Here is a 72,089-nt window from a genome sequence, read left to right as displayed (position 1 = left end):
ATATTTATGCAAGATTTTGTCTCTGAGTCGTTTGATATTCTGATGCATTTTTAAATCCTGATTTACCCATATTCTGATGACCATTTTTACAAATCAAGTTTTGATTCTGACGTGGCAGTATTTGTTTACTTAGTTTCTTCATGGTCATTCTCTTATTGGTCATATTTTTACAGAATAGTGGTCTCGCAGTAAAAATAATTTATTAAGTGGGAACAGTTTTAAATTTTAAAATAAAACTGAACTACCTTAATTAATGGGATTACTTGGTAAGTGGAACTGTTTTTCCTTGAAAGCCTGCATGTGATAAGTAATGATTACTGAATTCCCGTGCTCATTAATAATCTTTTACTACTGCACGTCTGACAGGTGTCCCAACGGTTACTTTTTCTACCGTGTATAAGTAAAAGAGAGAAAAGATTCTAAAATCTTTTATTTACTTTCACATTTTATCTCTCTCTCTTTTTACTACTATTCTCTCTCATCTCCTGACGCTTTTTCATACAGACATTTTATCAAATACCTTACAGGCAACCTAATTTCTCAATTTTTCTCATGGCACCTAAGGATTTGATTATAGATGGAGCCAAGTTTGTACCCAACAACTATGCTGCAATCTTGAACCATGCTGAAGCTCCATCTGATTTGCACTTTGTGCAAGATCTTCTAGCACACAGTGAGATTGGGTATGCGTTGACCCAACCTCAAGTCATTTCAAGCCAAGAAGTTCTGACGTTCTGGCGGACTGGGCATTTTGATAATGGTGGTGCTACTGGTACTCCAAGCATTATTTTTGAAGTGAATGATGTTGAGCATGTGGTAACTCCTGGAGCAGTTCGTAAATCTCTCCACTTACCAGAAGGCTGCATTTTCTCAACAGCGGAGGAACCTGTTCTACAGCAGCTCATGGCCAATTTGGGGTATGAGAAGAGTTTGGCCAAGCTTGGGCAGTTGAAAAGGGCACATATCAGGAAGGAATGGAGCTTTTTCTTCGACTACATCACTAAGGCATTCGCCAATAAGTGTTCCAACTTTAATGCCATTCCAATTATGAGTCAACACATCGGGTATGCCATTATTCACCAAACTCATTTTGATTTTGCAAGTGTTGTGCTAGGTTTTATAGGGGATAGGATGACAGAAGATAGGAATGTAGTGTACTTTTCTAAATTCAGTCAGCTTATATATAACTTATGTTGTGCTGATGAACCCCAACCTACCACTGACTTAATTCCACCCTTTAAGCTTGCAAAACGGGCTTTTAATGACTTGGTAAATGCTGACCTTAAGAAAAAGGTGGTTAGACCCTTACAGATACCTCAGTCTGTAAAATAGATCCTGGTAAATGCTGATCCTCAAACCTACAAATCTATTTACCCTGATGTTTAACCCACCAGCACAACCCAGACACCACAACGACCATCAGAACATACCACTTATATACCTCAACCTACTCAGCTCTCTATCAGAACATATCTCAAACCTTCACAGACATCTCAACCTTCATCATCAGCACATACTGTGAGGCCTTCATCTTCAAAGCCCAAGAGGACAAAGACTGTACCTCAGACACAATAGAAGAGAAGGAGGATTGTTCTGAGAGATAAGTCAGACAGTGAGGAACAGGTTCCTGTGTCAGAACATGTTGTCAAAGAAGCTGAGAAGGTCTCTTCTCAGAAGGATACTGGAATTGGGGGTTCTAAGCTTCTCAAAAGGCTTAGAAGGATGTATTCTGCTGAAATTCCCAAGGAATCTCCACCTTCAAAGAGATACAAGAAACAGATAGCACAAAGGTACAGGGCTGAGTCAGTTTCAGAGGTTGAGGAAGCATCAGCTAAGGAAGGAGATCAGGAATCTCTGATCTCAAAAGAGCCAGAATTTGCTGAAGCTACTACATCTACACCTCCATTGTCACCAACTCAGGAAACTGCTCAAGATAAAGTATCTACACCACCTGTGTAACGCCCCCAAATCCGGGGTCAAGGGATTTGGTCATCACTATGAAACCTCAATCCAAATTAACCTGTTTAATTAATAAATAAATGCCAGCGGAAGATATTTAACATAAATGACCCGAACTAATCCAAGATCTTTTAAGGTTACAGTTCTAGAAACAAGAATTCCAAATTCCTGCAATAAATTTTTCACTTTCTTTTAAAACTCTTTTCATTAAATTCCCACTCAAAACTAAACCCCCTAGTATAACTTCGAAATGAAGTATACTAGGCCCAAAAATAACACAATTATAATATAATATAATATAAACAACTTTACACAATAAAACTTACACTAGTTCACAAACCCTGGAATAATCACCTTCCAACAACTTCTTCTTTGCTTCCTCGAATTACGCAACTAAACAACGCAAGCTAATCCTCACTGGAGGTTAAATTTGAAAACAGGCAAGTACGAGCGGAAGAAATGCTCAGAAAGTTCATTATAACTAATATAAGGTCGTTTTGATATAAAACCGACATCTGCATTATAGCAGAATATTTAAAACCATAATTTCTGAATCATAAAATTTTAGTTGAGGAATCGCAGAATTGATTCCTTAATTGTATTCAAAATCATTTTGATATTTTTAAGCGAAATGCTTCAGCAATACTTTGAATCTTGACGAGAAGCAAACTCGTAAAACAGTGTTTACGGAAATATCATAAACAACAATAACAAGAATGATTATGGATTGAATCATAAACTTTACTCAAAACCGAGCTCTTGAATTTAATACTTATTTTGTTGTCATATCAAATTAGATATCAATACGACCTTTGATGCTCACAACACCCATACTGAAGTCAACATCAATCATCTATACTAATATCACCTTTAATATTTAACAATAACGTAAGTATCACCATAAATCAGAATCTGAATCAAAACTTCATTTCACCATTATTCCAAAACAGAAACAGTTGATAAATCATTTATTCTATGAATATTAAAAACGATATGATAATTTAGATTAGGATCATTCTCCGACGGACGTACTATCACATGCTGATCAGCCCGTGTGATAGCACAAGGTCATGATTCGTAGAAACGTGACCCCAAAAACACGAGTACTCAAACAAAAGGTAATATACCTACCTCTGGCAAAAATTTATGTCATAATATTCCATATGGCACTTAGAAATAGCCCTCCGCTGGACCGTCCGTCCCGGTCACTTACGCAATTATGATCCAATCTTAAAACCTTTTATTGAAAAGGGATCATAATAATCTACACCCGAAATAATTTTATTCCCCCAATTCTTGGGTAGGAATATTCGCAACCAAATCACTTTTCTCAAAATCCAAAACATTTATAAATCCGATAATTGGATAAGTAAAATCACTTGACTATTCTGAACATAGAATAGCAGAAGAATATTTGCATAAATAGAATTATTTAATTCAGCGATATGTAAAACATTTATCTATTCTAAACCGAGAATAGGGAAAGCAATATTTGCATAATGAGATTCAAAATAAATATCACTTGAATAATAAGTGATGATAGGGATACTTGCCTTTGGGTTTTAGTAGTTAGTCACACTCGCAAAGACGCATCTATTCTGACATTCTGACTTAAAGTATCACCGCCTTTATTTTCAACACTTTACTGATATGCTGCTCATGCGATTGCTAGAAGCCAGATACCCAATACCATTCCATCTCATTCTTTATCCAACTTCTTGTCCAGATCAACTCGAATGACCCGCATCTATAATTAAAAGACATAACTTTAATTGTCTAAACAATAATTACTCGACGAACTGCACGTCAAAACCTAATGTCTACCCATACGATAGCCCACACATAAAGGAAACGGCCAAACACAGGACTTTTGACCCACATATGCACATAATTCACATAGCATATAAACACATAATCCACGTATCGCATAATTTATAACACACATCCCTCGGTTCATCAAAAGGTTCGACTCGGTATGTTTAAAACTAAAATCGGGTCAAAGATATGATTTTTCGATCAACAATCGACTCAGAATGACTTGTAAAACAATAGACCTCTCAAAACAAAAGGTTTTGGGTCTCGAAAGTATTTTTATTGAAAGCAAAATATTTTTCTGAGTCTAGAGGCATTCGTTTCGTATTAAACGGACAAACAGTCTATTTATTATGAATTTTTGAACATTTTTCGGAATTAAAACGGGTCTCCGAATCATTTTATAATTAAATAATAGGGCTAGAACACTCGAATATAAATTTATAATAATTAACGAGCCTGGAAATTAATTTAAAATAATATTTTAAAGCTCGAAACTTTTTTTTTGGAATTTTTAAAATCAAAATAAATAATTAAATCTAATTAAATAATCAATTAAAATTAATTAATAACTAATTAAATTAATTAAACAATTAATATTTAAATTAATTGACTAATTAAATAATTAATTATCAACTAAAATTAATTAACTAAATAATTTGGATTTATTTTTGAATTAAAATAAATTTTTAGAATTAAAATAATGATTTTCAAAATAAAGAAAATTAAATTTTGTAAATAAGAAAAAAAATTTGAATTATTTTTAAATAGGAATTCCCAGAAACAGTTTTTAAAGTCTGCATAATGGGTCAGGAGGATCAAACCCAGGTCGGGTACGGACCCAAACGGGTCAACAGAACCCTAACCGGGTTCGTATGAAGCTGGTCGGACTTCCCGCCGGTTTCTGGGGAATTCCCAGATTCCGGCCAACGGGGAGAATCCGGCGAAACCTCCGGTCTTGGCCAAAAACAACTCAATCACTCGAGTTCTTTATACCAAAACGCTCGACACTCAATCAGCTATTCAGATTAGGCTATAACCGCAACAAACCCAACTGGAATCATCTACTACGAGCTATTTCCGGCCACCGTTCGCGATTATCCGGCGAAAACAACGAAATCAATCAATTCTAAACCATATTCAGTGATCTATACGGCAAAACAAAGCTTATAACACATAGAATCGTTCCTATTCATTCATATCAACGTCCGGGTAACATTCAGTTTCGAAAATCAAATAGAAACCAAGAACACAACCCTTTTTCGACTTAACCAAAATCATACATAAACAATCAAGAAATTTACATAAAACGAGTCTAAACAACATAATCAAACTAACTATAACACTGAAAGCAACCAACAATCATCAGAAATTAAAAATCCCAATTTCAATCGATTATAATTAAAATCAAAAATTTCGATTTGTATAACCTTGATAAAACTGAGAGCAGGATAGGATAGAAGGGTTTGAGAGCTTCGATTCTGATATTCGAGCTTCAAAAACGGAAATCAGGATCATATGAAATCCATGGATTAATCTTTGGAAGTTCAAGAACACCCCCAAACTCTTGTTCTTGAATTTCTTATTTTCTGAATTTTCATTAAAAAAATGAATAAAATAAATCTGAGTAGCTATTTATATTTACAGAGATTATATCCCCAAAATAAATTAAGGGTGTTTTTATACCCATAATTAAAATAAATAGGCCCCAAAATAATAATTACGGGGAATAATTTTAAAAACAGTATAATATAAAGTTCGCATCAAAATTCCCCAAAAATAGTGAATAATTAAAAAATGCAGAAATACTGGGTATTTTAAATACGAATTATTTTATAAAAATAAAAACACAAATTTTGTGGGCTTTGATGTCCGGGTGGGGTCCCGGTCCGATTATTTTTGAAAAACAGAAGCGATATTTAAATTAACAGAAAACCCCGAAAATACATAAAATGCTTTCAAACGCATATAAAACAAAATAAAACGAATAATGCAAATAAACACACGTCCAAATTACGGATCGATTCATATAAATACATCTTAAACACGTAACAAGTATCCTATTGGATCATATCGGATCTGAAAGTAGATTACTTAGCCGCTAAGTAACTATAAAAACGATACAATTTAATACCAAAATTGGATATTTATCAAAACCGGGCTTTTCATAAAACACCATATACAAAAATAATATAAAATTATCCCGTCTCTTGAGAATACGGGTTTTATTGATTTATCAAAATGGTTATTGTATCAAAAATTTTGTGTCGGGCCGCGCACGGTTCAAACCGTAATCCGGATCGAAAAAGTCAAAACACGGAAAATGTCCGAAATTACCAGATTAGGTTAGGAAGGAGTTTTTGGAAGAGTTTCGGGTTGTAAAAATGCAAAAACAGTTGAAGTTGGACGATTCTCGGCTTTATAAAATAATTTTGTAATTATTTAGAAAATAATTAATAAATCCATAAATCAATATAAAATCATATAACACTCCAAAAATTACCAGAAAAATACCCCAATTATCTATATTTTATTCTGGACATATAATAATTAGAATACTCAAAGAATATTATATATAAACATCCAAAACATCAACTCCAATTACCAGATAATTCACCAAAATTCATATAAAATCACATAAATACTTCCAAATAATTATAATAATAATATTTGAAAATACAGAATATTACAACCTGTGTATCTTGTAAATGAACCAGTATCTACTGCAGACCCAGGCACAAGTACTGAGATTGATATTCACAACCAAATTGTGCCTGAGGTTCTCTATTTAGAAGCTCCACCAGCTCAAATCAATCCATCAACAACACCAATGCCTGATGCTAATGAAATTCCAGAATTGTCTACAACACCTTCTCTGCATCTAGACATTGAAGATCAGACTATATGTGAGCATCAGAATATGGCTGTTGATCAGAACTTGGAAGCAGATCAGCACTTAGAGGATGATGTTGATGTTGAAGCCTCAATAACCTCTCATACTGTTTTTTTATCATATGATGTTGACTTTGTAAGTTCTGATGCTGCAAATGCTGATGATACTGGTGATGCTGCTACAAATGCAGATGTTGATGAAGCTGGTCCTTCTGGCCATGCACCTCTACAAGCTCCTTCAAAAGCTGAACTAGTTAAAAAATTTGTTAGAGGAGATGCACCAGTACCTTAGATTGAAACTCCTAGAGGACAGGAGTGGACTAAGGAGTGGAACACAGTTACCTTTGTTCCAAATGAAATAATTCTTGCTGAGCACTTGGCAAAAGCTGATGAGATGCTAGTTAATGAAGATTTCAAGACACAGCTGAGAGTTACTGCATTGAGTACTAGACACCTTCAAGGTCAACACTCAACAACTCATGCCGATGTGCATAAAATTTAAGAAGCTTTACTCAAGCAAAAAATGACTATGAAACTTGAAAAGAAAAGTTTTTTCCAACCTACCTTTGACAGAGTTGCCTACATTGAGAAAACCCAAGAGAAGCAACAATCTCAGATTGATGAAATTTTGAAAAATCAGCTTTTCAGCAATCTCAACTCGATGAAATCCAATCCTCAGTGGAATTGCTTCTCTCTCTTCTTTTACCTGCTGATGCCAAAAAGGGGGAGAAAGTAATTAAGTCCAAATGCAAAACTATCAAGACACTGAAGGGAAAGGATGATGGAAAAGATGACCCGGGAAACTCTGGAATGGGTGGAGGTCATGGTCAAGGTAGAGGTCTCTCATCAAGAAGAGCTGGAACTACAAGTCATAGAACCAGTTCTGATACTGGGAGAAGAATAACTTCTGATACTGGTAAAAGGATAAGTTCTGATGAACTTTTGGATCTTGATGAAGAAATTTCAAGACAGTTATTTCTGAAAGAAAATCCAGGAATGGACTTTGAGAGTCTAATGGAAGAAGAAGCTAGACTCAAGTCAGAAAAAGTCAACTCTAAATCTGAAGCTTCTGTTGGTAAAAAGAAACTTCCTACGACTAAAGGCATTGTGATAAAAGAAAGGACAAATCATGTGGCAACTAAGGCCAAATCACAATTGCAGATAGATCCAAGGTCCAAGGGCAAAGAAAAAGTTGGTGAACCTATAAAGGTTTATGTGCCTCCTATGGATGAAGAAATTTCTGTTGAAGATGTTGATCTTACTCTGACTTCAAGAAAGATTTCTAAGACAACCTCTGACATGGCTCAAGTTGTTTAGAGTCAAGATATAGTTAGTTCTGATATAACAATGAAGCAAGAAACCTCTGACATAGCTCAAGTTGACTTGATATCAGACGATAAGTCAAAGGAAACCTCTGACATTGCTCATGTTAAATCCTCAAGGTTACTCCTACCAGGATTCACTAAAGCCAAACAGACTTAACCTTTGAAGACTGCAGCAAGTGGTTTTGAAGCAAGAGTGGTTACTGGAAAGGAAGCAAGAGATAAATCTGGATTGGGTAATGCTGATGAAAAAAGAGTGCAGAACACAACCAATGATCCAACTTCCTCAAGTGAACCAGGTGTTGGAGCAACTCCTGAAAGATTGAATCAACTGGAATCTGTACAGATGGTCTATCATACCTTCTTGAAAGAACACATCTTGTTATATTTCATGACAGATGGTAGGGTTTACCATATAAGGGAAAATGCTATACCACTGAAGTATTTTGAAGAACTAGAACATGTTTTATTCTTACTTCAAATGAATGACAGAATAACAGAAAGCGCTACAAACTATTTGAAGACTCAAATTCAGAGACGGAAAAGGCTTTATTCTGTAAAGTCTGACAGCACATACTGTCCAAAGTACGGAGATCACAAGGGTGATATTGTTGATATGAAGCCTAATACTGCACAGATCAGAACATATATTGGTATTAAGGGACTTGAATTCAATCTGGAGTCTGACAAAGCCTATGTCATAAGACTAGATCAGGAGTTGAGAAAAGCAAAAATTAATGATCTCAGATATGCTATCTTCCAAACTGGTGAAGATACTGCAGAACTCAAAGATGCTAAAAGGAGGATGATTGATGAACTCAGATATGCTGAGAGATGTTTGTTAAAGAACTATCTCAGAACAACTCCTGGCATCAAAGAGATCAGAAAGTGAAGCCAAGTCAAGATCTACAACTGCTCAAATTCGGATATATATACAGACTGAAGTTGTTATCAGAAGTTAAAGTTGGTAAAGCTTTAAGGACTGTAAGTTGTAGTTATCTAGTCAATTTCTCATGCATTTGTACTTAATGTTTTTGACATCATCAAATATCTGTTAAACTTGTATATTATGCTAATTTACAAGTTGGGAGAGATTGTTAGATATATTTTATAATGTCATAACTAATATGATTTATGTTTAGTTTTCAGATCTTACTTAAACAGGACAAATTAGTACTTAACTGAAATCAGCACTTATACTGAAGTCAGAACTTAAGTGATCAGTACTTAAGGTTCAGGAGATATTTATCAGGAGATAATATCAGGACTTAAAGGAAAATTTCATATAAGGAAGGCGGCTGATTGAAAGGAAAGAAGATCAAGACAAACGTAAGAAGAGATATGCATGAAGAAGGAATTCTATGAATAATGGAATACTTGAAAGAAAAGATATCTGATTGATATATTTTAGGAAGCAGAATTATATTCCATATCAATTAACGATTATCTTGTAACTGTGTGATATATAAACACAGACATAGGGTTTACAATATAAGTGTTATCATTATCGATAATATTTTTTATTGTAACCCTAGCAGCTCTCGTGATATTTGTTCATCACTGAGAGAGGACAGTTTCATATTGTAACAAAGTTTATTACATTGAATAAAGTCTGTTTTCTGTTACTTGTATTCGATTTGATTGTGATATACACTGTATTCAACCCCCTTCTACAGTGTGTGTGACCTAACATCTTAAACATAAATTAGTTGAGGAATATTATTTCAATTAGTCTTTTAAAATATAATTACTCGAGGTTTAAGTAGTTAATAATTATTACTTAATTATTAAATATTTATTAAATAATAAGATATGATTTTAAAAATCATAAAACCTATTTTAAAATACTTTCTGAGTTTTAGAAAATCATTTTGATCTTTTCGGATCGTCGAGAATATTATCTCGACTTATTTTAACTATAGTGTCAAAAAAAAATCTTTCCTTATTTATTTATCTGTTGACAACGGTCAACTCACATTATCATAATACTTCCTTCGAAAATTCTCGGATGTATATCTATCTATCTCTATATATATATATATATCGGTGTGTTCCCATCAACAAGCACTATGATTGGGGAACAATGTAAGTTCCAGATATATGATAACATTTTTACAAGGACAAGGAGGGGTAGACTCTAGTACTTCGTGGACTGAGGAGACTACCAATTTACTACCATATGAGAAAATGCCTTATATACCAATGAACATGTGGAGTATGCGTACCTGAGAGGGATGGACGCAAAACCGTGTCTTGAGAGGGATAGACACGAAGTGTGTACCTGAGAGGGATAGACACAGAAAAGGCCCGAATGCGGCCAGGGTGATAACCAATAACAAAAAGGAATCGTCCTTCTACTAGTAGAAAAGGTTACAGATTTCCGTATTACGACTGATCATCGTATGCGGTGGCTCCGGTGAATGTCTTATTCTTCCAATTAGAATTGAGATGTAATACCGTAACCCAAGTCTAGGTGTTGGGTTTACTATTAAGGTATTTGCAGACTAATAAATCAATCGAAAATATTGTTTTGAAAAGAGGTGTGTATCACCAAGAAAACTACTTTGAATAAATACATATCCTTATACGAATTAATATAATTTCTTTAACAGTCTTTTCATACTGTTGATTATTATGGCTGAGCATTAGTGCTCACTCTTGCTTTCTTTTAAATGTCATAACACAACAGATTACCAGTATGCCGGTGTGGGGTTTAGTCACTTGAAATCGTGGGGAGAATCCCTTACAGCTTTGTCTCGGGTGAACCAAAGTATTTAGATAGGTATAAGATGTTAGTAGTAATTTATTGTAACTTCATGTAGAGGTTACGAATAATTGTTTAAGATCTTGTAAAGTATATTTGTGTTGTAATAAAAGAAGATTATATTGTGTACATCATTTCTAAGGCTATAATTTGTGTGTGTGTGTGTGTATGCGTGAGATTGGGGGTTTGTGATATAGAGTTATTGGATTATTTAGTTAATACATGTTACACATGATTGAACGATTGTGTGATGACCCAGATCCCTGACCCCGGATTTGGTGGCGTTATAAAAAATCATTATTCTCCCTATATAAACTCTTTGAGGGCTGATTTATATAAAAGATATATGATTTACAAAACCCTAGCCATTCAAGGAGAAAGAGAAAGAGAGGTAGAGATGGAGTTTTCGGGTGTTAGTACACATCAATCCTTCAAGAAAAGCGTTGGTGTGGTTACCGTAGAGCGTAGATCGCGAGAGCGTGATACGTGGTGACTCGACTAGGTTTGGAACTCCATTAATCCTCCATTATTGAACTCTTAAAGCTTTTTTAAGGTAAAGATTCTTAATACGAATTAAATATCTATTTTTGCATGGATCCTACGTAGGGTTTCAATTTTATTCTTATTTTAATTTAATTTTACATCATTTCCATTGCGTTTAGGTGCTCGAAACCCTTCACCTTGGTGGTTGATTCTTTTTGGAAGAGGGATCAGAGTTCTTTCCAGTTCGAGGATATTTGTCCTTAGCATCGTACTCTTGGTCCATATTCCGCTTCTTGTTGCTAGTGGGTTCATTCTTTACCACCGTCTTTCTCATGCTTTCCTCCATCTTGATGTATTTTTCGGCTCTATCTTGGAGATGTAACATGCTTTCAGGAGGGCGCTTAACTAGGGACATCTTGAAGAACTCGTATTTAGTCCCTTGCTACAGTACTATTATAGATACCTTGATGTCAAGATCCGGGACCTTCAAGGCTTCCTTTGTGAACCAATTCAGGTAGTCTCTTCAGGACTCCTTCGCTCCTTGCACAATTCCGATGAGAGAGGCTGAACTTTTCTCATACGCTCGACCACTAATGAATTATTTGATAAAGACTTGGCTTAGTTCTCTAAAAGACCCCATTGAGTTAGGGGTAAACGGTTGTACCACCTTTGAGCCATGCCAGATAGAGTCCGGGGAAAGGCCTGACACTTGACATCATCGTTCATGGGCTATAGTAACAGGGCATTGAAGAATGTCCTGACATGATAAATTGTATCGCCAGTGCCATCATATGCTTTGATGGTGGGCATCTTAAACTTCCTTAATATGTGGGAGTTAATTATCTTTTCTATGAATTGTGGGTTTGAATCATCGGGATCTCCTAGGGGCATCAGTTGACTTGGATCATCCCTTGGGGGCGCAACCCTTTGTCTTGGGGTCGAACCTTCTAAGTCTATAACGGAGAGAAATTCCCTTAGTCTTGTTTCAGGCGGAGGTCTCGGTGTCTAGTGCATCTCCAGGTCACGCTTCAACCTTTGGATCTCAGCTTCATGAGCCCTGATCCTCTCTTGTACATCTTGGGGAATCGTCCCTTGAGTGATCCTGGTGTTGATAACCACTAGGCATTGGCTCTTTACCAGCACGTCTCCTCTTTGGAGTGACTTCATCGTCCGATAAATCGAATTCTCGAGCAAACTAGGGTCCAGAGAACTCTCAATTCTCAGGGATAGGAGCCAAGCCACAGATGTATAGGGGCGTCGACCCTTGTCCTTCACTTCGATTAAAGAGTTCACTTCCTCCAACCTCGAGGTATAGAGGCATCCCGTAAGGTGGGTTGGTGGTCCCTGGGGTCAAGATTGTTGAATACTCATACCCTACGAGCTGAGGGTTATTGTTGCCTGTAGTTGCTGAAATTGGGGATTCGTCCTTTGAGGTGCTGGGGGATTCATTTATATGGGCGGATCTTGGATTTGGGGATTCGTCCCTTGAGGTTGGGCCTCAGATGCCCCTGCAGGGGTTCCTCTCTGGGTGGTGGAATAGGTCGAGTGTGGGGGTATCTCCACTATTGATGAGATTGTTGGTGATGGAATAGGATCGTCGGTTCCACCATTGTTTCTGCTCTATGTAAGTACCACGGTTGTTGTTATCTTCCCACAGTCGGCGGCAAATATTGTGGAATAAAAACTAGGGTTGTGATTACAATTAATGTTAGGGTTGTTGAGCCTCGAGCATTAATAGTTGTTCTCGCGGTGGGGACTAGTTGTGCTCGCAAGATGCCTACGTATCTTTGTGTTGTTGAGAATCAAGCCAAAAATGTAGTTCTAGGTTGAGGGGTAGAACCCTTTATATAGATGTTGAGTCTAGGTTTAGACTGGGGTAGGGAGACTTGGCGGACAAGTCTTCTACTTAGATGGTAAGTAGGACTTTCCTAGACGGTGGATTCTGGATCCTTCCTAGGAGGAGTCCGTTTCTATGTTGGATACGATATTTGTGTCATCATGGACCCCATTTTCAGGCCTGCTCGGCGGGCCTATCACGTAACTGATTTCGGGTCATGGGCTACACGACCCACTTTGAATCGTGGTCGTCATAGTCTGCTCGAACTATCAAAACTCATATTGGGTCGTGACCGTGATGACCTACTTTGTGTCGTGGCGTCACTGATTTGACTAGTCAACTTTAGGACACAATTAATTCAGCATTAATTTTATCTTTATGGATTACTTTTCATTCGTATCAACAGACACTAATGTAGTTTGATATAATATTTATGCAAATCAAATTAAAGAAAAACATAAAATGTTCAGTAGTACATTTATCCCTTTCATTCAAGTCATTCGTACACTTAATATCTAACAACATGTTATCTTTCGGTGACATGTTAATAAATTGATTTCAGTTTAAAAAAATTTAAAACATTAAATTAGTGAATAAATTTCAGTAGTTCTTAGTTTAATTATTTTTTTCTTCACATTATGGTAAAAAAAGTTTATTCTTCGAATACATTTATTTTCAACTCTTAAAAACATATATCTCGAGTGTATTTACAATCCATGTATTTGCGTTGAAGAAAATAATAACAAATTTTTTTATCAAAATTGTTAGAGTTCTTAAGAAAAAGAGAAAATGACTAAAATACTTTTTTTAAGGATCATTAACCCAAAATACCCATTCTAAAAAATGCGGTTTAAAATATCCACCAGAGTATCAGGGTGATACACCATTTCAAGTGGAGCATCATTGGTGATACTCATTTTTCAGTGGAGATCAGGACTGCTACTCCACTGTAAAAGGCGCATCACCCCTGATATTCCACTAAGGAGCATCACTCCTGTTAGTCCACTGAAAGTGACGTATCATACTGATATTTCACTGAGTGTGGCGTATCATCCTGATATACCAATGATATTGGAGTATTTTGGAGTATTTGATGGATATTTATGGTCAATTAAAATGCTGATGGATATTTTGGACCATGATTATCAAACTATAGTTATTTAGGCCTTTCACCGTAATTATCATTTTTTTTCGAGAACTGATTTATCACATATTTAATCAACGACTTTTCAAATAATTATACGAGATCTAGGATATATTCGTAACAGTGTTCTAAAACTCGGTAGTACTCGGACTCGAACCTATTTACAAATGGGTTTTGGTATACTCGGTCATAACTTAGTTTTTTAGTTGACTCGGGTCAAAATCGGGTAAAACTCGGATTACTCAGGGAAAACTCGAATTACTTAGAAAAAAATCGACTTTAGAAGAAAAAATTTGAAAAATGAGTAATGTTCCAAAAAAACTCGTAAATGAGTACTAGTTTCTGACAAAAAATATAACTTTTAATTATATTTAGTGTTAAAATGATTGTAAAAGGTTAGCCAAAAAAATTAATTATACTACATATCATTTATAAAATTTAACAAGTTAAATTTATACTAAATTAAAAATTATGGGACGTTTAAAATTTTTGAATTTTATATCAAGTACTCTTTTAAGATACTTGAAAATATAATTAATTGTCATGTATATGATTTATTTATAAAATATTTTAAATTAGTAAATATTAAGATTAAAAAAAAATAATATTTTACATTTTTTGAGTTTTTAATCGAATATTCTTTCCGAGTATTTTTCGAGTATTCCGAATACTCATTATTTCATATATTCGCCGAGTCGAATCGAGTACCCTTTTTAAAACATTGATTGGCATCACAGTCCCCATTAACTAAACAACTAAATTGTTCTCTCCACTATTGTGAGAGTATTATGGTCTCTTCGTTCAATCTCTAGTTTTTGAGAGTGAATCGTGAGAGTTTTTATGGCTCGTTATAACGATTTGAGTGATCAATTTGCTGGCTTAGACATTGAGGAAGAGGAGAATTATGCGTTTGTGTTTGAAGGGGAAGGGGTTGTTGAGAGTAACAAATATGAGTTATGTATGGTGGGTAGATTCTTGACGGGGAAAAGTATCAATGTCAATGCTATGAGAACAAAGATGGCAGATGTGTGGAGGCCGGCGATGGGAGTGAACATTAAGGAACTGGAGACAGGGATTTTCATGTTTCAATTCTACCATAAGGAAGACAAGAACTGGGTTCTGAAGGGGGGTCCGTGGTCTTTTGACAACGCAATGCTTGTGATTTCAGAGATTCCAAATGGGGAGGTACCTCTAAATGTCCCTCTGTGGCATGTGAACATTTGGGTGCAGATATTTAATCTTCCGTCCGGATTCATGTCAGAGGCGGTGGGGAAGCTGTTGGGAGACTTCTTTGGTGAGTTCCTGGAATATGATAGTAAGAATAATTCAAGTTTGTGGAGAGAATTTATGCGTATAAAGGTCAGATTGGATGTCAGGAGGCCACTCAAACGGAAGAAGAAAATAACGAAGAGGAATGGAACGGAGGCAATGGTGTCGTGCAAGTATGAGCAGCTAGGGGAATTTTGTTTTACATGTGGGATGCTAACTCACACAGAGAGATATTGCAGGAAGTTTCTTTCTAGAACGAATGAAGATGACATTAATGAGTGGGGGAGTTGGCTTAGAGCTCCGACCAGGAAGGTTGGTGGTCAGACGAGGAGCCGATATTTATGGGAGGAAGACGATACAGAGTGGGAGGCGCGTCAGGGACGGTACAACTCAGGCTCGCAATCAGGGGAAGGTAGTTACAGGAAAGAGGGTAAGAGCATGATTATAGGAGGTGCAGCGAGGCAGGACTCTCGAAATCAAAGGGATAACACTAATCCCTTAATTTTAGCAACAACAATTTTGGAAGGTGGGAGGGAAAATTTAAATTTGGAGGCTAGAGGGGGAGATTTGAATTTGAATATTGAAGATGGGATGGATAATGATGAAATGACTAGGCTTATTGTTACGGATAGGAAAAGGATGCGAGGTGGGCCGGATAAATATGACATGATGGATACACCAGGGGGCCTTGTTAAAGAGTCTGACTCAGCTCTGAATAATAAGCCTAAGGATGTTGTGCTTTCTGAAATGGATTGTTCAATGTCAAACAACTCACAACTGGCTACGCTTGCTCAGCAAGCTAGCCGGACGTCATGAATGCTGTAAGTTGGAACTGCTGAGGTTTGGGGAAGCCTCGTGTAGTTCGTGCATTGAGGGATGTTATAACGTCTCTTAGACCCAACATTGTGTTTTTAATGGAAAATTTATCGAAAACAGAAAGAATAAAACAATTATGTAGTAAATTAGGCTTTGATAACTATTGGGTGGTGGATTGTGTTGGTAGAAGTGGAGGAATTGCTTTTCTATGGAAGAATAATTTTAAGTGTGATGTGATTGAATTCGGTCGTAATTTTATAGATGTTCAGGTTATGAATGCCAATAATGTTATGTGGAGGTTGACTGGGTTTTACGGGTATCCGGAGCGGGCTCGTAGAAGGGAGTCTTGGGAGCTGCTAAAATCGTTAGCTAACAGGTCCGTGTTACCCTGGGTGGTGGTGGGAGATTTTAATGACATGATTAGTATAAATGATAAGAAAGGTAAGCATGCTCATCCTCAGGTGTTGTTAGACGGGTTCAAGCAAACGATTGAGGAATGTAGGCTGATTGAGCTGGATCTTATGGGAGGAGGTTACACGTGGGAGAAAAGTCGGGGTAAACCAGATTGGGTAAGAGAGAGATTAGACAGGGCGTTTGCTTCAGCTTCTTGGTGGAGCTTATTTCCCCTATGCAAGTTGAGTGTTCATCAGTGTGTTTACTCTGATCATGATCCTAGCCACCTGAAGTTTTATAGTACGGAGCATTCGAAGAAGAAATTCAGGTTTCGATTTGAAAATACTTGGCTCAAGGAGGAAAATTTTCATGAAGATGTCTCAGCTCATTGGAGAAAACTGGATCCGAGCCATTTTCTTTCAAAACTGGTAGAAATTTCTACATTTATGGAGAAATGGGGTAAAAGATTTTTCAATAAGTTCCGTGAGAAAATCAGAAAGCAAAAGGAGATGGTTTCTTTGTTCGAGGATTGTGCAGATGAAATCAGGACTAGTAGATATTTTAAAGAGAAAAAAATCCTTGAAGATCTGTTGTTGAGTGAGGAACTTTATTGGCAGCAACGAGCCAAGTCTTTCTGGCTCCAAGATGGTGACTCGAATTCTAAATTTTTCCATGCGTATGCTACGTGTAGGAAAAAGAAAAATCAGATTGACAATCTTAAAGATGAGAATGGGGTGGTGGTTAACAAACAAGAAGATATGTGTGAAGTCATTAGAAGATATTTTGTTAAGGTCTTTGAGGATGAAGGCAGAGCGGATAGTGCTAGTACGGAGCTGCATGAAAGCATTATAACAGAGGATCAGAATCGAAATCTCACAGCAGAGCTAACGATGCAGGAATTATCAGTAGCCATAAAGCAGATGCATCCTGACAAGAGTGCAGGTCCAGATGGGTTAAACCCGGCGTTCTATCAGCATTTCTGGCATCTTTTTGGTAAGGATGTTCTTCAATGTTTTAAGCAGTGGTTAAAAGATGTGGCTTTTCCCATAGATCTTAATAATACAAATATTATTCTTATTCCTAAGAAAGACAACGCAAATGAGATGAAAGATCTACGTCCGATAGCTCTTTGTAATGTTTTGTATAAGGTGTTAGCTAAGGTTCTTGCAAACCGGTTGAAAACCATTTTGCCTGGCATTACTTCAGATAGCCAATCGGCTTTTGTCCCAGGTAGAAATATAACGGATAATGTGTTGTTGGCTTTTTAGTTGCTGCACTACATGAAACAAAAGAAGAAAGGTGTGGATGGAGAGGTAGTTTGAAGCTAGATGTAAGAAAAGCGTACGACAGAGTAGACTGGAGTTTTTTGATGCATCAATTACATCAGTTAGGGTTTGATGATAAATGGATTGCCTGGATTCGTTTATGTATCACGACAGTGACTTACTCTGTCAACTTCAATGGTACTCAGATTGGGCCTATCAATCCGTCAAGAGGTCTCCGTCAAGGAGATCCTCTGTCACCCTATCTATTTTTATTTTATGTGGAAGGCCTGTCTCGTATGCTAAAGAATGCAGCTGATGAAGGGAGAATTCAGGGTTGTAAGGTTTGTACTCAAGCTCCGGCGGTTACTCACTTGCTATTCGCAGATGACAGCTTTCTATTTTGTAAAGCTAAAGTGGAGGAGGTGATGAAAGTTAGGGAGATATTGCAGAAGTATGAACTTCATTCTGGTCAGGCAATTAACTTTCAAAAATCGGGGATTTATTTTAGTTCTAATGTGAGGCTAGACAAGCAAGGTGAATTGAAGGATTTGTTGGGTGTGCATTCTGACTTGAGCACATGGAGATATCTGGGACTCCCATCGCTTATAGGGAGATCAAAGAAAACGGCTTTTAATTATCTGAAGGATCGTCTTTGGAGCAAGATTCAGGGTTGGAGTGCTAAGTGTCTCTCTAAGGCTGGGAAAGCTGTTTTACTTCGTTCAATAGCACAAGTAGTTCCCTCTTACGCAATGTCGTGTGTCCTGCTTCTGAAATCTTTATGCACAGATCTTGAAAAGATGATGAATAGTTATTGGTGGGGATCACAGGACAGTAATAGGAAGGGAATAAAATGGGTTTCGTGGACGAACATGAGCATGGCAAAAGAAGTGGGTGGATTAGCATTCCGTGATCTGCAGGGATTTAATTGGCGCTGCTTGGGAAACAATGCTGGAATCTAATGGCCAATTCAAACTCGTTGGTAGCAAGAGTGTTTAAGGCTAAGTACTATCCAGGCTCGAGTTTATTTGATGCAGCTAGGGGAGGAGGTGTGAGTTATGTCTGGTCTGGGCTCTGGCAAGCTAAAGAACATCTAAAGCAGGGCTATAGGTGGATTGTGGGAGATGGTAGGTCTATAAGTGTGAGTACTGATCCGTGGATACGTGGTAAAGCTGGGTTCAGAATTGATGAGCATAATTCGAGTCTATTGAGTGGTTTGAAGGTAAGCAATTTACTTGTTCCTGGTAGTAACACATGGGATATTGACAAGGTGCATAGTTTGTTTTCAAATTGTGATGCTAAGTGTATTTTAGCAATACTTGTCCCTCAGAATCAGGTTCAAGATCGACTTGTCTGGTGTCACTCGGTTGATGGAAAATATAGTGCTAAATCTGGATATAAATTCTGGCAGCAGAATTACAGTGCTTGTAAACGAGTAGAAGAAAGCAAGGGCTGGAGTAGACTGTGGAGAATACAGGTTCCTCGGAAGGTTAAAATCTTCTTGTGGCGGGTTTGTAGAAATAATGTTCCTGTGCGGAGCCGTTTGAGGGACAAAGGTGTTAACAGTGCAGGTGGCTGTCCTATGTGTGATAGCGATGAAGAGCATTTGAGGCATATATGCCTTGATTGTAGCTACGCAAAGGGTTGTTGGGCTGAGCTTGGTTTTTATTTTGATAGCTCCCAGTATAGCTCGTGTTCAGAATGGCTACTGCAGATTCTTTCAGTTGAGTCGTTTGAAAGATTGGCCCAGATAGCGACTGTCTTATGGGGAATATGGTCGGCCAGGAATCTCAAGGTGTGGCAGAATAAGACTATGACGACACAATTGGCAATGCAGAGTAGCGTGTTACAAATCAAACAGTGGAGAGATTGCCAGCATTTAAAAGCTTCCAGGATTAATAATTGTGTGCAGGATAGAAGAAGGACAGCTACCAAATGGCAGGCCCCTAGAGAAGGTCGTTTGAAGGTTAATGTTAATGCTCATGTGGTTGCAGGGTGTCCGTGGTTCTCGTGTGGGCTTGTTCTCAGGAATCATGCAGGGAAGTTTATCAGAGCTAGAACACACAAGTTCATTGGTGCTGTCCCGGTCATCGAAGCGGAAGTTACTGGTGTGTGGGAAGCTATTGAATGGGTTAAGTCATTAGGGCTGCAGAATGTTGACATTGAAAGTGATTCGTTAGTTGCAGTTCATGCCATTAACAATGCAGTGGAAAACCTGCTGGAAGTTGGCGTGGTTATGCAAGCTTGTAGTAGAGTGCTTAAATCTCGTGAAGACATTGTGGTTTCTTTTATAAAAAAGCAAGCAAACAAGGTAACTCATTTAGTAGAGAGAGTACCCTGTAAAGCGAGTTGCTTTTTGGATTTAATGACTCCTCCACTGTCTGTGTTGGAGCCCCTTGAAAATGATTGTTTGATGATTTAATTAAAATCCCAGTTTCAAAAAAAGAAACATTGATTCGCATGTGAAAAACACGGTGACAATATTTATCCTGAGAAGAACAAATGAGACAAACAAAACCGAGTATCAAAGCCAAGCTGGCAAGGCCACCAAAGAAGCCAGCAAGGCAACATCCACCGCCAAACCAAGTCAAGGTCATCAAGATTCAAGAGATTTCTTAATTCAACAAAAAATCCAACGGCCCAGAGGATTCTTAGTTTCACAATTCTTTCTAGAGAGAGAAACCCATTTAGATTCCCCCCTCTCTCTTGTTCTTCTTCTTGGGGTTTTGCTTTATTTTATTTCTTTCTCTGCATCAACCCCCCCTCTTTCTTACACAAACTTGCAAGTTTTGATCTTTTTGGAGAATTCTTTTGTATTTAGTTATATATTTTATCTATTTATATTGGGGGATGGATCAGTTTGGTGTTTTAGTTGAAAGTATTGGCTTTAAAGCACAATCTAAATCAACCCCTTTGGCTGATTTGAAGGGTAAAACCAATATCAATAATGGGTTTCCTCCTAATTTGGATTTTAAGGCCAAAGCTCCATCTAATTCTGTTGATGGGTCTGGTTTTGGTGACTATTTCGGGTCGAATTATGGCTTGAAAACCCAGAATTCTGATGGTTTTGATGATGTGTTTGGTGGCTCAAATGTCTATGATTTGGATTCTGTGTTTAAGGGTTCTAATAATTTGGGTTCAAATTCTGGTGGTGTTGATGATAGTGATGATATTTTTGGTGCATTTTTGGGGAAAAAGGACTCCGAGTCTACGAATTATGGTAATTTGTTTGGGAAGATACCTCCACCCCCCAAGCGGAACACTTTTAATGATGATTTGCTTGGGGGGTTTAGTGATATGAAGCCCAAGTTAGATACTGGTTCTGGTTTTGATGACTTGATACCTGGATTTGGGAAAAGCAGTGATCCAAGAAACGGGTATGTCCGATCACACACTTTAGCTTCCGCTCTGCTGACTTTTAGCAGTTTAAACTAATTTGAGCAATTGAATTGTTAACTCTGATTTTTAGGCTTCACCTATGTATAAGGTAATTTTCCCTAGGATTAAAAAATGACATTGTTCATAGTTAGTTGTGGGGGTATGCTAAGATTTTGTTATGTGTTACGTATTCTGTAACAATAATGGAATTAGATACTTTCTAGCGTAGTAATTTGCTAAGGACGATAATAGCAGTTGCAACTTATTAAAGTTTAACTTTACGATAATAGCAGGTGCAACTTATTAAAGTTTAACTTTACTAAGTCTCGAAGGATACCATTGGTTGAAGTGAATACCAGGATGAGAAACAGCTGTTTAAACTTGTTTTAACCAAGTAGTTTGGTGGGGAAAAATTAATATTAATATTTTCCTCGCTAAGCTATTTAGGCCGCTGTCTAAAACAACATGATTAGCCTTTATAATAAAGTTTTTTTTAATTTACCTGTTACTGTCACCAGATGCAATATTATTATTATTATTATGATGATTATGATGTACCATTTCAGGATTCTCATAACAATTACCATATATTAGTATTGTAGTCCTGATAACCAGAGTAGTATTTTTAGATGTGCTCTATGTGTATATTAGTATGCGACAGTGCTCTGTCAAGAGCATTGTTGTCACGAAGACCGAGTCAAATTCCAGTCGACACGAAGGTACATGGGCTTCGCGGCTTTTCGAAGCCCGACTTGGCACTGTGGTAACCCCTTGACTGCTGACTTGGCGTCGTGATAACCATGATAATGGTTCACAATCTCCCAATCCAGCCAATGACAATACGCAAGAAAGAGATGGAGATGAACATAATATATAAATAAATAACTTTGCTTGATTTTAGTCATCACTTATGTTTTTATTTGCTTGGAGAACATGTTTCAGATTTGGTTTTTGAGTGTTGTTATGTATTAAGTATGTTTAATTTAAACTTAGTATTCTATCACTTCTAATTTAAGTTGTGAAATTGATGTGTTTAGTTATATTATATACTAAATGTAGTGTATATATATGTATATATACATTTTATATATATATGAACGACTTGTCGACTTTTTACTACTAGTCAAGTGACTTGTCGACTAGCTTTCTGGAAGGTACTCGAGCATCAAGGCTCTACTTGGTGCCGTGATAACCATGGTCAAGAGTCAAGACATAACAGAAAGTGAGAATAGAATATGTAGATATTGCACAGTTCAAATCTTGAAGGGAATACAAGAAGATTTGATATTATATAACTCGGAAATAAATGATGTGCGAAGGGGCTATCTATCTCAGGAAGAATTATGTGTGGGCCATTTAAGCTATATCTAATGTATAGGAGCAGGTGCTAATAAAAAAGAAAATTCGTATCTGAAAGGTTAAGAAACAAGTGATGTATAAGATTTCATTATCATTTAAGAAAAATTTACTAAACAATGTACGTTATTAAAAGGATCCAGGTAGCATAATCAGATGTTCTATTTCGATTTTTTGTTGTTATGCATATTCTTTTGTCGTTTCAGTAATGATTATTACGTTTTGATACTTCAATATATCAATTTTCCTAGCACCATTAATTGATTTGTGAATCATTTGAACCATACCTGCGTGGATTATTGCCACTGGAATTGAGAGAAACTCTAGCACAAGCTTCTTTATTAAGAATAATAAATCTTTAATTGGCTTTCATACAGAATTCAAAAGCTTAGATTAAAGAAGAACATATGCATAGATTCATAGACCATTGAACTAACTGTCTTTTTTTGCGTCAAAATGTGTCTTCAAACACCTGATGCTTTAATGCATATTGTTTACTGAATTTAATTGTTGTTGAACTTTGGAAATGCTGGCTCTGGCTTGTGATTTTGTGCCCTCATTTACATACAAGACTAAGTTTAAATTTTGTGTTTGTTCCCCGACTTTTTCAGTTCTTCTCAAGAACTACGACCTTAATTAAACTTCAAAAAATTGCTTCATATATACGTGCTTAATAACTAAGCATAGTTTTATACTACCGTGTTGTTGTAAATGCCAACTTCTTGGCACCATTGCAAACTCGAGTTCGAGCAAACACAAAGTTTGTCATCCAGTTATGTATATATGTCATTCGGTTCATGAATGTTCATTAGATTAGATATACCTGACAGGAAATGCTTTATTTGATTGTAAATGCCTGTATGATTTTCTGTTGTTTACTTTGGACTTTGGAGCAGGAAATGTAATATAGCGATGATCACTTTTTGCAGTCTAATGTTAGATAAGGTTCACGTATTCTTTCTAATTTTATGCGGCTCATTATTTCTTCTGTAGAGAAAAGCCGGAAAGAGGCCGTTCATGGAATTCAAGTGATAAAGATGGTAAATCAAAAATAAATTTGGTAGAAGACCCCTTCAACATATTTGAAACATCTACTCTTCAGAGAAACTATACGCCAGCTGTGGTTCCTGATCTGCTAAATGAAGGAGAGAATCGAGCATCTGCGGACGTAGATATTTTGGAGTCGATGTTTGGTATGGGTGCTAGATCGAAGAATATACCGAGTCCAAGCCCAGTAACTAAGGTTGAGACTTGCACCATAACCGTGTTACAAAATCAGCATATGCATTTTGGTAAAATAAGCTGTTTTAAGCCTTACAAGTTCCACTTTTCAGGTTTCTGTATATGATGCACTATTCCAGAAAAGCAAAGTTCCTGCAAATCAAGGGTCGGGAAATTTTCTCAGCACGAGAGAAGTTTCCCCTTCTATTAGTATGGATGATGATTTCTCATTCCTCTCTGAAGTTGAAGGTAAGCATCCTCGTTGAAAATACAGCTTCTGTCCCATAAAATATATATATATATATATATATAAATATATATATGTGTGTGTGTGTGTGTGTCGTCTTTTGCTATTGTATTCCTTGATGCTAACTATGCTAAGTTTGTTTTTTTTCACAAGTTGCCCCTCCATCTAGAATATTCCAGGAAGTTGAAGGAGAGAGTGAAGAAAGAAGAAGAGCCAGATTAAATCATCATCAAAATACCCAGGAGCGTATGGTATACATAGATTTCTTACTTCAAACTATTTCCCTCACTCTTTTAAATATACTTCAATTTTTAACCTATACTTTATTTATTTCTTAACACTTATTAATTGTACTTTTTTGGTTCCTGTCATTAGTCCCCAATCTATAGATGCCTTTCATATTCAATCTGAGAAACACAGGAAGATATATAGGAAAAAAGACTTAGTTGCTTAAATTTTAATGGTTAACGATTTTCACAATCTTAGTAACTTCAAATTAAGTAGAAATTAGGTATTATGAAGTTTAAGTTCATGGATTTGTAATTGCAGAGTATTACAAGAATTAACAAATTGAGGTCCATGACAAATGATAATCTTTTCGGATTGTATTGAACAAACAGACGTCTACTTGGGGTTAAATTAAAATTCTGTGAGGTCCACAAAACAAGAATAAATTTCTCTTAAGAGTATATCCACTTATATAATTATTTATGCTTCTATTTAGAATGATTAAACCATCTAGATACATTTAAGACACAACACCAAAACTAGGTCAAACAAAATAATTTTTGTATTCAAATTTTGCTCAAAAATTCCCTCTTACATAACACACAAACACAGACAGTGTTCAATCACATAGACCTTTTAAGCTATATGTTGCTCACTGCTTTATGTGATATAATAGGTAGTTGGATTTTACTTGGCCATCATCCCATCATACTCTAATAGGTAATTGTTGTTGAAAATTAAATCTGAAAAAAATCTTGAAGATTTTACATTAAGGTGAAATGTCAAGAGTCTGGGAGTTTTAGAAGCCCAAGAGATATATTCAGTTACTCAACTTAAGATATTATTAGTTACCTATCAAGAATTATGCCAAGGCGTCTATAAATTCATGTGTACTGTTCTTCTCTGAACTATCAGAAAAATCAATCAGATAATGTAAGTTATATGCTTTTGATTATATTCATCTTGTTTGCATCATTACATCTGAAAACCGTCAATTGTTTCAAGTTTAGTTGTCTTTGGTTTGAGATTGTGCAAGTTCTATGATACTTCATACAGCACCTTCTGCAAAGTGCATGGCAAGCTACTTTCTTTGAGAGTTTCTGTATACGATATGATTTCTATCATTATTACTTTTTGGTTTCTTCAGATTAAAGCTTTAAATGAAAAGAATCGACGTGATCGTCAGGTACAGCTAGAGCAAGAAGAGAGGCATGTAAGTATCTGTTGTATACTTGTATGACAAAATTTTTTTAGTGTTCTCTCACTTTTTGGCTCTTTTTTGTGTTGTATATTTTGATGAAGTTGGGACAAATACTATGAGGTGTAAATTTATTATTTACACGGTGTGTGCAATGTATTTGTAAGCAGTTCTTTGTTAAACATCGTACAAGCATATATCTCGGGCAAAGCTTTATTAAATTTTTAAAAAAGTAATGAAGTATAAAATGAAAGAGTTTTGTTTGATTATTGTAAACGAAAAATTAATAAAATTTATCTATGAATTAATCATATATACATTGCGTCCAAAAAATTAATATACATTTATTAATAACTAAATGTTCAACTTATTTAAAAAGCAAGTATTAGATTTATTTAACACAAATTGAAAAACTTATCGCCGCCCAAGGAAAACATAACATGCTCCGTAAGGTTCTATTATTAATCATTAACTTGGGAGACAAGCTTATAAAAAGTAAAACCAAAAAAGTGGTTCAGCTTTAATATTAAATGATGTATCCTTGGGAATTGTTTTAGGAACAATGAAAATGCAGTTTTTGCACTTGTTAGTTGTTTTACTGAATTATACTCATTTGAATATAATTTTTTGTTCAAATTTTATTTTGTTAATTCTGCAATCTACAGAGGCTTGCTGCGACTTTGGACGATGACATAAAACGCTGGGCCTCAGGAAAAGAAGGCAATTTGCGTGCACTTCTATCATCGTTACAATATGTGCGTTCCTTACCCTACATTCTATGCTTTTGACAACTTGTGTGTTCCTTACCCTACATTCTATGCTGTTGACAACTTGCATATTACAATGATAAATTATATAAACAATGAGTTTTCTAGTTACCAACTCTCTTATATTATGTGTTGTGGGGATTAAGATTGGTACCTGGAGGCTTCTAATACGAGTTACGGCCATGTGAAGTCTCCTTTCTCTTATGGATTAGTTAAATGTTAATGTCAAAGATCATCTCCTACATAATTGTGGTTCCAAGTATTAATAATGTGATGGCACACAACTAGGTGAACTAATTAATGATCAATTATCGGAGGTATCTCGGTTATGAAGGTGCTTCTCATTGGTTGCATCCTTCTGCCTTGGCGGGAAGTGGAATGCCACAATCTCATTTATATTACCATGTACACCTTTGGTGAATGTATTGTCAGTTAGCAGCTAACAAATTATTTCCATATGCGTGCTCGATTATGGGGTTCTGTCTTACAGGAAGCTCAGCACTTGATTGGGTGATGTAAATTGTGCCACCCTAAGGGGTGTGGGGTTGGGTGTGGGGTGGGGGTGGGGGGATTCATAGTTGTCCTGGAGTTGAAAGGTGTGAGATATTGTGTTACCACAATGGTATAGCCGACTTCCTAGCCAAAATGTTCTTTAAATATTTTATATAACCTTGGTAATATAACATAAGTTGGTATGGAAGAACTGCTGCGCTGCAGGAAATCCTTTTCTATTCAAGTTCTCTGACGAGGTTTTTGAATAGAACTTTGATAGGCGAGAGGTGTAAGCACCGCGAGGTGTGAAGCGATCTCGTACTAAACAAAAAGAGTTTCACTTTCCATAACCAAAATGAAATAAAGTCAACCTCTTCCTGCAATTGCGGTGAGTCTCTCTACCTCTTTAGTTGCGCCCCCCTACTTATTCGCAATGACTACCACAAGAAAGTCGGAATGGTCGTTGATACTTTCCAAACAATAAGTAGGTTGTTGAAGCAAATGTGCACTTTAGGGTGCAACACTTTTAACTTTTTAATACTAGCCATCAGATTCTTAATAATAAACGACATGTGTCATGTGTTTTCTTTTGTTCAGATTGTGTGAATTAAGTGCAATAGATTCTTGCAATCTTGTAGTATAAAAGGGATATGATTTAACTTGTATAAAAATGATCCAGTAAGTTGTTTATGCATGACTATGTGGTATGTGCAGGTGCTTTGGCCTGAATGTGGCTGGCGTCCAGTTTCTTTGACTGATATGATGACATCTATCTCAGTTAAAAAGGTTTATCAGAAGGCAACCTTATGTGTGCATCCAGATAAGGTTCAACAAAAAGGCGCCAACATTCAACAGAAGTATATTGCGGAAAAAGTTTTTGACGTTCTGAAGGTATAATACCCGAAGTTAATTCCTTATATTTGTATAGCAGGTTTATTAGTCATGCTAGCTAAGTTATTATATAGTGCATTGTCAGTACAGTTCCTGAATTCTAAACCAAACCAAACATACCCAGTATATCCCGCTTTACGCAGGGTCTGGGGAGGGCAAGATGTACGCAGCCTTCCCCTCATTCTTTCAGAATATTCTTTCAGAATGAAGAGGCTGTTTCCCGAAAGACCCTCGGCTTGTGTGTGCGTATAATACGTAAAAAGTGAGATGAACAATACAACATATATGCAAGAATTAATATCAATTTGAAACAAACCAAAAGATGATCACTTAAATTGAAAAGATTTGAAATAAACCTTAGCCCGTGGTATTATTCACATGGGACATACCTAGAATCCAATTTGAAATGGGTAATGATGAATAAGTACAATGTGTGTGTGATTGATTCTTGCGAAGAGATGGTATGTATATTAATTGATAAGACTGAGATTGTATCCATCACCGATCTTGCACAATTTTCGGAGCCGTGTAAATGTAAAATTGATCAGATCAGGGAGATGTGCCTTCTTAAGAGAAGCCTTCTCGACAAGTTTCTTGACAAACATAACAAAGAAGATCTGATCACAATGTTGCAAGAGATATACAGATGAAAATTTATATTGTTTAATTCTGTGAATGATAAATTATGTAATTCAGATGATTGACTATAGAGTAGACTTGAATCATGTTACTCTGCAGCACAAAAAGGCCTTCTGGCACACACTGTATAATTAGAGGCCCACGCTTTTAGGAGAGGCAGATAAGGCAACACGGGCCAACTAAGTTAACTAAAGCATAATTTATATCGAAAAAACACACATAATATTTAAACAAGTTCATCAACTTTACTGGTACTTGAAATCTTAAAAACAATAAATAATAAAAAAATAAGATCATGTGTTTATCAACCTTCTATAATTGGACCCATTTAAAGGCATGCCAAATCTTTTTAAAAAGCATCAAGTTTTTCTTCATAATTGGTGCTTACTGCTTCCCTGCCACATCAGCTTCCTGTTCATCATTAAGTTGCCTAAAGTAATGTTGTTTCGGGTGCATCCCTATTCTGTCTTTTGTCTTGATCACTTTTAAAGTTGTGCGTGATCTAGAGTTCTAATGCAGCTCAACATCAGAAGCATGAGAGACAAATCCGAAACGCGAAACAGGTTTTCAGTACAATCGATATTGATGGTTGTCTTCATCTAGTTCCCATTAAGCTTTTTAACTAAATTCTCATTGATTTATCAATGGTATTTAATATAATAAGGTCTATGGTATACTGTAATGCATATTGGCCTTTTAGTGCCTGGTATATTTGATGAACTCCAAGTCATTTAAGACATATCTCAGGTCACTTCCACAGTTCTTCCACAATATATTTGCAATTCACTGAAAAATAATTTATCAGTCTACTGTTTGTGGTAGCTTACGATATGAGGAAATCTGCAACCATTAGCTACTGACATGCTTAAAACGCAATTTAAATTCTTTAACATCCGTTTTAAATTTTTGCAAGGTCTAATTTAGTATCTTGTGTAAAGTTCTTTACCATTTTGTATTACATTTAAATTAATTAATAAAAACAAACAATATATATACCTTTGTGGAGGCATATTGTAGTTGAGGAAGACGATAAGTAATGGGATGAGCAACTGAGGGCGGGGATAGACTTTGCGGCTTTAAACCTCTTTATGTCCAGATTGGTTGTGTGGTTTGGTTATCACTGTAGATGGGGTTGGTGGAGGCTGGAGGCTAGGGACCAGGCCAAACTTTTTTCTATAGCGTTGTTTTCAGGATTAACTGAGTGGAAAGGCGGGTCTTCTGATGACTGTTTTTTTATCTATTTTATTGCATGTGGCATTTGTTTTCCAACTCCTAACCAGCTTACAGTCCACTCATTCATATATTTCTAGATTTTTTTGGTTATTTATCTAATTTTTTTCTCTTTGAGCGCATGCATTTGGCCTTCAACCTCCTTTGCCTTTCATTAGGCTTGGACCTTCAACCTCCTGTAAAAGGGGCGAGGGACATACCACTTCATAATTAATTATAGTACGCAATATTTTTGGTGGCTCAGTAGTACGTCATGTAAATAGACCTTGATCTTTCATATATACAAGTGAATTATTGGAAATAGATTCTATTACTTGCTTTAGTAGAATTCGTTTGAGCTTATTTTCTTTTTTCTTGGATCGTATAACAGGAAGCATATAACAAATTTAGCTCTGAAGAACTATAAGACACGCAAGATGTATGCTCATCAAATTTCTGGCCACTTGACTGACGAGTCAATCAGTTGTACCTTCTTTGCTTGGAAGCTTGAATCATCTTAAGACCAGGTTGTTTAATATCCAGTGCGATAGACTAAGTTTTTTAAACCTCACATCAATGTGGTTCCATGGTTTTTGTACTTTTCTTTTTTGGTTATATCAGTCTCTTTTAACTTTCACATCTCATGATTGTTTTAATCAATTCAGTGTAAATTTATTCACCTGTACTTTTTCAGTATTTTAGAAGATAAGAAATAAAATACACCACAGAGTATTAGTGTTTTCCCAGCCGAAATATAGGCAGTACCCCTACTGCCAGCCTTTTATTGTTGCAAGGTGATTGCATCACAGAATCTTTGTAGGTGGTGCTCATCGTCATCCAGGACCTTATCCTTTAGATTCTTAGACAAGAGTGCTGAACTTTGTAATCTTTGATTTGTGGTTGCATAATCTGTGCATTACAGGGCCGTATTGCGTATAACTACTGTTCATACATGATTAAATTGAAGAAAGGATTATTTCGAGTGCAATTTCTCAGAACTGGGAATTATTTGTGTCAGGAACCCGGGTGCATTGTAGGGCATAGCTCTGTTTATAAGTACATTATATCTTGCAAGATGTAAAAGTAGATGAAAAACTTTCATTTCATGGTACATTTGTACTAGATTTTAAATATGAGGCGAGGGGATGAGGGATTTAATTCTTGTCCTTGTCAAGAGGGTCGGAATGGGGATGAGAGTTCGCCACTAGCCTATCCTCAAACCTGTGCATGTATACGGTATACTGCAAGATTAGCAATAGGCTAATAGATAGGACTAGAGCCCTCTCCTCATGTCAACAGTACACATGTGCTTAGATTGCTTTATCATGTGGAAGACTGTGTGCTTCCATTAATATGTCTGTAAAATGAGGCTAGAGTATGACTTCTCAAGCCTGTTTTGATGATATGTGTGTGTATTTATGTCTCGAACAAGGACAGGAACTTGAATGAGGATGGCAAGTAAAATCTGGAGCTGTGATTTGTGGTGGTGTTCTTGATTAAATTAGTAATTTGTGGTGTTTTGAAAAAATTACCAACTAGGTTTGAGTAAATTAAATGTAGTATTGTGTTGAGATAAAGATGACATAGGTGTTTGAAATGTGTATATTGTTGGTCGGGGGCTGCAACGTCATTTAGGTTGGCGTAGCCCATCTAATACTATACTGTGTGAATTGTGATGCTTGCATTGCATGGGCTGTATGCCTGTGCGGCTGTGCATACTAAAAAAAAATTTGGTTAGTAATTTTGTTTTTAATATTGAAACATTAATAATACTTTATATGTTTTGGAAGGGCTAGGGTATTTACACAAAATTCTACCACCCGCCTTATTTCTGAGAATATGATGCATGTTATTTTTCTTTTCTTCTCTTGACATTTTTTTTGTGTTTAGATGTCGGTTACAATTTGAAATTTGAACAAGGTTTAAATATTTGGTAAAATGTCGTAACGAATTTGGGGGACATGAAGTTGCATTTAATTTTGATTGTTTGCACATGAAATTGGATTAAGTTTATCACGGCATGAAACCAATATATGATGATATGACCGTATATTGTCTTGCATTTTCAGAAACTAAATTTTATTATAATGTGTTTTTCGGAAAAACCGGAAAGAGTATGCCTAACGTAATTTTTAGTTAAAATGACTCTTGTATTTTTCCGATCATTATGTTTACATATGACAGTTAAACCTTGATGAAGTAATAATCTCGCTAAAATAATATTTTTCTCTGATCCCAATATAATGGATAGGGGTAAAGTAATAAACTCGTTATAATATTTTTTCTTGGTCCTGATCTTATTACTTTAAAGAGGTTTAACCGTAGAAATTTAACTATATTTGGTAAAACGAAAATTAACTAAATAAAACTTAGTTATGTTAAACCAGTACTTACATAAGATTCATACATCTTTAATCTGCACTTGGCTTGGCTTTAATACTCTCGCAGACGGTATGGGTGAGGATGGTTACAATATATGATACATCCATAATATACGACCAATAAATTCTTGGTCCGTATCTCTTTGTAATGCCATTTTTTACAAAGGTTAAATTTATTTGAATCAGATGTGATGACATACGTAGAATAGCAATGATGTTGATAGTACATATAGCTCCTGAGAGGACTACTCCTAGGCTCCTAACTCCATATATCTCCTGGAATGACTACTCCTAGGCTCCTAACTCCATATAGCTCCTGGAAGGACTACTCCTAGGCTCCTAACTCCACACAGCTCCTGAAAGGAGTAGTCCCGCACACTACCAGTCCTGACCACCTCAGTCCCGCGAGCCCAACCTTGGTAAATCCCAGCACGTGAGACACTGGCCTAAGCACATGACGGGGAAAACTGTCGCACATCAATCATGGGAATAATCAGGGCACGTGTCAGAGGATCCTCAGAACATTCATCAGCCAGTCCTGCACTGACACGTGTAAAGCATCCACTCCAGTCAGGTGTCCTCCGCTCCCAGAACTAATGGCTATGATCTAAAGGTACCAACCCCAAAACCCTACCCTTGGGCTATAAATAGCACAAGAAGGTGAGGTTTTGGGGTTAATCATTCTTTCACACTCGTATACACACACAGCCACCTTACATTCATATATATCTTCATCATCCCCGAAAGCTAGTTCTTACTCTTACGCCGGAGGCGCAGCGGGACTCCAACCCCCCTTCCGGTGTTGTTTTGTAGGAACCCAACCACAACTACACCTCTACAGCGGCGAAGGATCCAGGACGGCGTCGAATGAGCAGCCCCACCACCAGGAGTTATCATTTGGCGCTAGAAGGAGGGGCTCTCCATCCTTGGGTCTCGGTGCCCCTGGATTCACCTTCATCAACAAGCTCTTCAAAGAGTCCATTTATTCAAACTTGTAGGAACCCAAGCAACCAACCTCTTCCATAAGAATGAATGTTGTTTATTTAAGCCACGTTTATGTGAGCTCGTTTTGTTGATTTAAGCCACGTTTGTGTGAGCTATCGTTAGTTTTAATCATTTTTGCTCTAGCTTGAATATGGCATTTGCGTCCTACTACATTGTTGAGTAGTCCCAGGAAATTGTTTAAACCGCTCCCAGGAAGCTATTTGTTAGTGTTTGTTGTTATTCTGCGTAGTTTTTGCAATTTTCAAAAAGCAACCTTAGATCGATATTCTCTGTAGCATATTGTTGTTATTTGTTGTTAGTATTGTTGAGAAATGGCAAGACTAGGAAAGAATACCTCTGGGAAACCATCTGCTAGTGCTCAGGTCCAGGAGCCGGACCACTCCTAGGCCCTTGATCCAGGAGCCGAGAGAGAAACATTCCAGGAGCAGCCACTACACACTCCCGTAGTGGAGAGAATTGTAAACACCAGGGATGTCAGGACCCTCATGGAGCTCAATCAGTACAAGTACACCAATGTCCCGATGGCCGAAGAACATATGGCCAACCTTACAAGTGATGAACTAGCAGAAGCAATCAGGCTCTACAGGCAGGAGCAAACCCGGCTCCAGGAAGAAGCCAAACTCGAGGAGGAACCGAAGGAGTCCGGGGATTCCCAGCAATCTAAGAGATCTGTTTTTGACCGAATCGGAGCCAAGGGGAAGAAAAGCAAAAAAGGATCAAGGTAATAAGAAAAAAACAGAAGTTGCTAAGCAGAGAAGGTTGGAAGAGATGTGAGAGGAAATCAGAAAAGAGGAAGAAGCAAAGCTCGAACTAAAAAAAAGAAGCCACCACTAGTGCGGACAAGATATTAGTCAGGACTAGAGCAACCATATTTACTTAGAATTAATTTTCTAAGTAAAGAAGCCACCACTAGTCCGGACAAGATATTAGTCAAGACTAGAGCAACCATATTTACTTAGAATTAATTTTCTAAGTAAAGAAGCCACCACTAGTCCGGACAAGATATTAGTCAGGACTAGAGCAACCATATTTACTTAGAATTAATTTTCTAAACAAAAAAGCCACCATTAGTCCGGACAAAGCTATTAGTCAGGACTAGAACAACCATTTTTACTTGGAATTAATTTTCCAAAAATCCAACACTAGTCTGGACAAGCTATTAGTCGGGACTAGAGCAACCACTTTTACTTAAAATTAATTTTCTAAACAAAAAAGCCACCACTAGTCCGGACAAAGCTATTAGTCAGGACTAGAGCAACCATTTTTACTTGGAATTAATTTTTTAAAAAACCACCACTAGTCCGGACAAGCTATCAGTCAGGACTAGAGCCGTCATTTTTACTTAGAATTAATTCTCTAAAAAACCAACACTAGTCCGGACAAGCTATTAGTCAGGACTAGAGCAACCACTTTTACTTAAAATTAATTTTCTAAACAAAAATGCCTCCACTAGTCCGGACAATTTATTAGTCAGGACTAGAGCAAACATATTTACTTAGAATTAATTTTCTAAGTAAGGAAGCCACCACTAGTCCGGACAAAATATTAGTCAGGACTAGAGCAACCATATTTACTTAGAATTAATTTTCTAAGTAAAGAAGCCACCATTAGTCCGGACAAGATATTAGTCAGGACTAGAGCAACCATATTTACTCAGAATTAATTTTCTAAACAAAAAAGCCACCACTAGTCCGGACAAGCTATTAGTCAGGACTGAAGCAACCATTTTTCACTTGGAATTAATTTTCCAAAAATCCAACACTAGTCCGGACAAGCTATTAGTCAGGATTAGAGCAACCACTTTTACTTAGAATTAATTTTCTAAAAAAAAAAGCCACCACTAGTCCGGACAAAGCAATTAGTCAGGACTAGAGCAACCATTTTTACTTGGAATTAATTTTCTAAAAAATCACCACTAGTCCGGACAAATTTTTAGTCAGGACTAGAACAACCATATTTACTTAAAATTATTTTCTAAGTAAAACTAAGCAACCTCTAGTCCGGACTAAATATGAGTCTGGACTAGAGCAAACAAATTCACTTAGAACTAATTTTTAAGTAAAACTAAGCAACCACTAGTCCGGACTAACCATGAGTCTGAACTAGAGCAAACATATTTACTTAGAATAATTTTTTAAGGCAAAAGCACCCACTAGTCCAGCAACACCCCGGTACAGTAATACCCCGGGTCCCGCAACACACTAGTCCAGTAACACCCGGATCCAGTAATAACCAGGTCCAAGGACACCGAGGTCGAGGAACGCCCGGGTCAAAAAACAACACCTAGGTCCTACAACAACACCTTGGTCCCGCAACACCTTAATCCAGTAACACCCGGGTCCAGTAACAACCAGGTCCAAGGACACCAATGTCGAGGAAGGCCCGGGTCCAGCAATACACGGGTCCAACAACAACATCTAGGTCCAGCAACACCCGGGTCCAGCAACACCCGGATCCAGGAATATACCGGGTCCCGAAACACCCTGGTCCAACAACAATCAGGTCCAAGGACACCAATGTCGAGGAACGTCTGGGTCCAGCAACACCCGGGTCCAGCAACAACATCCGGATCTCGCAACACCCTAGTCCAGAAACACCCCGGTCCAGCAATACAACATGTCCTGCAACACCCTGTTCTAGCAACATTAGGGTCTAGCAACCCCCGAGTCCAGCACACTTGGACCCGATAATAGCTCAAATTCTCCAACACAAGTCTGGGTAGTCTACTGCAACGCAATCCGGACTGGGGGCAAGAAAATCACAAAATCTTCTAAGGACAACCAACTTTAGTCCTGATCGCTAAACTCAACGCAATCCGGACTGGGGGCCAGAAAAACACAAATTCTTCTAAGGACAACCAACTTTAGTCCTGATTGTTGCACTCAACGCAACCCGGACTGGGTGGAAAGAAAAGCTCAAATTCCTCTCAAGAAATCAAACCTTAGTCCAGATTGGATGAACTCAACACAATCCGGACTAGGGGCAAGCAAAACTCAAATTCTTCTAAGGACAACCAACATTAGTCCTGATTGGCTGAACTCACCAAAATCCGGACTAGGGGGCAAGCAAAGCTCAAATTCTTTCAAGAACAACCAACCTTAGTCCTGATTGGCCGAACTCAGCTCAATCCGGACTAGGGGCAAGGAAAGATCAAATTCTTCTAAGAACAACAAACTTTACTTCTGATTCACCGCACTCAACGCAATCCGGACTGAGGGGCAAGAAAAGCTCAACTCCTTCCAAAGACAACCACTTTATTCCTGATTTGCCGAACTCAGCGCAATCCGGACTTGGGGGCAAAAAAAGCTCAACCCCTTCCAAAGACAACCACCTTAGTCCTGATTCGCCGAACTCAGCGCAATCCGGACTGGGGGGAAAGAAAAGCTCAGCCCCTTCCAAAGACAACCACCTTAGTCCTGATTCGCCGAGCTCAGCGCAATCTGGACTGGGGGGCAAGAAAAGCTCAACTCCTTCCAAAGACAACCACCTTAGTCCTGATTCGCCGAACTCAGCGCAATCCGGACTCGGGGGCAAGAAAAGCTCAACTCCTTCTAAACAAAACAATCAAAAGCTCACGTTCCACAAACAAACCCAAATTTACTCTCCCATCCAGAAAATCTGAATAAGGGAGTGGGGGGCACATGATAGTACATATAGCTCCTGAGAGGACTACTCCTAGGCTCCTAACTCCATATAACTCCTGAAAGGACTACTCCTAGGCTCCTAACTCCATATAGCTCCTGAAAGGACTACTCCTAAGCTCCTAACTCCATATAGCTCCTGGAAGGACTAGTCCTAGGCTCCTAACTCCATATATCTCCTGGAAGGACTACTCCTAGGCTCCTAACTCCACACAGCTCCTGGAAGGAGTAGTCCCGCACACTACCAGTCCTGACCACCTCAGTCCCGCGAGCCCAACCTTGGTAAATCCCAGCACGTGAGACACTGGCCTAAGCACATGACGGGGACAACTGTCGCACATCAATCATGGGAATGATCAGGGCACGTGTCAGAGGATCCTCAGAACATTCCTCAGCCAGTCCTGCACTGACACGTGTAAAGCATCCACTCCAGCCAGGTGTCCTCCGCTCCCAGAACCAATGGCTATGATCTAAAGGTACCAACCCCAAAACCCTACCCTTGGGCTATAAATAGCACAATAAGGTGAGGTTTTGGGGTTAATCATTCTTTCACACTCATATACACACACAGCCACCTTACATTCATATATATCTTCATCCTCCCCGAAAGCTAGTTCTTACTCTCACGCCGGAGGCGCAGCGGGACTCCAACCCCCCTTCCGGTGTTGTTTTGTAGGAACCCAACCACAACTACACCTCTACAGCGGTGAAGGATCCAGGACGCCGTCGAAGGAGCAGCCCCGCCACCAGGAGTTATCAGATGCTGCTAAATAAAAGATTTCCAGGACATGCCATGCTGATCCTGCTATAGAAGGTATGTTGAGAAACAACAACTGCTATAGAATGTATTTTAATTTACCTCGTTTAAGAGATAAGCAGAGTCGAGTTTATTCACAAGTTAAACGAGTTGGTTTTAGATGAATCGAGCCGAGTTGAGTTGATTCACAAGCTTAACAATTAAAAAAATGAAAATGAAAATTTTAATTTATAAAACAATTTTAAAAATAATTTATATGAAAATTTAAAAGAGTTCGAGTTGAGCCTTGAATTTGAGCTGAGCTCTAATCGAGTACGATAAAAATACTCGGTTTAATCGGTTCGACTCTTTTAATTAAAGGGTTTTTTCATAAATATCCAAATTTTAAAAAAAAGTTACGAAAAAACTTTTACCTTTAAAAAATATTTGTGAACATGCATTTTGCAACTTTGGAATCATTTTGCAATGGTGATTGCTGCTAAATTTTTTAAAAAATATATGTAAAAATAAGTTCTGCAAATATATAACCACACCAATCCAAATAAAAAATACCCGGTATGAACCCCGCTAAAACCGTGGGAATGGTAAGATATATGCAGAAACTGCCCCTAATCTTAAAACATGAAAACTGTTTTAGTGAAAACTCTCGATTTAGTGCGCAACAAATAATTGTGTATGATATATAGAGTATTGATATTACCTGAACCCATGACATTATTCACATAGAATTTACCTCTAATTGTATGCATATTTCCGGTAATTCAGATGTCCAAAATAGTTTACACAATTGTTTGTCGAAACCCGTAAAATTTTAGAGGTGTAAAACTTGATTAGCAATGCAAAACCATTCTGTAACCGCTAGAGGTGAGATCCAATTTTTGTCTGTATATCTCTCTATTCAGTCATATCCGCCACTGAAATTATTTTGCAATTTTCTTTTTCCATCATCGATGGAAGCACAAAGATGACTAGGGATAAGCATCGGTTGGTTCGGTTTAAAACCGGACTGAACCGAATAAACCGAAAAATTGAATTAACATTTTTTTTGGATCGGACCGAATCGAACCGAAATAATTTGGTTCGGTCCGGTTTTGGACCGAAGGGACCGATTTTTTTTTCAAAAGTAAAATTGTATTGAAATTTTAAACCAAATTTAATAAAATCTAAAATATAATTAAAGTAAGTTGATATATAGAGTACTAAGAGTGTATAAATATAATGACAAATTATAAATTATGATAATAATTTTTAAGATATATGTAAAATGTATATAATATAAAATTATAGTATATATAATTTGGTCTATTCGGTCTATTCAGTCCGGACCGAAATATTTTTTAAAAGAACCAGACCGAACCGAATTTTATTTCGATCTATTCGGACTGGACCGAATAAACTGAATATCTAAAAATTCAGGACCGAACTAAACCGAATTAGCACGATTCGGTTCGGTTTTTCGGTCGCAGCCTCGAGTTAATACACAGTAACGTAAACTATTGATTTCGGGATAAAACAAAATTCATACCAAACTAAGCATAATTTGTATACTACTTATCCAAATAAATATATTATTGAACTGCGTTAAAATAAATAATATATATCATTCATTAAGAATAAAAATTATTATATAGTTGACCCAAACTAAAACAAAATTAAAATCAAAATATAATTCAACCAAATAAAATAAAATCATACATATTATTTATCCGGACTAAAAAATTATTTGGGCTTTGAGAAAATTATAATCAAACTAAAATTATTAGTTGAATTTGATTGTGTCTTATGTTAAAATAACAATAATTTAAACTATTAATTCATGATAAAACGAAGTAAATATCAAACTAAACATAATTTGTATACTATTGATCTGAATTAGAACTTAATTTTTAAATAGAACACAATTGTATTATATAAAAACACATAAAAAAATTAAACTACATTGCTTAATTAGTATTTTTTTAAATACCTCTGATTAAAAATTGATGAACATATACATGTATTAATACATTCATCATTAAATCATATCATTTAAATGTTTTAAATGAAAATTTTAGAAATTTAATTCAAAAAAAATTTAGAAAATATTATATAATATTAAAACAATCCGTGCATCGCACGAATTTTAAGCTAGTATTCATAAAATAATTTATAACCTAAAATGCATTATAGAATGAAACTCGAAATACAACCTAAAACAGTTGTGCAATTCAGGTAATAACTCCTGGGTGCGGGGCTGCTCCTTCGACGCTGCGTCTGGATCCTTCGACACGGTGGCGGTGTAGCTGTCATGAGGTTCCTACAAAAAAATACCGGAAGGGGGATTTGTGTCCCGTGGCGCCTCTGGCGTGAGAGTAAGAACTCGCTTTTGGGAAAAATGAAGATAGATAGGAATGCAAGGTGGTTGTGTGTGTATCTGAGTGTAAGAGAGTGATTAACCCCAAAACCTTTCCTCCTTGGCTATTTATAGCCCAAGGATAGGGTTTAGGGGTTGGTACCTTTGAATCGTAGTCATTGGTTCTAGAAGCGGATGACACCTGGCTGGGGTGGATGCCTTATACGTGTTAGGATGGGAATGGTTGAGGAATGTTCTGAGGATCTCCTGGCATGTGCCCTGATTGTTCTCATGATTGATCAATGACAGCTGTCCCTATCGTGTGTTTGGTCACGTGGCTCACGTGTTGGGGCTTCCAAAGATTGGGCCTCCGGGACTAGTTAGTCTAGACTAGTGGTGTGCGGGACTGGAAGGAGTTAGGAGTCCGGACCCAGTCCTTGTAGTAGTCATATGTACTATCATGTGCCCCCCACTCCCTTATGCAGATTTCCTGGATGGGGGAGTAAGGCTGATAATGTTTGTAATTTGTTGCTTGTGAGACAAATTTGAGCTTTCCTTCCCCCCAGTCCGGATTGTGTTGAGGTAGGGCAAGCCGGACTTAGATAGGCTGTCTTTCTTGGGCTATTTATAGCCCAAGAATAGGGTTTAGGGGTTGGTACCTTTGAATCGTAGTCGTTGGTTCTAGGAGCGGAGGACACTTGGCTGGGGTGGATGCCTTATACGTGTTAGGATGAGAATGGTTGAGGAATGTTCTGAGGATCTCCTGGCATATGCCCTGGTTGTTCTCATGATTGATCAATGACAGCTGTCCCTATCGTGTGTTTGGTCACGTGGCTCACGTGCTGGGGCTTCCAAAGATTGGGCCGCCGGGACTAGTTAGTCTAGACTAGTGGTATGCGGGACTAGAAGGAGTTAGGAGTCCGGACCTAGTCCTTGTAGTAGTCATATGTACTATCATGTGCCCCCCACTCCCTTATGCAGATTTTCTGGATGAGGGAGTAAGGCTGATAATGTTTGTAGTTTGTTGCTTGTGAGACAAATTTGAGCTTTCCTTGCCCCCAGTCCGGATTGTGTTGAGGTAGGGCAAACCGGACTTAGATAGGCCGTCTTTAGCAGAATTTGAGATTTCCCTGGCCCCCGGTCTGGATTGTGTTGAGGTAGGCCAAGCCGGACTTAGGTAGGTTGTCTTTAGTAGAATTTGAGCTTTCCTTGCCCCCCAGTCCGGATTGTGTTGAGGGAGACCAATCTGGACTACGGTAGGTTGTCTTTAAAAGATTTTGAGTTTTCCTTGCCCCCAATCCGGATTTTGTTGAGGTAGGCCAATCCGGACTAAGGTAGATTGTCTTTAGAAGATTTTAAGCTTTCCTTGCCCCCAATACGGATTGTGTTGAGATAGGCCAAGCTGGACTTAGGTAGGTTGTATTTAGTAGAATTTGAGCTTTTCTTGCCCCCAGTCTGGATTGTGTTGAGGTAAGGGAGTCCGGACTGGAAGTTGAAACGGTTTAGGGGTTTTCCCCTCAATGATTTGAATTTTTTCAGCTTTGTCTTTTCTGAAAAGACGTGCTCATTATGATTGTCATTAATTATCGTGTTTATATATAATTGTATTTGTGTGTAGATCTTGGAAATCGATGGTTTGGATGAAGCCACGTGGCGCGGCTGTCCACATCCATTCCTCTCTATAAAAACCCCATTCTCCTTCTTTTTCTTTTTACTACATCTCCTTCTTTATTTTCTCTTTTCTTCTGCCATTTACTTTTGTTGCTTTAAAGGAGTCGAAGGCCAGGGATATCCTCGTTGTTCTCTAATATGGTCATCGAAGTCTTCTCGTTTGTAAGTATTCACACCTTCCTTTGTTGCCTCCCTTCTTTAATTGCGGTATATGTGCTCATATTGCTATTTTTTGATTTGGTGATATTTTTGTTAAGTTTGTAAATGTTCTTGGTGTATAATATGTGTATGTATAGGTTTTGTGTTGATATTTTGGTTCTTGATTCTTGGTTTAAAATATTTTTGTGTTTAGTGTTTTGGTGCTAAGTCCGGACTGTTGAGTTTGGTTCGGACTCGTACTTCTGTTTTTAGCTCTGTACTAGAGGTGTTCTTGTGGTTTTGTATTTGAGTCCAGGCCTGTACTCTGAGTCCGGACTCGTTTTGGGTATGCTTAGCTGATATTTATTTTTGGTGTTTGGGTTTGTATTTGGTTTTGAGGTTTAGGGGGCAGTTTGCTTCCGGGGGGAATACTTCCCGTACTGTTGGCTTATAATTGACTAAAATTGAATATAGGTTAGTCCGGACCATTGTAGGCTAAAAATTAAATAATTTATAGGGATTTAGACTAACCGATCTCATTACTGATAGGTATATGGTCCAGACTAAAGCGCGTGCCAAAGCTTAATTCTCCTGCTATCCAGGGCCTTCTGATTCTGAGGCTAGTTTTGACAGTTCGGATTCAAATATTTATCATTTATAGATGGGTAAGAAGGCGTTGAATTCGGAGTCCAACATTATTAGGAAATTGAGTGTGGGGCATATATCTCCGAAAAAGGTACCCTGCACCCTGGAGGGTGTAAGGCATATGTCATAGCCTATTTGTTTATTCGAGGATTTAACTCAACTCAAATAAGAATGTAACAAGTAAATAGTGGATCTACCGTCAAAGAGATCTCATAAAGTAACATCTGTCAAAGGATTCAGAAACAAGGTTCATCTACAGACTTGAGGAATTATTTCACTGGAAGAAGTTGAAGAAATTGTTCAAGCCTCAGTGATATAAATCAAGATTGTGGATTTAATCAAGTGACAGAGATCTCGTCAGGGTATCAATTAATTACAGGGATTTAATCTGAAATCAAAGTCAAGACATGAAGAAACGTCACGGAAGTTAGTCACTCATGAACCAGACAGTACATCGAGTGTCGACATTGAAGTGGTGGAATTGATTGATAATTCTCAGTGATTTTCAGAAGATTTTCAGAAGAATGGTTGCTGCTCAGGATTAGTATTAATTCTCTATTAATTAATTAAGTCATATAATTTAATTAAGAAAATAAATTATATCTGCAAAGATTAATTTATTTATTAATTGAATTAATTGGATTAAAAACATTCTTAAAATCAGCAAGACAATTGAAAATGAACTAGCATGACAATCTGGATTGTCATGCCAAGTCATTTCAATAGTCGTACCGAAAGTTCTACTGGGAAGGAGATTGTCTTGCTAGTTCAACTGATTGTCATACCGAAAGTCATTGTAGTTCAATCAGATTGTCTTGCTAGTACAATCAATAGTCCTACCGATTGTCTTGCTGAGCTCAGGATTGTCTTGCCAGTTCAATGAGAGTTTGTTGATTGATTTAAAAAGAACAGAAGCAGCATACATTCATTATCATCCAACAACCAAGAACACAGAAAGAAAAGCAGCCACAGAAAACATTTTATTTTTCATCTGCTAAATTCAAGATCACATTTCTAGTTTGTAAAGTTAAATCCAATCAACTAGAAATCATTCTCTTGTTCTTGTGTAACTATCTAGTGGATCAAAATCCCTAGAACTTAATCTCAAATTGCGTTTAGCATTTGAATCTTTTTATTGCAAAAATAGAAAAAGTTCATGTCAAATTTATTCTAGATTTGTGATAATTAATTTGAGATTAATTCCTTGTAATCGATATCGTTGTTGTAACACCTCTCAAGTTTAATAATATTCTTATTTAACTTGAATTTTGTTTCACATTTTTATTCCGCATTTAATTCGATTATTCGGTATTGTTTGTATTCAACCCCCCTTCTACAAATACATTGGGACCTAACAGAGGGATATTGGATAGATATCCCCAACTATTTCATTACAAAAAGTGCGAAGATTGAGGATAAGTGGTATTATAGGAGCCTTAGGTCCGGGTATGCTCGGCAGCCGGATAGCGGTCCTGGTGTTTATGATGAGTCTGAGTTTGATAGGAAGTTTGTTGGGATGATAGTTGCCAAGGATCCTTATCCTCTGAAGAACGAGTATGCTGCGTTGGATCATGTCACGCAGGACTCTTTGATCTGGGCTGCTTTTCAGCTCGACGACCGGGTGGAGTGGACATGGCCATTTCCCGGGGAGAAGATCTACCATAGGCCTGCAGATGGCTATGTCCCAGTCTGGTTGGAGCACCTACGGTCCGGGTGGAACCCTCGCTGGCACATATTTTTGAAGCACCTTTGCAAGTATGTGTACAGGCTCTCCCCGATGCAGATAACTCCCAATGGCATCAAGTGGATGTCTTGGTTTATCACGTGTTGTAAATGTTTCAAAGTCCAATCTACTTTCAGGCTCTGGCACATATTTTTACTATAGTCAAATCTAGTCAGCCTCCTCTTTATGAGATACGTTTCCGGGCTGCTGAGTGCGGCTATGGGTCAGGGTTCCGCCCAGTTATTCAGCAGTCCTCCCTTAAGCATTGGAATGGGGAGATGATCCTTATGAAGGGACTGGACTTATATTATCTGCCCCATATCGCTTCTGAGGGTGTTCAGACCCGGTTCAAGCGGGCTGTTCTTAGGTTAGAGGCCCTTGAGTTGGTTTTCAACTTTTACGAGTATCTCGGGTTCCAGTTTACCCGAGACACTTTCATGAATCATAATACAAAGAATTGGCTCGACTATAAGTGAACCTTTCTTTTCTTGTACTTGTTTAATATTGTTTATGTCTGGAGTCATATATTTTGTTCTTTGTCCGGACTGATGTTTTTGTTTTTCCCTTTCTGAACAGGTCTCCCTCACTATAACCCAAGCATGTCTGCCTCTGCTTACAGTGATGCTCTCTTGGGTCTTGGAACTGCCTTCAAGCAAAAGAGGAAAGCTTCGGTTGTTGTGTCTAAGCCGGATTCAGCTGATGAAGGAAGGAGCTCAGAGCCGGTTGTTAATGTAATATCCCGTAATTTTTAGAATTAGATTAATAATAGAATAAAAAAGATTAAAATTAGATAAGGACTAGGATTTAAAATTGAATTAGACTAATGAGCCTAAAATTTGGATCAGATTCTAATATGGATAACTTGGTGATTAAGAAATAGGGTTTCGTATCGTTATAAATTCATCCCATTCGTTTTCCTCATCTTTATTATCAAAATTCATAGGGCTTTTATTCATAAAAATCAACAGTCTTGTAAAATTCGTAAAAAATTCATTGCAAGTCAGAATTTGTTGAATCTGGACTTTTAGGAAATATCTTTTCCTTATCTACAAATTTCATGATTCGTGTTTTCGAAAAAAACATCGTTTAGAGGGTCAAGAGGGCTAAATTGAGATATGGTCAGTTTTTGAGGTAATTTTCGATCGATCTTACTAGTGTTTTTAAAACTGTATGTTGTGCGTTTATATTTGATTATCAAAGCATGGGCTAAGTAATGATATATTTGAAACTTTTGTGTGTTATAGTATACGTATTATTGTATATGTGTTGTGTCGAGATGATAATTTTGAATCTTTGATTTATGCCATGATTTGTGAAATATCGAATAAGAACTTAGGACCGTAGTCACCAGATTGTAGTGACAGTTTTCTGAAAATTTAGGACTGTTATCACCGGTTTGTAGTGGTCGCGGCATGAATTATCGAATTTGAATTATTGTTGTTTATGTGCTATGTGTATCCTGTATCGAATAAGAATAAGAAAGTTTATCAAAAGTGTTTTTTTAGTGTATCGTATCATATAGATTATCGTATTTTGTTATATGTGAATATGTTGCTCGGCTCTACTAGTTGGATCGATTGGTTTCTTGCTGGGCTGTACAGGCCATTCTTTCAATTTCAGGTTTCGTCTAAGATTCGAGTTGGATAACATTGGTGTTCAAGGACTTAGGATTGGAGTAGATTGACTTTTGGACTTCCGCTTTTAGCTGCGCTTTCGTAATAGTACCTTTGTAATAGAATTTTGGATCAGTAATTGTATTTTGTATTAGTTTCGATTTAGAATTATTAGTCCGGAAGTGCGGGCTGTTACAGTTGAGTTGCAGGATGAAGGGGAATTTGAGAACTTGGATGAAATTGAACCTTTGGGAGAGGTTCCTGAAGTTGAACCTTCGAGGAGGAATAAGAGGCTTCAGACTCAGGGCACTAAGCCTCCTCGGGTTCAGGTGGCTCCGGATGGTGACTCATCCCGGGACAAGGGTAAATGTTTGTTTGGTGGGGGCTCCGGTGATGGTGCGACGAGGTTGGAAGAGAAGCTCGCGTGGTTCATGGCCGGGCTTCCTACTGAAACGGAGTGGAGTGCTATGAAGCACTTCGGATTTGATTCTGTAATGAAGGATTGTACCCGGTTATGGGGAAAGGTATTTCCCGTATTTTTTTTGTTTTTCTGTCATAGTATTTTTTCCTTTTCTTGATTTTGATTTATCTTGTTTTGTTATATTTGTAGCTAGGGGCTTCTATGGCCGGGGCGGCTGTCATCTCCTACTCGGAGCTGAAGCATCTCCGGGAGCTTCTTGATGATACGGACAAGAAGATCGAGAATCTTAATTCCTCTCTCTCCTCAAAGGATGCTTCCATTTCCAGCTTGAATCAGAATTTACTTGATGTCACTTTCTGGGCTCATTCTGCTGAGAAGGTGTTGAGTGTCATTTATGACACTCTATTACGCTCTAATAAGCCTTGAATTGATGCATCTGTACTCAAGTTGTTAAGTGTTTTAACGTGTTTTTAAGTGTTTTTGCATTTCAGGCATTATCTAGGTAATCAGGTGAATTAGCATTATTTTGGTGCTAATTTGGTGTCAAGGTGGTGTTGGAATAAAAGCTCATTGAAAGCCGGCTCGAAGCGGAAAGAAAAATAAAGAAAATAAATTCTGGCAGAAGCTCTGTGCGCCCGCGCTAATCCAGCGCGCGACCGCGCCCAAAGTACAGAAAGCCAGCGCGCCCGCGCTGATCAAGCGCGCGGCTGCGCCGTGTCGGGATGACAAATTTCTGTTTCTACTTGGTTTCTATGAGAAAGAATTGTACACTGCATGGGGCTGTTATATAAACATCTCTAGGTCATTTTTAATAAATATCAAGCTATGTCAAGCCATAGACATATCAAGGAGAGCCGCAAGAAGATCGTATTAGCATAATTCAGCGAGGACGAAGAAGATCTTGCTTTTACTTGTGAATCTTTGTTTTAAGTTGTAACTTGGATGCTAGTTTTCTTATTTGTGAACTTTAATCTTGTTTTGTACTTGGTTTTATTTATTCGTTATAAAGACTACGTTTGTTATATCATGTTTTCATCAGAACCCACGTTGATGATGAGTCCGATTATGGGCTAATCGTTATCGTGGGATTCTAACGGATTTATTTATAGATTTCTTTAGTTAAATTGTTTCGATGCCTTAGTATGTGGTGATTGTATGATATCCTAGTATTGGTTGTGCGTATTCGTCTTATAAGAGTCGCGAACTTATAAGATAGTGTGTTAATTCTTAATGAAGCGACGGTGAATTTAAGGATTTAGAACTTGTCATGCTAGCATAGGTTCATGTTTTTTTATGCATGCTTCGTAGGTAATTTTAATCATCTTACTTGCCCTGTGTAATCAAGATAGATAACTTGTGTTTAAACCGTTATGTTGTAAAATTCTATAGACATATAGGGTCTCAATATAATTGGTGTTTATTCAGCTTATATCTCTTTTTTGGATGTCTGGTAGTATGGTACTCGTGCAACGAAAGTTGGCGTTTATCAGTTTTGTGTTGTCTGATTAATGTCATCACCATTACATGCTAAGGTTAAGAATAATAAGGCGATTGAGTGAAGTATTAAATGAAGTTATAATCCTATATTTGTCATATATATTATTTCAACCAAACTTATTCTCTTAGTTATAATTGTTAGCTTAATTCTTAGTTATAAACAACCCAATTGTTATTGTCTTAGCATTGAATAATAACCATACATTGTTGCTTAAGTGCATGAAATAATTAGTTAACCAATGTAGTTTCTGTGGGAACGAACTAGAAAAGATTCTATACTACTTGCAAACTCGTATACTTGCATGTATTATTAGCGCGTATTTAGTGACTAACAGAAGGAGTCTGTAGATCTCTAATCTGAAGTTGTAGAGCTCCGGAGGAAGCTGAGTGCGGTGAGGCCGGAGGCTGACATTATAGATGCCTATAAGAAGTCGGAGGAATATGACAGGGCTATTGCCAAGGCTGGTGCTCCCGAGGTGGCTCGCTGCTGGACTGTTGTCGAGCATCATATCAAAACGGATCCGGAGGCCGATTGGGGCAGCTTCGTACAGGAGTTTATCAAAGCCAAAAAGAATATCGAGGACGGACTCGAAGAGCCAGTGCCCTATGATGGTCCTTGCCCTAGCTTCCTTCCTGGCACTGCTCCGGACGCTTAGCTTAACATTCATAATCCTGAAACCTTACAAGTGACTTAGTTATTTTCTGTATCTTTTGAGACTTTGATTGTACTATTGTCCGGACGTCTTTTGTCTGGTTCGCTTCTTTTATTTGCTTTTCTTGCTTTTCTTCTGCTCTTGCCCTGACAAATATTCTCAAGTACTTATTCTGCTTTAAAAAGTATTCTAATTATATAGTGATTGCTTTTGCCTTAGAAAATAATTTGAATTTTTTAAAGTAAAACTTTTGTGGATAGTCCAGGTCCGAAAGTTGAGGCCGGACTGAAGTTGATTTTACTTAGAGTACTAATTCTAAGTAAAATTAGTTGTCTTGTCCGGGTTTATGCTTGACCCATGACTGAGTTTGCTTTTATTTAGAGAGATAGCTCTAAGTAGGATTGGTGGCTATTCCGGGTTCAAAGATGATCCCGGAATGTGATTGCTTGTACTTAGAGAAATAACTCTAAGTAAAATAGGTGGTTGGTCCGGGTTCAAGGTTGACCCCAGACTATTGTTGCTTGTGCCTTAGAAGATAATTCTAAGTAAAATTAATGTGCCAGTCTGGGTTCTAGTATGGCTCCGGACTGTGGTTGCTTTTGCCTTAGAAGATAATTCTGAGAAAAATTAATGTGCTAGTCCGGGTTCTAGTATGGCTCCGGACTGTGGTTGCTTTTAAAAATAATATGCTAGTACGGGTTCAGGTATTTCCCCGGACTAAGGTTGCTTTTTTCTTAGAAAAATAATTCTAAGTAAGAATAATGTGCTAGTCCAGGTTCAAGCATGGCCCCATACTGTGTTTGCTTCTAAAAAATTGCTAAGTATAATCAGAAATATTATTCATTCATTCAAATTTGCTTCATATAAAATGTAGAGTAATAAAGTGCTTGCTTGCCATAGGCTACAAGTTTTTGGTTGCTGGGGTTGCTTTTATCCTTGCTATTGGTAAAACTTTCTTAGCCTGAGTCCATGCCAAGTGTTGGGAACTTCAAAACCATCCATATGCATTAGCTTGTAAGTTCCTGGTCTAAGGACTTCTTTGACCCTATATGGTCCTTACCATTTTGGCATTAGCTTTCCAGTATTTGTAGGATCCGAGACTTCCGTGTCTCGAAGAACCAGGTCTCTAACTTGAAAGTTTTTGACTATGGACTTCTTGCTAAAGTGCTCTTTTGTTTTCTCCTTATATTTCTTCATTTTTGAAATAGCTTGGTCCCGGACTTCATCAATCAGTTCCATATTTGTTCTGAAACTTTCTTCGTTAGATATTTCGTCGAAGTTTATAGCTCTGTGAGAAGGGGATCCCACCTAGATGGGTAGCATTGCTTCTGTACCATAAGCTAGCTTGAAGGGAGTTTCTCTTGTGCTTGTCCTGGGACTTATCCTGTAGGACCACAATACACTTGGCGGTTCTTTTGGCCATTTGCTCTTGCTTTCTTTGAGTCTCTTATCAATGCCTCTAAGCAGGATTCTGTTTGTGACTTATACTTGACCATTTCCCTGGGGGTATGCTTCTGATGACTTTTTGTGCTTGATCCCGTGCTCTTGAAGGTAGGACAGGAATTCTGATCTGACGAACTGTGGCCCGTTGTCTGATACTAGGAATCTTGGGATCCCGAACCTCATCAAAATATTATCCATAAATTTTTTGCAGTCCTGCTGGTTGATTGTCCTCATTACTTTTGCTTAAACCCACTTGGTCATGTAATCAATTGAAACCAACAAGTATTTGAGATCTCCTCTAACCCGGGGGAATGGTCCCATGATATATATGCCCTAAACAGCAAAGGGGATTGGAGACATGACTGAGAAGGGTATGACTGGGCTCATCCGGGATACATTGCTCAAGAGTTGGCATTCTTTGCATTTTTTGACGAACTTTATTGCATCCTGGTGAATTGTTGGCCAGTAGTAGCCTTGTCTTATGATTTTATGAGCCATGACTTTTGCAAACATGTGATCTCCGCATATCCCTTCATGTACTTCCATCAAACAATAATTAGCTTCAGTCGGGCCGACGCATTTTAAGATTGGGGATGAGAAGGTCCGGCGGTACAGTAGTCCTTTTTCAAGAAAGAACTTGGCTGCTTTGGCTTTTAATCTTTGAGCATTTTTTTTGTCTTCTTGGAGCTCTCCCTTTTTCAAATAGTTGATGAAATGAGTCATCTGGTTCTGGTTGTTTTCGATCTACAGGACTTCTTCAGCTTCAATTGATGGTTTTTGCAATTCTTCGAAGTAAACTGAGCAGTCCAGGTCTGATGAGTTCCTAACTAGCTTGGACAGATTATCCGCTTCTTCGTTTTCTTCTCGACATATTTGCAGGGCTTGATGTCTTGGGATTGATGCTAAGTAGCTTTGAACCAGGGCCTGATACTTTGCCAAAATTGGGTCTTTTCTATGTATTCTCCATTTGTTTGCTTGACCACTATCTGGGAGTCGCTGTAGATGTTTAAGACCTGGACTCTGAGAGTCTTGGAAAGCTTCAGTCCCGCAATCAATGCCTCATACTCTGCCTAATTTTTTATTGAGGGGAAGCCGAAGGATATAGTTGTTTTTATCACGAAACCCTGAGGGCTCTTTAGGTTGAGTCTGGCTCCCAAACTTTCGCTTGTTGATGAACTGTCTACTTTCAAGCTCCAGGCTCCCGGTCTTGTAGTTTGATTGCTCTCTTAGTCTATGCTCATAGGTTCCGGTTATGCCTCCGGAAAGTTGCATTCAATTATAAAATGAGCAAGTGCTTGAGCTTTGATGGCAGTCCTGGAATGAAACTTAGATTGAACTGACTTAACTCCACAGCCCAATTAACTAGCCTTCCCGAAACATATGGTTTGTGAATTATCTTCCTCAAAGGCTGGTTTGTGACTACTCTGATTTTTCTTCCTTGGAAGTAGTGTCTGAGCTTCCTCGATGTTGTGACCAAGGCGAAAGCAAACTTTTCTAAACTTGGTTACCTGGTCTCTGCATCCTCGAGTACTTGGCTCACATAGTAAACTGGTTGTTATTTTCCATTTTCTTCCCAGATTAGGGCAGCCCCAACTGCTAATGCTCCGGCTGATAAGTATAGGTAGAGAGGCTCTCCTGGTTGGGCCTTAGTTAGGACTGGTGGCTGCGAGAGGTATTCCTTGATTTCTTCAAATGCTCTTTCGCACTCCGGAGTCCAGTTGATTTCTTTCTTGTTGTTGGCTCCTTTGAGTAGATCAAAGAAGGGTAAGCACCTTTCTGCTAGCTTGGAGACAAATCATTTAAGTGCTGCTAGTGATCCGCTAATTTCTGCACATCTCTCTGGGTCCTGGGAGCCTTCATCTCTTGGATTGCTTTTATTTTCTCTGGATTGGTTTCAATTTCTCGGTTGCCGATCATAACGGAAACTTTCCAGAACAACAACAAATAGCTATCTGGGATTAGTTCTAACAATTTTCTGGGACTAGTTATCAATATAGTATGGTGAGTATACCTGAGTCTTTGAACACAAAGGCAATATGCGAATAAAGCAAATTCGGGGTTCCAAAATAATCGAAACTATCAATAGTCCACACAAATGTGGCTTAAATCAACGAAACAGGGCTAACACAAACGTGACCTAAAATAACGAGCACACACAAACGTGGCTTAAATAAACATCATTCATATTTATGAGAGATTTTGGTTGCTTGGGTTCTTACAATTAAAGAAATGGACTCTTTGAAAGTTTGCTGATGAAGGTGAATCCAGGGACACCGAGACCCAAGGATGAAGACCCCTCCTTCTAGCGCCAAATGATAAATCCTGGGTGCGGGGCTTCTCCTTTGCCGCGGTGGCGGTGTAGCTATCGTGGGATTCCTACAAAACAATACAACAAAGGGGGTTTGGATCCCGCGACGCCTTTGATGTGAGAGTAAAAACTTGCTTTTGGGGAAGACGAAGATATATAGGAATGTAAGATGGTTGTGTGTATCTGAGTGTAAGAGAGTGATTAACCCCAAAACTTTTCTCCTTAGCCCATGTATAGGGTTTAGGGGTTGGTACCTTTGAATCGTATTCGTTGGTTCTAGGAGCGGAGTACACCTGACTGGGGTGAATGTCTTACACGTTTTAGGATGTGAATGGTTGAGGAATGTTCTGAGGATCTCCTGGAACGTACCCTGGTTGTTCTCATGATTGATCAATGACAGTTGTTGTGGAATAAAAACTAGAGTGCGTTAGTATTTTAATGCTAGGGTTTGTGAGCTTCGAGCGTTAATGGCTACTCTCGCGTTCGGGACTATCAGTCCTTGCAAGATGCCTACGTATCTATGTGTGATAAAGAATCAAGCCAAAAATTGTAGTTCTAGGTTGAGGGGTAGAGCCCTTTATATAGAGGTGAGTCTAGGGTTAGACTTGTGTTGGGAGACATGGTGGACAAGTCTTCAACTTAGATGGTGAGTAGGAGTCCTATAAGGGAAGGAACTCTAAGACCTTCTGTGTAGGACTTCGTTTAGGACACATGTCTCTGCTCTTCCAGCCGTATTGGGTCTAACCCGTCAACAGCTTGTGTTCGTGGACCTTGACGACCTCTGCTGGTGGGCCTTGTCTACACGGGTCGTCTTGAGTCTGCTACGAGCTCGGACCAGACATGTCTGTATTTGGACTTTTAGACAAGAAGCCCAAGTGTAATTAATTCGACATTTAATGTGTCTTTAGGATTGTATTTTCAATCCATATCAAAAGTTGTCCCTATCGTGTGTTTGATCACATGGCTCACGTGCTGAGGCTTCCAAAGATTGGGCCGCCGGGACTAGTTAGTCCGGACTAGTGATGTGCGGGGCTAGAAGGAGTTAGGAGTCCGGACCCAGTCCTTGTAGGAGTCATATGTACTATCATCGGGCCTCCTTTATTTTGATATAACTCAACTATATAACTTGGAGTTCCTTAGATTATAAAATGATTACACTGTTTGGTTTAATGTATTTTAAATTGGGCAAAGGAAGTTGAAATTTCATTGTATTTGTAGTTCCTACAAAATATAGGAACTTGATTACTAAGCTCAACTATGGTCACTAGAAGTTACATAGCTAACAAGTACAAAATTATTTAATACTTACCAAAATTAACTACATAATCACTAGTTACATGATAATAAACTAAACACATACATTTTTAATTATTATGTAACTTATAGTAACTTAATTCCAAAAAAGTTCAAGTTCTCCTGTAACTTAAAATTGACGAAACAAATGAGCCCTCAAACTAAATGCAACATCGTATTTTTAAAAATATTTTCAGAATAAAATATTATTTTTAAAAATATTTTCAGAAATTAATAAAATCACAAATAATTTTATAAAAAAATATATTTTTGATAAATTCCTTTAAAGTAAATGAGATCAAACATGTGTTCAAGATTGACTTAATAGGAGTTTGAAATGTTTTTATGGGTGATATTAATGCGAAGATACGAATGCAGGTGGTTTACTAATATATATCCTTGAGGAAACAACTGGTTTTGAGGATGTTTATTATATATGACAAATAAATTCATATGTCCGATGCAACTTTTTTCCCCTTCATCCTACACGAATCTATTGTATGCTCTTTGTATCTTCGTAATGCCATATCTTGGAAAAAGGAATTAAATAACGTATGCGATGACATCAAGTAGAATAATAAGATGCTGCTATAGCGTAGTGTAGAAGATGTTCAAGGGTATGTAGAGAAACAGCAACTGCATCTGGAAAATCTTTGCCAATGCACAATGTAAATGTGTTGTGGCTTTCACCCTTTAGTTCTGGCCTTGTCTATATCTTCTACAAAGTTTTCTACTTCTTCTCCTCCATCCATTTTGCATCACTAGTGCTGGAATCATTTTCTTTAAAGTTTTTTTGTTTTTTAATCTTTGTCCATTCTCCGAATCCTCTTCAAGAAAGTGACATGCTTCTTTTATAACAGCGGTTTACATTTTCTCACTTTTCAATTCCTAAATTTCCATCACTTGCAATTCCTACTGTCCAAATTTTGATGATTCAGTTATTAAATCTAATCAAGTTTCTTCTGCATTTACGTTAGATAAATCAATCAAGTTTTTAACACTTGGACATTAGTTTTCTGAGATTTCCTCACATAGCTTTACCGAGTTTAAAAAATTTCTCATATAAATACACAAGTGTGTTCTTACAATAACAGAAAAAGAATAATAATGGATATTTGTATGCCAAAAAAACTTCACCAATAACAACAAGTCACCTCGTTAAAATAGCATCAAAGTACATTAACCTTTTTTTTTACTGGTTTTTATGACCAAATGGGTGTTATTTGAGTCTTGTCTTATCATATGAAGCTGGACACTGCTCACTTGAAATTATTGTCCTATAGATTACTCTGTTTAACTGAACAACTTTGTGATAGAAAACACCACTTGTGTCATAGTGTTATATGATTCCAGGAATGAATTGGATGGTTTAGAAAAAAAGGTGATTCTAACGATGACTACGACCTAATGTACCATTCATTAACATACAAAGCAATAAGCATAGATCTTTGGTGTGAGAGAATCAGTATCAGAATAGTTCTAATCACTTTAGAATCAGTATCATTATAGCTCTCATCACCCACACATTTTCGTTTTATCAAAACAGATTTCATCCGCACGGGTTATAAACTCGGATAACTAAAATCGAAAAGGTTATATTAACTTTAACATGGTGTGTCTAAGATTTTGATAATGCTTTCACATCTGTATGTGGTTTGCATATTTTTTTTTCATTTATTCCTATGATTTCAACTTGGTGATGCCAACAAAGGGTTGATGCAGTGGTCGAGCGCTTGTCCCGAAAGTCAAGAATTTGATTCCTGGTGTTTGCGTGTGTGCTTAATTATTAAAAAAAAGGAAGGTTTCAAACTTGCTGATTATTTATGGACTTTGTTTGCAATTTGATCATTTGTCCGGGGAAAGAGAAAATTTGAAGACATTACAATTGAGTTCAGCTTTGTTACAATGAACATGAAAGATGATCTTATAATCACAAATTTCACTTCTTCTTTTTTTGAGAAAGCTTGTGAAAATAATAACTGAAACATCCTATGATCATTAATAACTTGTCTTGAAGGGCTTATAAACCTTGAGATCAGTGACAACTCCTGCAAATGATCCGGCTGCAGCAGCGATAGAAATTATAAGACAAGCAGCACTTAAAATCTGGAGAGAAATCCATCTGGTGCTCCACTTGGGAATTTGTTTCTGAACGATGTACATTTCGACTGGGAAATAAACAGTAAGTGGCCAAAAACCGAATGCTCCAAGAATTCCGACAACATCATTAAAGAATGGCATAAGCATCGATATTACTGTTGTTAAGCATACAAAAACTGTCCTCCAAATAAGGCGAAAAAGATTGAGCTTGTAAGGGGTAAAGCCTCCTGGCAAGGGGATGTCATAGTCCTTGTTAATAAAGTCACTCTGTGGAAATGTTTTGGATGCAAATTTTTCGACAAAGGCGAAAAGAGGTTGACAATAAACTTGGTATGCACCAACAAGGTGAATAACTATGGCTGCGTTTGCGATATTAAGGAGCCAGTAGGGGTTGTAGAATCCGAATCCTGTGAGGAGGTTACCAGGGGCTAAGTCGCCAAATGCTGCATAGCCAAAGCAACCACAGAGCATGTAGAAAACAGTAGTTACAGCTACACTTATCAGAGTAGCCTTTTTCATTGTCTTTGTTTCTGATGGTGGGGATTTTACAGTGTCCTGTTATTCAAACAATGATTAGCTTACAGATATAAACTGTAAAAAATAATCAGGCTAAGAAAGTGATTTGCTTGAGTTACCTGAATTTCAATAAGTATGAGGGAGTAAGAGTAGGCAAAAGCTATAGCTCCAAGTGCTTGGAAACTCCTCCATATCTTCTGAGTTTCAGTAACAGTTCCTATGCTGATTCCTGTAAGACTTCCCCTGAATTTTCCAGTTTCTGCAGTACATCATCAAGTAGTAGAATTACAATCCATTCGTGTTGCTTTTTCTGTCGATTCTACAAATTAAAGAAAAGAAGATCATAGAGTATATTTATTTACCTATGACTTTGGAAACACCAAGTGCAAGACCAATTGCAGAGTATGTGAAAGACATTACTGCAGCAACTATGGAGAGCCAAGAGATTTGATCGAAATCTGGTATTTGAGAGAACACAATTTCCATGGCACCAAAAGCGAGCATATAAGGGGTGCTTGAAACCAAACATGGATTCTTTGCATGACTTGCATGGAAGCAGTTAGACCTCTTGATAGCACTGTTGATTTCATTATCAAAATTCAAAAATATTTATCAAATGGTGTACCGAATGATGACGTGACAGTGTGCCATGTATAATTTTAACCATTAAAGTGTGTCTTTTTATATTTATGAAGTAGAACATACACCATGCTAATAGATGCCGCAATTGTGTAACCAACAGCAACCCCAAATAGATTTATATATTGGATCAGCCCACAAATTTTAACCTTATAACCACCTGAAAATACAAGTAAATGTATAAGATTTCAATGATAAAACCTTCACCGCCTTGTAGTTGAAATAACAGTGACTTTTCTTACCAAGATTGGTTTGAACAGCTTCCATGTAAGTATAATTTCTTTTTCCATCACTAGAACGGTAACAAGCAGCAAGAAGGCAAGAAGTGTAATAAGTGACAAAAGAAAACAAGAACAGAACAGTTGGACCAGCAATCCATCCCAGTTGTGCAGTGGCCCAAGCCAAAGACAAAACTCCAGAACCAATCACTGCTGTTATTATGTGAGCACTTGCTGTCCAAACAGTTCCTTTACATCCAAAATCACGACACCAAGTAAGAACACCAAATTTATAATTATTCGAAATAAAAATACTCCCTGCGCCCTAAATTTGTTACTGGTCTCAAGATATGCAAAAAGGACATTTACCTTCTGAGATGTATTGTTATGGTTCAAAAGGTACATTTCTCATATTTGGAGGGTGAAAAAGTACAGTTTGTACATATTTATTATATCTATTAACCCTTAAAATATGTTATGGTGTACCTTTTAACCCCAAAGATAGAACAAATATATATTTTAACCCTCAAGTTATAAGAAATGTACCTTTTAACTCATAATGGTATAACTCGGAGGAGGGTAAATATCTTTTTTACCCCTCTGATTTATACATGTAACGGTAAAAAGGGTTAAAATGTACGAAATCTAATATTTTAGGGGTTAAAAGTTACGGGTTCAAATATTTTAAGTGTTAAAAGGTGATTGAGCCCATTATTTACTCAAATTTAAGTTGTTTATAAATTTTGAATGATGATGGGAGCCGGGTAAGTTCTTTTATATGTACACTTCCTAAGTCCAACCTTGGAGTGCATCGTAACGAATTTAATTAAATTGTCAAATAATAAGTTGTGTTATCTTAACTAGAGAAATTTAAATTAGCATGAAAATATGGGACTAATGGAGCGTAATAAATAACCAAAAATGGTGTTAAAATTTAGAAAATACCGGTTCTTTTGAGGCGACCATCATCGTCGAAACACTTGGAGCCACCCTGTGGAGGTGACATGGAGACCTCAAAACCAAGGTTCTTGTTCTCCACCATCTTAGTTTGTTTCAATAGAAGGAAAAAGAGAAACCAATGAAGTTAGTTATGTTGTTTGTATTGAAGAAAATACAAAGGAAGAAAAAATGTTTAGTATCTAGTAAAGATCAATAAATGAAGCTTGATACAAGGACCAACTAGTATTCTTCAGTGAGTGTATCTGTATTTTGCAGTACTTTAACTACTCAACTAAAATAGACAGACAGATGCACAGCACATTTCCCAAGAGTTCATATACAAATGGATAAATGGCAATTAAGATGGGTATGCTTAAATGACTCTCCGTGTGTGTGAAGATGGTAGTTATATAGAAGCTTGGGTTATGGGGAGTCTGTCTGAGTTGGATAAGTGGATGGTTTTCAAGTGAATGGTAAAGGTGGTATATATACTCATATGTGCACACCACATGTGAAGCCAAGACTCACAAATATTGTAAATGCTAATATACTGGCTCAATCAGATTTTCTAACTTTTAACCTTCCTCTAGCTAGGATCAAAGCTGTTACTTCTTCTAATGTTGTTGTATGTACAATGAAATTGTATATTCACAAAAAGACACTATTCAATTATTGTAATTGATTCAGTTGATGCCTAATTTTTCATTAAAAATATATATATAAATATACGCCAGCTAGCCACAATAAAGAAGATTTATACACATATTTACAGTTATGATATTTTAGGTATGGCTGGTTCTTGAAAAATGTATTGCATGGGCTACACATAACACAAGTAGCCAGAATTGTTAGATTCGGGTTCTTGATTTTTTGTTTGGGTAGAAACTTAAAGTATCAAAAAAGAGGTTGAAGCTAAAGGTGTTCTACAAATTTTAGCATATATCTAAGTCTGCCTTTGAATACAACATTTTTGGGCCTCTATTTATACTACAGCTAGCTAGCTCACATTCTGTAAACATGAAACTCTAGAACACTATCCATCGTCAAGTCCTAAGATTATTGATAATAATATGTAGCAACTAATCCATAAGCACAATGATGCTAAGTCTTGTGTACTCGATACGATCTTTTCTAACGAGACAAAATTGAGCGACACGTCTCAAGAAGGACTTAAGAAATTCTTCTACATAAAAAATTAGAGACTGTGATGTTCTTCTACACAAACATGCATTACCCATGTTCTCAAATATAATACAATACATACAAAAAAACATAATATTCTTATAAACTAGAAAGAAACAAAATGTGAAAGAAATAAACAGAAGAATCTGCAACAATTGTTTGAACTTTTACCTTCATAAGCGACCTTTATTTTAGAAATCTGGAGTATAGCTCCAACTCTACAGAGATAAAGATGAGCTACTACTCTTGTCTGTTTGTTTGTTTGTGAATGACCAACCCCCTTGGGCTTTATATATAGTAGAGCACAAGGAAACAAAATTAATATTTTAATGTTGAATTAAGCAACACCTTCCAATATGAAGAATTCTCATCCACCCTTCCTGCCAAAGAATAAATTCGTTTTGGTATTAATAATTCAGAGAAAGCATATCATTATGTACATAAATTGAATTATTTTATCAGTCAAACATGTCCTTATTGTGATTTACAGAATCATCATAAAATGGTGTTACCACTAAGAGTTTCATGATTATAAGCAACCTAGTTGAGGGAGGGTGTTTAGGGTCGTGTGTTCAGATACTAGATAGACTGATAGACATGCAAATGTGCAATAAGGGCAGTATCCTATTCTTTAAATTTCTCTTTTCTTATCTCACCTTTAAATAAGTTCCCAGAGTCTGAGGAATGGCAAGGCTGCCTAGCTATTTCTATCAAGTTTTATTTCTCTCTGTTCACTGAAATGCCCATTCTGTCTGTTATCCCTTATTTTTTATGCAGCAACATATGGTATACACTAATATATATATATATATATATATATGCATGTACATGCAAGATCCTTGTGTTAACTTTAAAGATATAATAGAAATGTAAAACTTTATTACAATCAATACTGAATTTATAATACATATCTGTTCTGAATTCCAGGAAGATAATTGAGAATACGAAGAACTGCCGCCCAATATACAGTAGTAGAAAAAAATGACAAATTGACTAACTATATAAACAACATGTGCAATATCCGGACGAGTAACAGCGAGATAAACAAGACTACCAACAATCGTACAATATAAAGTAGGATCTGCTAAGGGAATACCATCAGATGGAGAATATCTAGCATTCATCTCTAAAGGAGTTTCCACGGTTTTGTTATCAGTAAGAAGTGCACGGTCAAGCAAATCAGCAATCACTACTAGAAAAAATACCTTAGACATCAGTTATGTAAAAAATGGATGATGTCTTCGCGACTGATGTTAAAAGTATTTTTTCATAGACATCGGTTTTTACCCGATGTCTAAAACATTCTTACACAACGCTTTGGGAAGATTCTGATGTCTTTTTCAGGTCAAATGTAACATTAGACATCGATTATTTATACCGTTGTATAAAATATGTTTCAACACCAGCTTTGTTAATATAACCGATGTTATTTACAGAAATAGACATCGATTTTTAATCTAAAACGTTGTATTAAACATGGTTTAATGACGAATATTTAAATTTATACATATAATACCAAAAAACTAAGCTAACAAAATTGAATTGCGAAACTTAAACTACTGTATCATTAATTAAAAAAATTCAAATACAAAATCAACAAATAAGCTTAATTAAAAACCAAATATTTCTCAGTACATTTTCATGAATAATACTGCCTATAAATAAACATAAACTGATCTCCCCAAACTCAAAATTATCAAATTCTTGTATTAGCATGGTCAAAACTTTTAATTACCCATCCATCAAGTCTGGGCCAGTTATTCCCTCTGGAAAACCTGGAAAGTTCTCTACTTCTGTAGTGATCATCAACTGTCCCCAGGGACACCACCTGTCTGATATCCTTCAAACACTAGGGGCTTTAAATTTGCTCGAGATGCATAGATTGCTGCAGTATACCCAGTAGGAGCTGAACCTATGATAACCACATTCTCCATACCGTGAGCTGCAGATGGGCAAAAAAAACTTACCAAATGAAATATGAAATTTCAAAAGAACAGACAAAAATACATAGCATATATTAATATCTTTTCTATAAATGTAAACATTTTATGGAACGTGCAAGTAATCAATTTTGAAACATTTAGTCAAACAATCACAAAACCCAGAATTTCATCAGTAATGAATTTCAAGAGAAATTCATGAACAACATCATCTCTAATGCTGCTTCTTGCTTAGGGAGACATCTTCAAACATATTTTGTTGAATAATAGTTTAAAATCTTCAGAAAGAGTAATACTGGGTGTGGATATTATCCCTATATTCAACTAGCACAACATTTCTGCTGAGTACTCAGAGTTTGATGCTCGATTTAAGGTTTTACTAGAATTAGTTGTAAACGACAACTCAAAGATACATTGTTAGTTATTTCAATGTGCATGCCATCAAAACACGAAATCATCCCAAGATTGCTTTCGAGGTTGCAGAAGACTTCCCTTAATACTACAATTGCACAAATACTTATAAATACCAAAAAAAGCAATTTCCAGTAACTGAATGTTACCAAAAACATTATCCCTATTTTAATGTAGTAATACTTCAGGAAAAGGAAAGCCTATCACTTGGTTGAATTCCAAATTAAAACCAGCATGCCTTACGATTATAGTGAATAATCACAGTTAATGTCATCACTGATCACGTACTAGTCCAGCACTAAAATGTACTCACTTTTATATCTATGCACATTCATATATATTAGTAAGGAGCACATTTTAATTAAACTTTGAAGTATGTACCTCGAGGTAATAGTCGTCAGCACAAAGCAGTGCCGCATGGTAATCCTTGCAAGGTTGTGGAGACAAAGGTTTCTTCAGAACTCCGGACACAATATCTTTCCTGATCAAATCTTTCTCCAATCCATTATGTTGAGTCTTTGTCTGATATGATGTTGGGGTAGACTCGAAATGAGCCAGAATAGGCTTTGTGGACACAGAAGGGGATTTTTGGAAACTTGAGAATGCTCTATATGGGGAGGAAGATGATGAACCTAATTCAGGGGATGGTGGAGGTGGAAACAGAAGACATGAAGAGGAACTGGTTGATTTTAGAATGACATTAGTAGGTATAACAAGTGTTTTTTTCCGGATCTTTGTTATGGATTCTTGGCAGGGTATGTTTTAGTATGCTATTCGATGTTTGTGAAAAATCGAAACAAGTGGAATCATTTTGAGACTGAGTTCTTGTAGCAGTTAGTGTACTAAGAACTGGATTAGGTGAAATGGTTCTTAAAAATGTATCATAATTACCAGGAATAACATGATAATTATACGACCTGAATGGACGTCCATCATAGTGAATCTTGGAGTCAGACTGTCCAGTGTTCAGTTCATCATCACAACAAAACACACAACGCAAAAAGGACAGCATTTTCACAGTTGTGTAACAAAAGTAATCAAGATTTCAGCAACAGATCAGACCGACTGATGGAAACGTACATCACCATCCAAACACACATTCGAATTATCCACCTTTTCTGGATCACGCATTTCCTCAAACACTACAGATGCACCATTAACATCCATGTTCTGCATTTTCTCAGCCACTTCCTTCACAATCTCAGTCAATCCAGAAATACATCCCTCCTGGATATACATACAAATGCCTCATTCAGCATTACTACCCAAACCACCTACCTCCTCACCATCTCTGTTCGAGCTACCCAAACCCCTCCTGCTAGTTTTCGGATGAGGTAGTTCGAAATCATCGAACGAATTGTCTCGTTCGGGGCTCTGAACATAGACTATACTCTTACCGTACACCAAAACCCTAGGTCTTTTCTGTTCAAAACCGAAATTAACACACAATTAGCGTTTCAAATACATATAAAAACACACACACACATATATATATAATTTGATTAAGGAATGAGAAATGGAGATTGTGATTAACCGAACGGTGAGATGCAGTCTCCAGAGCCGTCGGTTCTTCTTCCTTGACCTAGAAAATTACCGGTGAATATGAAGTATTTGTTGTATGTGTTTGTGTGTATTTGTGAATTAGGGGAAAATACATAGGGTAAGTGTAGTAGATTGGAGAGAATTTTGGAAATGAAAATCTCCCGCCTATGTTGAATTGGAGAGAGAGAGATGAGAGAGATGGAAGAGAAAGAAGAGAATGAGACGGAGAGAGAGACGGGAGTATGAGCGAGAGAGCGAGAGAGAGAGAGAGAGAGATAGGAGAAAGGGGATAGAATATTAGAATTTAGTCCTGAAGGGGGGAAATTGGGGGGTTTTTTGTTTTTGTTAGGGGGACATTTGGAAAACAGAGGGGGAATTTATCCGCGTGTTTTTTAAATTTTTTGAAATTAATCATTAACAACGGTTGTAATTTTAAACCGATGTCTAAGAAAACTCGACATCGGTTATTTACATCGGATATTTTATTGACCGATGTCTAATAAATGCAGTAACATCGCTTTAGAAATAACCGATGTCTAAAATACCTTTGACATCGGTTGTCTGAGCAACCGATGTCTGAGAACCGATGTTTATTGACAGAATTCTAGTAGTGAATGTACTTAGATTGACACAAAAAATATCCCTTTGGTGAGCTAGAAACTTCAATTCCCAAAAAATAACGGAGCAACCCCAAATCCTTCATAGCAAAACGACGAGCCAACTCACGTTTCAATGACTCAATACCATCACAGTCATCACCAGTAATAATCATATCATCAACATATAAAGACAATAATTTACAACCAGCACTTGTAAATTGTACAAAAAGAGCAAAATCATGATTACTAGGACGAAAACCAAGTGAATAAAGTATAGTAGAATATTTCTCAAACCAACAACGAGATGATTGACGAAGACCATAAATAGATTTACGAAATCTGCAGACATAACCTGGTTGATGTAGAAGACCGAGATGAGGTGTCATGTAAACTTCCTCGTGAAGATCGCCCTACAAAAATGCATTCTTAACATCCATCTGAAATATTTTCCACTTTTGAGCAGAAGCCACTGCAATCAAAGTACGGACAATCGTCATCTTCGCAACATGCGCAAAAGTCTCTTCATAGTTCAAGCCATACTCTTGAGAGTAATTGTTAGATAATGAATCACACTCAGGGGGGGTGCATGTGTTTTTGTGTTTTTCTGCTTTTCTTGAATATTTAAGGTGGTGAACAAAGTAAATTAAATCTTGTAGTGTAATGTGTTAATACTGAAATTAAACAAGTAAGAACAGTGGACACAGATCTTTCAAAACTCACTTAATTTTATATTAAAATTAAGAATATTTTGCTATAAAATTTCTAGGCTCTTTGTTGATAAAGAGCTTAGCTTCTTCCTTGAGAGAATACAAGATTTTTCTTATCTAAATTGTTACTTCTAACAAAGGACCAGTGTTAATTTTATATGATAGTTAACTACTGGTTTACACAATGTGTAATAAGAGATGCTATTCATTTTAGTAAACTGTCATTAATCATTCCATTTTAGGAAAAACTTATCTTCCATTTCTGGCTTAGCATATCTTTGCATATTGTGTTAACTTTGATCTTCCTTTGTCAGTTAATCTTCACCCTTGATCTTGCACGCCTCAAGCTGCCTTTTGTAGACTTGTCAATCCAACTGATTGGATTGTTTGTTGATTGTTAATCTTGGATATTAAACTGGTCTGCATTTTGTACTTTGAGTTTTACCTCGAGATCTCCAGTTTGGTATGTAGAGAACTAGACATCTCGATAAGTGTTTTGGCTTATCGAGATCTCTAATCATTTTGCGGTATTTTGACTTGTAGAGGTCTCTGAGTTCACTATAAGAGAATTTAGCTTGTCGAGGTCTCTCATCTTCATATTTTCACTTTGGCTAATCGATATCTCTGAGTTATCTAGTGACCAATTGACTTGTCGATAACTCAGATTTATCTAGTGATATTTGACTTATCGATATATCAGAGTTCTCTACTGAAATTTGACTTGGCGATATCTCAGAATTCTCTAGTGAAATTTGACTTGTCGATATCTCTGAGTTCTCTAGTGAGAAATGACTTGTCGATATCTCCAATCTTCATGTCTTCAATTTGGCTTGTCGATATCTCTGAGTTGTCTAGTAGCTTTCCTGACCTCTCTATAAGTCATTCTGGAGTTCTTGAATGACTTCTCTATAACACTAAATCTGTGACTTGTAGAGATCTTGACTTAAAACATTTTTCTTAAAATAGATTTATTCAACTCCAAGTTTCTTCATAATTCTTCTGAGGCATGATCTTCTTGATCTTCTTCCAGATAGAATTCTTAGGCTTGATACTGTTTACAAAAAAAGACTCCAGTCTGCTCTTTGACATTTTTATAGACTTTAAATGTTATAATACAAAATGCAAACTAAGATTACAATTCAACTTACTTAGTACAGGCATGTCTTGCACAACAGTAACCTTTAGTAACAAGTCGAGCCTTATAACGCCAACAGATCCATCAGCTTTTGTCTCAATTTTATATACCCAACGACAACCAATTGCATGTTCTACTGGAGGTAATGAGACTAAATCCCATGTATGAGTTTGATGTAAAGCAGTAAGTTCCTCGGTCATAGCATTCTGCCATAGAGGATCATGAACAACCTCTCTATATGATGCAGGCTCAGACAAATGGTGAACATAAGTAACGAATAAAGCAAAAGATGGGGAATAAAATGAATAAGAAAAATCAGGCAGTTGGGTGGACTTACATATGCGAGTAGACTGGCGAACTGGCGGAGGAGTCGAATACACTTGGAACATCAGCCGACAACAAAAATTAGCGAGTTGTTTCAAAAAGATGACTATGTTTTCTTTCAGCATCTTGCACATTAGAGTTAGCCACGTTTAGGGCCGAATAACCCCGATTAGGGCTTGTTAGCATCTTTCACCCATAATTAACCTTGACGAACGGTAAAAGGTGATCAACGCTCGCTTTCTAGTCCGGTTAGAACAATTTAGTGTCTAACACTATTCGATTAGCCTGTAAAGGCCTAATATGTGTATAATCGCACGAAATCTATAAAAGTCATTATGAATGTGTAGGTCGCTCCACACCTTCTGAATAAACAGCGATACCCATGAAGGGTCGATACCCAAGTAGGGCTAGAAGTACACTGAGTCGTGAATAAGCCATTATAACTTCCGCGAAAGCTCGAGTAGTTTCCCCAAAAGTCGGGGGCAAATGATATGAATTGAAAATACATCCTTAAAACATGTTAAATATCCTATTAATTACACTTGAAATTCATGTTGAAAGCCCAATTAAGACTAGGTCGGTCAAGACTTGTCACAGACTAAAAATGACCCAAGTTCTCAAGATCCACGAACAAAGGTTGTTCGCGGACAAGGCCCAATACGGCTGAAGACTAGAGACATGACGTCCAATATGGACACTAACTCCTGCATGGAAGGATCAAGAATTTGTTGCCTTATATGAGTCCTAATTGCCATATAAGTTGGAGACTTGCCCACCAAGTCTCCCAACCTGAGTCTAACCCTAGACTCACCTCTATAAAAAGGGCTAAACCCATCGACCTAGAACTACATTTTTTGCTTGATTTTCTACAACACAGAGATACGTATGCATCTGTTAGGTAATGAATTACACACAGGGGGGGTTGAATGTGTTTTTGTGTTTTTGATGCTTTTCTTGAACTATTTTGGTTGTGAACAAAGTTAATCAATTGTTGTAGTGAAATGTGTTCATGCAGAAATTAAACATGCAATAATAATAGACACGGATCTTTCAACACTCACTTAATTTTATATTAAAATTAAGAATGTTTTGCTACAAAATTTCTAGACTCTTTGTTGATAAAGAGCTTAGCTTCTATCTTGAGAGAATACAAGAGTTCCTGATCTAAAATTGTTACTCCTAACAAGGACCAGTGTTAACTTTATAATTTAGTTAACTGCTGGTTTACACAGTGTATAATAAGACGTGCTATTAACTTCAGTAAACTGTCACTTGTCATTTCCATTTTAGGAAAAGCATATCTTCCATTTCTGGCTTAGCATATCTTTGCATACTGTGTTAACTTTGATCTTCCTTTGTCAGTTAATCTTCACCCTTGATCTTGCACACTCTTCAAGCTGCTTTTTGTAGACTTGTCAATCCAGCTGGTTGGATTGTTTGTTGATTGTAAATCTTGGATATTGAACTGGTCTGCAATTTATACTTTGAAATTTTACCTCGAGATCTCCATTTTGGTCTATAGAGAACTTGACATCTCAATAAGTATATTGGCTTATCGAGGTCTCTAATACTCCATTGTAAATTTGACTTGTAGAAGTCTCTGAGTTCTCTATAAGAGAATTTGGCTTGTCGAGATCTCTAGTCTTCATATCTTCACTTTGACTTATCGATATCTCTGAGTTCTCTAGTGGCTTATTGACTTATCGATAACTCTGAGTTCTCTAGTCAAATTTGACTTGTCGATAACTCAGAGTTCTCTAGTGAATTTTGGTTTATCGATATCTCTGAGTTCTCTAGTGAAATTTGACTCATCGATAACTCAGAGTTCTCTAATGAATGTTGACTTGTCGATAACTCTGAGTTCTCTAGTGAAGAAATGACTTGTCGATATCTCCAATCTTCATATCTTCAATTTGGCTTGTCGATATCTTTGAGTTCTCTAATAGCATTCCTGACTTCTCGATAAGTCATTTGGAGTTCTCAAATGACTTCTCTATAACACTAAATCTGTGACTTGTAGAGATCTTGACTTAGAACATTTTTCCCAAAATAGATTTATTCAACTCCAAGCTTCTTCATAGTTCTTCTAAGGCATGATCTTCTTGATCTTCTTCCAGATAGAATTCTTAGGCTTGATACTGTTTAAAGAAAAAAGACTCTAGTCTGCTCTTCGACATTTTTACAGACTTTAATGTTACACATACAAATGCAAACTAAGATTACAATACAACTTACTTAGGATTGTCAATTTGACTTAGTCTTGTTAAAGTACTGGCATGTCTTGCACAACAATCTCCCCCAATTTGTGAGAAGACTGTTTAACACAAATTCATGCCTGTTAACAAGACTAACCCCAAGTTTTGATGGAAGCTAAGATTAAAACATACAAATTGACAAAATTATAACTTTTATACATTAGAAGATTTACAGAGTCTAAGTGGTTACAAACATCAGGTAAAAACTGTTTTTGCTTCTGTTTCTTCTCTAAGGATATCCCTTAACTGAACAAGAATTTCAAGTTCTTCTATAATAGGTGTCCCACTTAGAGCTTCTACTAGTTTGATCCTGGCTTCCTTTGGATAACCACTGTCTAGTAAATCAATTCTAAATTTTGAGAATTGGTCAGCTTTGATGTTAAGAAACCTTCCATCTTTAGAGATTCTGCTAATTTCTTTTGCTTTCAGTTCTTCTGATCTCTTGATATATATTTCAATCTCTTCATCATACTTTATTTTTCTTTCCTCATACTCAGCCTCATTTCTTCTTCTTCTCTCTTCCCTTTCAATCAACCACTCAGCTAGAACAGATCTACATGCTCTTGTAGCAGTATCCTTGTCCTTTAACAAACTTATCACTCTCTTGATTTCTGTTGGAGAGATAGTGTCCATCAAATTGTTGCCTAGAAAAGTGAAGGATCCATCCTGAAAATAGATTCTTACTTCCTTTAGAGCAACAACCCAGACTCTAACTATTTCCTCAGCCAGTTGTTGAAAATAGACTTCATCTGAACTGCACCAGTTGAAGGGTAGAAAATTATTATGCTTGAAACAATTTCACATGGCCCTTTCAGTAACTTATACTTTTTATGTAGGCTTGACTTTCTTATACTTCCTTCCAACAAATTTGAGATTGACTTTTAGTGAAGGCTTGGCTAAAGGTAAGGTTGTAATTTTCTTGAGAGTTGTTGAGCTTTTGGTGATTGGAATTTTTAGGAAAGAGTTAGTTGTTTGTTTGTATAGAAATTTTGGCTTAGAGGTTAAAAGTGATTTGTTGATTAAGGTTGTTGCCATAGAAGTTTTGGCTAGGGGTTGAGCTAGAGCTGTTTGGATTTTTAGGGTTTGCTGTGGTTCTGAGCCATCGTGATTCTTTTTACTCCTCCTCTCACTTCTTCTTTTCCTCTCCTCATCCTTTTTGTCTTTACCGTTCTTCTTTCCATCCTTACTGCCAGTTGCTTTAGAAGCTTGACTTGGATTTAAGCCAGAAGGATTTTGCTTGTCATCCTTCTGCTCATCATCATCCTCATCTTTCCTTAGATTGTACTGAGTGTTTGGCAACATGGTGTCAGGATTCAAGAGATACTTGTTCAAGATCTTTATCATTTGAACATCATCAGGCTTATTATTCTTTTTATGCTTCAAATCAGACTGTAATGTCATGATCAGCCTCATGTTTGATCTAACACAGTATTTAGGAACAATGAGATGCCTTGCTTGATTTGTTGTTGGACAGACATAAACTACTCCTTTGTGTGGATGTAGATAGGCTTCTGGGAAAGCTGTTATCTGTGCCTTTGAGTTCTTGGAGAAGTTGAGTGTCTTCTTGAATGACTGGATTCACTCTGTCAATCATTACATCCAGTTCAGATGCTCGTAAGGTTTGAAGATATGGAAGAGTCACCTGAAGACACCTGTCCACACCACCATCATTGATGTTCATGGCAATATTTTTCTCTAGGAAATTATCAACTTTTACCACCACTGCTCTTATAAAATTGATGTTCTTGCTCAAAGATTTCTTGCAAGTTATATAGTTGTGTTGTAGAGATACTCTTAGCGCTGTAAGAAGGTCATTGAATTCCTGATCTTGATTAGGTCCTTCTACATCCCTTAGTAGTTTTTCTTTCCCAACATCAACTTGAGCACCTGAGCTTTGTCCCACTTGAATAGGCTCTTTAGATTGTGTCTTAGAATCCCTAGATTTGCAATCCTAGTCTCAATCTCCCCCTTACTCTTGAGAACATGTATGAGTAGGGGAGTTGGAATTTCTGGCCTAATTTGCTCAGGTAAAGCAGGCAGTGAAATGTTGAGCTTCCCCATGATGGCCCCCAAAGCAACATAATTCTGTATTTGAAGGTGCTTATGAGAGTCCACCAGGGTCTGGATGTCAGTTTTTTGGCTCTTGACTAGAGAAGTCAAGTCTTGGACTTGTGCAGTGAGAGAGGCATTAGAAGTCTGTAATTATGAGACTTGGTTTTGTAGAGACTGGATTTGTAGATTTGTAGAAGTGGACCTAGGCTGATAAGAGCTAGTAGATGTTGAGGAGCCAAAGGTTGCTTCTACAGCCTATTTGATGCCATCTATGAGCAAAGCTGAAGGCTCATATCTACTTTGACGAAGTTGCTCCAGCTTGGCTTTTGTGTCATTTGAATGAGTGATTTGCTGTTGGAGCACTGTATGAAGAGAGATGAAGGATTATTTGAGATTTTTTACTTCCTTTTCAATGGTAGCAAGATCCATCCTTGACATTTGTTCATCAAAATGCTTGAACTTGGAAGTGATCTGTACTTGAGATGGGATAATCTCATCCATTTTATCCTTCACCAGCTTCCTGATCCTATCTTCATGACCAGCCAATCTCGGTTCCAGTGCTTTTCCAAAGAGATGGAAAGCTTTGAGTTGAGCCTTTGAAACTTCATTGACTGCATCATAGACTTCACTAGGTGTCAGTGCCTTAGAATTGCTGCCCACAATTGTCAAGTAATCTTCCTTGAACCTAGCTAAAACATCCTCCATTTCTAGATTATAGTCCTTGTTCAGCCAAGCATCACAGTTGTCATCATGTTCAGCTTCATTAACAATATTTTCTTGTTGTGCTTGGACATCTGATCGATAGGAGAGCATGATTGCTTGATAGTCCTGGTTAAACATGTCAGAAGTCAGCAATTGTCGAGAGATTTGTGCTAGGCCTGCAAGCTGATCCACCCTGAATTCTTCAAGATTTGACTGAGGTGTAGCTTCTTGGAGCCATTTAGAGACAAGATGTGGTTGTGGAGGTTGTGAGGTGTAGGGTTGAGATGTTAAGGTATCAGAACCACCTGTGACTGAAGTCACAGTTTTACTCACATATTGCTTTGTGTTTATGACAATGTGTTGTCCTCCACTTGTAATGGGCACCTCCAATTGAATTAGAGGGGATTTGACTGGGTTATTATCATGTACACCAGCCTCAAACCCTTGTGCTTCTTGCAAAGCACTAGTCACTTGAATGTGATAAACTTGTCCTCCCCCATAGCAGGATCATTGGCAATTGTATTCCTAGCATCAACTGCCAAAACAATTTCTGCTAGGGTTTGAGGGGAGTTGTTCCTACATGAGGAACCTCCAATTGAATTGGAGAGGATTTAGATAGCTCCCCCTCAGTACTACTACCCTCAAACCTTACAGTCTGTGAAGACTGATTTGTACATGAAGGTGCATTCAGTATCTACATGGGGTCTTCAGTAAAAACTGATGAATCCCCCATAATTTTGATGGTGTCATCAAGGTCTACCCCAGCTAGTAGCCTCTCACCTGAAGTGTCTGGGTGGTGAGCAAGGTTTCTTGAATCAAGTCACTTGATTTAGCTTGGACTTGAGAATTGGATTCAAGTGTTGTTGGTAGAGAAGAAATTTGAGATATGAGAGATTGTTGCTCAGATGTGAGTGTTAATAGCTCCCCCTGAATGGATGAGGGAGCTTCAAAAGATGTTCCATCACTGTGTGTGCCATCCTTATTCCTCCTACCATACACTTGAATTATTTCAGGTGCAGGCTGTGCAGACTCTATACAAGGTGCATTGGGGTGAATGCTCTTTTCAATGGACACACCCTGTTGAGAGGATGTATCTAGAGTCTGTTTAGTCCCCATTTTTACAACTGCATACTATTGGGAGGATACAGAGGTGGCTTGAGTAGTCAGCTCAGAATTCTTACTCTTTTTTGATCTCTTGACCAGGGGTGACTTAGCTTCAGTTTGATCCTCACCACTCTCAGTTATGACTGTTAAGGTTACCTCCTTTCTCTTCCTTTTACTCACCTCATCTTTTTGAGAAGATGAGGTGGTTGGTTTCCTAGCAACTAAGGATTTTGAAAAAATGGTTTCAGCTTGGGAAGATCCCTGTGGGTGTTCCTGTGTTTGTACTTCCACAAGTTCAGAAATCATAGTTGTGCTAGATAGTACATTTGATCTCATATCAGGCATTGGGTAAAGGTAAGTCCTAAACCTCTCCAACATGAATGGAGTGATTTTCAGACTTACATTTACCTTATTCTTTGTAGTAAGTGAACCAAATATAATTTTGGACACTTGCTTACAATTGCCTATTTTTTTGCTATCTATACCATTTAATAAATGTATGTCTGCTACTTTATGATTTAAAATGGACATAATAAATCTAGGAAAGAAAATTTCCTTACCTCTAGCTGACAGAGGCATTGTTAGCCTGGTTACAAGTTCTTCCAGGATTAATAGACCAACATT

General features: G+C 37.3%; 2 protein-coding genes across 3 annotated transcripts; one reads left to right on the top strand and one right to left on the bottom strand.

Moving 5' to 3' along the window:
• The first annotated feature begins 20,454 nt into the window (after positions 1-20,454).
• On the top strand, positions 20,455-30,332 carry LOC141712876 (uncharacterized). The gene is made up of 8 exons (XM_074515984.1): positions 20,455-21,330; positions 23,681-23,930; positions 24,022-24,157; positions 24,309-24,406; positions 25,531-25,596; positions 26,247-26,336; positions 27,555-27,731; positions 29,971-30,332. Exons 1-8 carry the CDS (start codon positions 20,804-20,806, stop codon positions 30,004-30,006), a joined length of 1,380 nt encoding a protein of 459 aa, XP_074372085.1. The 5' UTR covers positions 20,455-20,803; the 3' UTR covers positions 30,007-30,332.
• Positions 30,333-54,962: 24,630 nt separating this feature from the next.
• On the bottom strand, positions 54,963-59,017 carry LOC141712875 (amino acid permease 3-like). 2 transcript variants are annotated; one of them, XM_074515982.1, is made up of 7 exons: positions 58,866-59,017; positions 57,519-57,615; positions 56,598-56,822; positions 56,422-56,515; positions 56,079-56,293; positions 55,836-55,975; positions 54,963-55,755 (listed from the first exon to the last, which is right to left on the bottom strand). In XM_074515982.1, exons 1-7 carry the CDS (start codon positions 58,869-58,871, stop codon positions 55,099-55,101), a joined length of 1,434 nt encoding a protein of 477 aa, XP_074372083.1. In that variant the 5' UTR covers positions 58,872-59,017; the 3' UTR covers positions 54,963-55,098. The 2 variants fall into 2 exon arrangements, with proteins under 2 accessions (XP_074372083.1, XP_074372084.1); XM_074515983.1 differs by lacking the exon at positions 58,866-59,017 and adding an exon at positions 57,806-58,026.
• Between the last annotated feature and the right edge of the window lie 13,072 nt (positions 59,018-72,089).

This window comes from Apium graveolens, chromosome 3, assembly GCF_009905375.1.
Source record: "Apium graveolens cultivar Ventura chromosome 3, ASM990537v1, whole genome shotgun sequence".
NCBI lineage: Eukaryota > Viridiplantae > Streptophyta > Magnoliopsida > Apiales > Apiaceae > Apium > Apium graveolens.
The sequence above is the reverse complement of the archived record's forward strand: the minus strand, read 5'-3'. Positions and strand labels throughout refer to the sequence as shown.

What these genes read in the sequence shown, in the direction of transcription:
- LOC141712875 (XM_074515982.1), bottom strand. An exon ending in TGGTCGCCTCAAAAGAACCG is followed by an intron (nt 56,823 to 57,518) that starts GTATTTTCTAAA and finishes TTGGATGTAAAG; the next exon opens with GAACTGTTTGGACAGCAAGT. An exon ending in TGGTGTTTCCAAAGTCATAG is followed by an intron (nt 55,976 to 56,078) that starts GTAAATAAATAT and finishes GATGTACTGCAG; the next exon opens with AAACTGGAAAATTCAGGGGA.
- LOC141712876 (XM_074515984.1), top strand. Translation starts at nt 20,804, where the DNA reads ATGGATCAGTTTGGTGTTTTAGTTGAAAGTATTGGCTTTAAAGCACAA. An exon ending in AAAATACCCAGGAGCGTATG is followed by an intron (nt 24,407 to 25,530) that starts GTATACATAGAT and finishes TGGTTTCTTCAG; the next exon opens with ATTAAAGCTTTAAATGAAAA. An exon ending in TAGAGCAAGAAGAGAGGCAT is followed by an intron (nt 25,597 to 26,246) that starts GTAAGTATCTGT and finishes TGCAATCTACAG; the next exon opens with AGGCTTGCTGCGACTTTGGA.